Source organism: Procambarus clarkii, chromosome 47 (assembly GCF_040958095.1).
Source record: "Procambarus clarkii isolate CNS0578487 chromosome 47, FALCON_Pclarkii_2.0, whole genome shotgun sequence".
Lineage (NCBI taxonomy): Eukaryota > Metazoa > Arthropoda > Malacostraca > Decapoda > Cambaridae > Procambarus > Procambarus clarkii.
The window spans coordinates 12,664,494-12,729,963 of NC_091196.1; the positions used below are offsets into that span (position 1 = coordinate 12,664,494).

At 47.5% G+C, this 65,470-nt stretch overlaps 8 protein-coding genes across 8 annotated transcripts; all 8 read left to right on the forward strand.

Moving 5' to 3' along the window:
- The first annotated feature begins 9,351 nt into the window (after positions 1–9,351).
- On the forward strand, positions 9,352–10,491 carry LOC138350802 (uncharacterized). Its single transcript, XM_069302237.1, has one exon. It carries the CDS (start codon positions 9,352–9,354, stop codon positions 10,489–10,491), a length of 1,140 nt encoding a protein of 379 aa, XP_069158338.1.
- Positions 10,492–40,185: 29,694 nt separating this feature from the next.
- Positions 40,186–40,617, forward strand: LOC123753424 (uncharacterized). The gene has a single exon (XM_045735418.2). It carries the CDS (start codon positions 40,186–40,188, stop codon positions 40,615–40,617), a length of 432 nt encoding a protein of 143 aa, XP_045591374.2.
- Positions 40,618–41,853: 1,236 nt separating this feature from the next.
- On the forward strand, positions 41,854–42,762 carry LOC138350803 (splicing factor 3A subunit 2-like). Its single transcript, XM_069302238.1, has one exon. The coding sequence runs from the start codon at positions 41,854–41,856 to the stop codon at positions 42,760–42,762; it is 909 nt and encodes a 302-aa protein (XP_069158339.1).
- A 164-nt stretch (positions 42,763–42,926) lies between these two features.
- Positions 42,927–43,913, forward strand: LOC138350804 (basic salivary proline-rich protein 4-like). Its single transcript, XM_069302239.1, has one exon. It carries the CDS (start codon positions 42,927–42,929, stop codon positions 43,911–43,913), a length of 987 nt encoding a protein of 328 aa, XP_069158340.1.
- A 982-nt stretch (positions 43,914–44,895) lies between these two features.
- On the forward strand, positions 44,896–45,309 carry LOC123753428 (splicing factor 3A subunit 2-like). Its single transcript, XM_045735421.2, has one exon. It carries the CDS (start codon positions 44,896–44,898, stop codon positions 45,307–45,309), a length of 414 nt encoding a protein of 137 aa, XP_045591377.2.
- Positions 45,310–45,379: 70 nt separating this feature from the next.
- Positions 45,380–48,153, forward strand: LOC138350805 (filensin-like). Its single transcript, XM_069302240.1, has 2 exons — positions 45,380–45,403; positions 47,566–48,153. The coding sequence occupies exons 1-2, from the start codon at positions 45,380–45,382 to the stop codon at positions 48,151–48,153; spliced, it is 612 nt and encodes a 203-aa protein (XP_069158341.1).
- A 169-nt stretch (positions 48,154–48,322) lies between these two features.
- LOC138350806 (postacrosomal sheath WW domain-binding protein-like) lies at positions 48,323–48,949 on the forward strand. The gene has a single exon (XM_069302241.1). The coding sequence runs from the start codon at positions 48,323–48,325 to the stop codon at positions 48,947–48,949; it is 627 nt and encodes a 208-aa protein (XP_069158342.1).
- Positions 48,950–49,260: 311 nt separating this feature from the next.
- Positions 49,261–49,800, forward strand: LOC138350807 (ovarian abundant message protein-like). The gene has a single exon (XM_069302242.1). It carries the CDS (start codon positions 49,261–49,263, stop codon positions 49,798–49,800), a length of 540 nt encoding a protein of 179 aa, XP_069158343.1.
- The last annotated feature ends 15,670 nt before the right edge of the window (positions 49,801–65,470 follow it).

The following is a 65,470-nucleotide window of genomic DNA, read 5'->3' on the forward strand; positions in this document are numbered from 1 at the left end:
ATGGAAACAGCCCATTATGGAATTTGTAGACTTATGAAAGTTATTCATCGTTTAGCCAAATGTTTCTTATGTGTATTTTGTATTTTCCTCGTGTTTGCAATGAGAGAGGTGACCAAGGACGGACAGGCAGATGTTAGCACACGCAAGCATCATGGAGCGGTATCATGGACAGGACACTTGCCCCATGATGATAGTGGATGGAGGATGAGACCGAAAGGTTATTGAGGATATTGGTAATACAAGAAATGTAATGAGTGACCGTTCTCGAGAGGAAGATGTCCCTGTGCAACTAATGGACTTAGTGCCAACATCATAAGGAATGTTGGCAGCCCTGAAGTTAGAAGAGTGAACGCACGTTTCATTAGTGCTGCATACTACCATCTGTGGTACCACGGCTCAGGGAGGTATTGGCAGTTTGCCTCGGTTTTTCGATCTTCCTCAGAGCATTGGTGATTACATTACTCAAGGCGTGCGATGTGACCTCTCTATGGATGCGCACATCAATTAGATCATTGCTCGTGGTCTTGGTGTTCACTTTGGTGAAGACGTCTCTATTAAAACAATTCCTAAAGCAGGACTTTTTCCTGACATTGGTCATCTATCTGCACAAGTGTGATTGGGTTTATTCAAACATACTAATTTGGTTTATTTTCTCTTTAGAAACCAAACCAAATTCTTTTTGGTGGAGAGGTGTTACAGTATCGACACCATCGCTGGAGTATGGAGTGGTGATTTCAGCACCATGTATGGGTCTGCACTTCAACTCCCCGGTATTGGGTGCTACGCTGACAACGCCATCTGTTGGTGGTGGTGTAGTATCGGTGAAAGGCTCCGGTTTCCGGCCTCGGTCAGAAGAGGAGGTCGATGATGATGACCTCTGATATCAAGATCAACGCCATCTAGGTTGTGGCTACAATTTACAGTTTCAATTTCTTGGTAGAAGGGTGTTATCCTAGAGTCAGGCAGTACACTGCCCGTCTAGATAATGACATTTTAATGTTCACAGAGGTGACATAAGGAGGCGATTGCATCGAGGAGGGCAGTTCACCTTGGGCAGTCCTGAACTCTTGACTTGATCCTGTGAGAGGACAAAGTGGCCGCCGTCGGATATAGTAGTGTGTTAACTGCTAGATTCGTGAAGTGTTGTATGGACTGGCCTACCCGGGAGAAGCCCAGGAAGAGTTACGCGACAACAGTGGTGTGTCTGTTGAGAAGTGCTGCTAGCGAGCTGCTAGAGACTTCTGCCAGGGTGTTAGCTGCCCCTGTATGTGATTGTTTGAGACCTCTGCCAGCGTGTTCATGAAACTCTCTGCCAGTATGTATCTGGAGAGTGGAGGTGTGGTATTGGCAAATTGTGAAGATACGGTGTGTGTGTTGATTGGCCCATGTTGCAGAAGGTGAACTTGCCGGTGTTTGCCATTAGGTGAAAACAACGTGTACCCAGAAGTGGGATTCACAGGGATTGATGAACACTGCTGATGTGTTGTGTTCTGAGTGAAAGAGACACTTTGTAAATACGTGTAGTAATACTTTAGTATAATATATATAGTGGTTAAGGTTTTAATATATTTTTGAAGGTGTAATTGTGTATTGTTTATCCTCCTCTTTATTCATTGCTCTACTACTTGCCACAGCCAATTCTTGAAAGAATACCGCCGACTTGGGGTTGGATATAGAAGAAGAGGTTATAATGGCAAGAGCCTGGTTACTGGCATAAAGTGGCCGTAACAGTCTCCCATTCGGAATCCCGTGTCTGGCCTCCTATTTCCTCCTCCTAGTTTCATTACATTACATTTCTTGGGTTGAACTTGAGTAGCCATTTGTTGGACAATTCCTTTAGTTTGTCTAGGTCATCTTGTAGCTTCATACTATCTTTCTCTGTCTTGATCCTCCTCATAATTTTTGCATTATAAGCAAACATTGAGAGGAACGAGTCAGTTTTTTCTGGGTGATCATTTACGTATATCAGAAACAGTATCGGTCCAAGCACTGATCCCTGTGGGACTCCACTAGTGACTCTTCGCCACTCCGAGACCTCACCCCTCACAGTGACTTGCTATGTCCTGTTGCTTAGGTACTCCCGTATCCATCGGAGTACCATCCCTTTCACTCCTGCCTGCATCTGTGTGTGTGTGTGTTTACTCACCTTGTTGTACTCACCTAGTTGTGTCTGCAGGATCGAGCATTGACTCTTGGATCCTGCCTTTCGAGCATCGGTTGTTTACTGCAGTGACTCCTGTCCCATTTCCCTATCATACCTGGTTTTAAAATTATGAATAGTATTTGCTTCCACAACCTGTTCCTGAAGTGCATTCCATTTTCCCACTACTCTCACGCTAAAAGAAAACTTCCTAACATCTCTGTGACTCATCTGAGTTTCAAGTTTCCATCCATGTCCCCTTGTTCTGTTACTATTCCGTGCGAACATTTCATCTATGTCCACTCTGTCAATCCCTCTGAGTATTTTATATGTTCCTATCATGTCCCCCCTCTCCCTTCTTCTTTCTAGTGTCGTAAGGCACAGTTCCCTCAGGCGCTTCTCATACCCCACCCCTCGTAGCTCTGGGACGAGTCTCGTTGCGAACCTCTGAACCTTTTCCAGTTTCATTATATGCTTCTTCAGATGGGGACTCCATGATGAGGCGGCATACTCTAAGACTGGCCTCACGTAGGCAGTGTAAAGCGCCCTAAATGCCTCCTAACTTAGGTTTCTGAATGATGTTCTAACTTTTGCCAGTGTAGAGTACGCTGCTGTTGTTATCCTATTTATATGTGCCTCAGGAGATAGATTAGGTGTTACGTCCACACCCAGGTCTCTTTCGCGCGTCGTCACAGGTAGGCTGTTCCCCTTCGTTGTGTACTGTCCCTTTGGCCTCCTATCTCCTAGTCCCATTTCCATAACTTTACATTTGCTCGTGTTGAATTCCAGTAGCCATTTCTCTGACTATCTCTGCAACCTGTTCAGGTCCTCTTGGAGGATCCTGCAATCCTCATCTGTCACAACTCTTCTCATCAACTTTGCGTCATCTGCAAACATCGACATGTAGGACTCTACGCCTGTAAACATGTCGATAACATATATAAGAAATAGAATTGGTCCCAGCACCGATCCTTGTGGTACTCCACTTGTTACTGTTCGCCAGTCCGACTTCTTGCCCCTTGCCGTAACTCTTTGGCTCCATCCTGTTAGGTAGTTCCTTATCCATGCTAGGACCTTTCCCCCCACCCCCGCCTGCCTCTCGAGTTTGAACAGCAATCTCATGTGCGGTACTGTATCAAAGGCTTTTTGGCAGTCCAGAAATATGCAGTCTGCCCAACCATCTCTGTCCTTTCTTATCCTCGTTATTTTATCATAGAATTCTAGAAGGTTTAGTAGGCACGATTTCCCTGTCCAGAACCCATGTTGATGTTTGTTCACAAACCTAATGTTCTCCAGGTGTGCAACCAGTCGTAGCCTAATTATTCTTTCCAGTATTTTACAGGGGATGCTTGTCAGTGATACAGGTCTATAGTTAAGTGCCTCCTCCCTATCGCCTTTCTTGAAGATCGGCACGACATTTGCCTTCTTCCAGCAACTGGGCAATTCTCCCGACATAAGTGACTCATTAAAGATCATTGCCAGAGGCACGCTGAGGTCCTGCGCTGCTTCTTTTAGTATCCACGGTGATACTTTGTCTGGTCCAACTGCTGTAGTTGCATCTAGAGTTGTCAACTGTTTCATTACCTCCTCTGCTGTCACCTCTATATCTGATAGGCTTTCATCTAGGGCAACCCCTTCCAACAATGGGAGCTGCTCAGGCTCGGTAGTGAACACTCTATGGAAACTGGCATTCAGTGCCTCGCAGATGTCCTTGTCACTTTCAGTATATGCCCCCTCTGTCTTCCTTAGTCTTGTCACTTGGTCGTTCACCGACATTTTTCTTCTTATATGACTGTGTAGTAACTTAGGTTGTTTTTTCGCTTTGATTGCAATATCGTTCTCATAGTCCCTTTCCGATGTTCGTCTTATGTTAATATAATCTTTCCTAGCTCTGTTGCATCTGATCCTGTTGTCCTCTGTCCTTTGTCTTCTGTACTTCCTCCACTCCCGCCTGCTGGCCATTTTTGCTTCCTGACACTGTCTATTAAACCATGGGTTATTATATTCCTTCTTATTTTTCCCTTTACTGTTGGTATAAATCTCTCTTCGGCCTCCTGGCATTTCTGTATGACTAGGTCCATCATATCTTGGACTGTTTTTCCTCTAATTTCTTCCTCCCACTGCACTTCACCCAGATAGTCCCTTATCCTCTTATAGTCCCCTTTCCTGTAGTCAACTCTCCTTTCCTAGATCTCTTGTCCCATGGTCATAAGTTTGAATTCCATCATGTAGTCAAAGACTAGGACACAATGGTCACTGGCCCCTAGAGGTACTTCATGCTCTAGATTCTCGATATCTTCTACGTTCTGGGTGAAAATCAGGTCTAATAGGTTCGGTGCATCTCCTCCTCTTTCCCTTGTGTCTTCCTTCACATGTTGTGTTAGGAAATTCCTGTCTATAACATCTACTAATTTTGCTCCCCACGTTTCGTCCCCTCCATGGGGATTCCTTTGTTACGAACCCGGCTCCAGCGTCCGAGCCTGGAGCAGTGACAACCACGCCATCTGTGAGTCAGCTCCCGAAACCCCCGCCAAACGGACGACGACACCTGGTGAGGACAGCGTGTACTGGCCTCGAGGACCAGTTTCCAGTCTGGTTCCGCGCTCAACACCGCCGCTCCTGACCTCTGGTGAGGTGGTGCTCCGACGACAGCGCCATCTATGGACTGGATACGTCAGGTGTTTGTGCCCGGGCCCGTAAGTGAGATGTATTAGTGTCCCGGTTATTGATGACGTGTCTGTTTACAGAGTCGACCTGGGACCACTGTGTTGAAGGTCGAGTCAGTCTACCCGAGGCAGCCAGTCTCCATACTGTGAAGTTTGGTGCAGCTGTTGTGACGTCGTCCCCCCCGGAAGAACACTGTGGTGTGTTAGCCTGCCATTGGAGTGGCAGTGAAAGGATTTACCCGGGACCGACTGTTGGAGACGATCATCCACTGGGGTATTGAGGACAGGAGGGTGATTTGTGATATCACACGAGACTCCTGTCTAGGGCGTACCCCTTATATCGTTCGTGGAGTGGCCGTACCAGCCTTGGTGGCTCAGTACCTGCCAGCAGACCAGCTGGACGTGTGGTTGACGGCCTCCACGACGGTGCCCCCAGTGGACCTGCGTTTTGGCTGACCTGTGGCCCGGGTAGGCTCGGCATTCTCAGAGGACACCTCGTGAGGCCACGAAGAAAGCACCAAGGACTCGGCACCAAGTGGTGTGGCACCAGCGTCTTCAGCAGAAGACCACGATGAAGGATTAATCCCCTTGTATAGTGTTAATACCCTCCCCCTGTGCACGTTTGATTTTTATATATTTAATAGGTGGTGGTAATAATTATAATATTAAGTTCTTAGCTTTCTTTCCCTACTCCCTTTAAGTTAATTGCGTCACGGATCTCATCCCTTGATAGCCAATACTGGCTTGGGAACGGATACATATATCTTCCTCTAACAACATCAGAGTAAGGACCCCGTTGCGTCCCGAGAGGGTCGTAACATCCTTGATTCCCAATTTATCTCTCCATGATTTATGTCCCCCATAATCAGCAGCTTCGCTCTCATTCTGTGGGCTAGTGTTGCTGCCTTCTGCAGTTCATCTATACATGCCTTGTTGTTGTCATCATACTCCTGCCTGGGTCTTCTACTGTTTGGTGGGGGATTGTAGATTACCAAGATCACAATCTTCCTCCCATCTACTGTCAGAGTTCCATGTATGAAGCTTGTGCACTCATTGGTAACCCGATTTCCCAGGTCTTCAAACTTCCACTTCCGCTTTATTAGGAGTGCTACTCCCCCTCCCTGTCTCTGTGTCCTCTCTTTTCGTATCGCCTGGTACCCTTCAGGAAAGATTGCATCTGAGATCATGTCATTAATTTTACTTTCCACAATTGCAACTATGTCAGGATCTGCCTCACTCACTTGTTCTTTTATCTCTTCTGTGTGTGTGTGTGTGTGTGTGTGTGTGTATAATAATTCTCCCATAGGAAACTTTACTTCTTTCACTGAGAGAGGATGGAGAAGCGTGTGCATAGGAGTGTAAGGTAGATAGATTAAGTATTAAGGTGAAGATGACATACAAACAACAGCAACAGCATCTGCAGGAGGACGTCCTCATCCTACCACAACCACCACCTCTAGGAGACTTTGGGTAGGCTGCTCCCTAGGAGAGTAGGGGTAGGCTTTTTCACTGTTGAACGAAGATTGTAAATAGCCGATCAAAGCCAGAAGCCTCCCAATTTCACCTCATGATAACCCGTAGTTGGTGGTGAACTGAGGTGTTTGGGGTAATGGGGTGACTCATATCTCTCCACCACCACCACTTGGTAGGTTTTGGGCAGTGGGTTGCATGTTGTTGTTACACACAGAGATCACACTAACGTGATGCATCAAATGAACAAATCCACAAGGGGGCGAGCTCAGTCGATTAAGGCAGTGTCTGGGATGCTCCCGCACGCAGGTTCGAATCCTCGTCACGGCCCTTATGGATTTGTTCATTTGTTTATGTTGTTGTTGTTGATGAACGTAACATAAAACAAGTGTACTGAGTAGTGATAGGTGTTGTCTCTCGCTCTCATAAATTAAGTATTAAGGTTTGTGTACAGTACTATCACCAAACAGCTGAGACCTCGCCCCTTCATCCCTGCACCTACGTCTTCCGAAGCAGTGGGTAGCCATAAACACTTAAGACGTATGGTGTGGATGGGGCCTAATATTTTTTCCTGGTGCATTGAGAACCGCAGAGTCTGCCCACAAACCATTACTAAAGTCTCTGAGAGAAAGTTTCAAAAAAATCGCACATTATCTGGGAAGAAGAGTCAGTCGCTGTGTGAATCCCAACTGCACCTCCTCCTCCCGCAGCAACAGCAGCAGCAGCGGCAGATTGAGGCCTCCCAACATCCTCCAGACGTGTGATCAGGCGTTACGACCTCTGCGATCAGAGGGTGTGAAAGTACTGACAGGTTGGGCCCAGTCCCCTCACTCATAACCGCATCATCTGTTGTCACCTGACATTGTACTTCATAATTATGTCAGAGGACATTGGGCACCCTTTTCTTAATATCTTCTTTCCGGTCATTAAATTAGTCTCATCCAGGAGGGGATTTGGAGTTTGTTTTTCCTAAAACGTTATGGTAATGTTCCTCATAACAATTATTTTGGTGTCAAACGGACTACACACACGAGACCAGCCAGCCAGTGAGCCACCACAACCTCCGGCATGGGTGGCTCACCATCTCGTTGGACCCACTCACTCATTATGACAAGATGTGTGGTAGGACACCTTTTAGTTTAAACTTCTTACATCTTCAAATAAAATAAAATAATATGGAGATTCAGTCAGTCAGTAAGTCAATCAAACAGCAGAAGCACGTTGAGCGAATGCTTGTTAAAGTGCTCCCTCCTTCAGCCTTTGGATGCTTAATCCGGTTAATAATATATCTCGTTCATACAAAAAGAGATAATTATTTTTGTCTTGTTAGACACAAAGATATCAAGTATTTTTTTCAATATCAATGTACAGTTTTATCGTTATACACTCTTATCATTTAAGTGAGTTGGATTTCAATAATTAATATAAAGGAAAAAAATGTCAGCATCTCCCCTGGAAACACAAACCGAAACTGTCTCTATTTTCCACTTGTTACAACTTGTAATAAAGTTGTTACATCTTGACTTAACGTGTTTATGACGTATTAGAACGTTGTTACAACTTGCTATATTGGTTGTTATAACTGGTTAGGAGGTGTTAAAACTTGTTCGAACGTTCTACCAACGTCGTAGTTTCGGTGTGTGTTTGGCGGGTCAATATTGCTGTGAAGGTGACTATATGAGCTCGAAGAGCTGTTCACCACATTCAAGTGTGTTATTCCCCACAAGTAAAAACATTGAAATATCTCTTCTTTGTACAATAAGATTTTTTTCCAACTTTATTGATTGGTATATTCCATCTTAGGTATTTAAGCATTACAGATCATGTTGTTGTACCTAATGTTATGTGCAGGTTAGCATAAGTCGAACTACTTATGCATGTAAGGCTGTGAGAGAGAAGAAATATAGGGCGAGCGTGCAGCTGCCATGGAGGCGAACACAAGACTGAGCAGGAATGCGGTGAGTATAGGTGTGGGTGGGTGAGAGTACTCACCTATTACTACAGACGATACAAACACAGTCATTACCTAATAGATCACATAATTCTCATGATTATTCATTCCTTCCATGCATCACACATTGTTTAATATTTCATCCTGATGAAACGTAGATCTCTGCGGTCTTCATTTTCAGAGAAAGTTGAAAATAGTCCTTGTAGGATAGGCAAAGAGCAATAGCTTATTAAACGATTTAAGGTTCCTTTAAGCAGTGCAACACATAAAATACTTTTTCTGCTTCATAATGATGCTCCCACCATATCATTCTGCTCCGATTCCATTCGTTGTGTGTGTGTATCCTCTGCCGTATCACTTAGTGTGTGTATTCATTGTAACATAAGGTAACCAAACAGGGGAACATCTTATTCTTTGTACAAATATCCTTTTTTAAAGTAAAGGCAGTCTTTAATAATGTGTATGGACAACAATAATAATAGCATCCATCAATATTAGTGTATGTATTCTTTGTAACACAACATAACCAAACAGGAGAACATCTTATTCCTTGTATAAATATAATTTTAAAGTAAAGGCTGTCTTCAATAATGTGTGTGTGTGTGTGTGTGTGTGTGTGTGTGTGTGTGTGTGTGTGTGTGTGTGTGTGTGTGTGTGTGTGTGTGTGTGTGTGTGTGTGTGTGTGTATATATATGTATATAACAGTACATGTGAATGTAACAGTAACAATTGTGTAACTTGCCTTAAAAGACTGTCACTTGCTTAGCTAAACGAACTATGTGGTTCAGTTCCTGAACCCATCAAGTGCCTCTGTAACCCTTTTCACCACCGCCGACTGGATGGATATGGGGTGCATAATCAAGAAAGAAATTAAATTTATTGACGTCGACTTTCATTATCTTGGCAGGTGCAAATGTTCTTGAATTAGCCAGCTGTTCTTCACACTGTTAAGCTCAGAGTTCGAAAGCGTAAGAATAGGCCACCTCACCAGTTTGTTAAGTGTTGATATTGTACGTTACTGAGGTAATGTTGCCTACTAAGGTCAAATGCTTTAGTGTGAGTTCTGCCGCTCGTAACATAGCACAAGTGCAAGCATTGGACACTAACCAACTATTGAGAGCAACATGGGACATTTATCACTTAGTGAGAGCAGCATGGGACATTTATCACTTGGTGAGAGCAGCATGGGACATTTATCACTTAGTGAGAGCAGCATGGGACATTTATCACTTAGTGAGAGTAGCATGGGACATTCATCACTTAGTGAGAGTAGCATGGGACATTCATCACTTAGTGAGAGCAGCGTGGGACATTCATCACTTAGTGAGAGCAGCATGGGACATTCATCACTTAGTGAGAGCAGCATGGGCCATTCATCACTTAGTGAGAGTAGCATGGGACATTCATCACTTAGTGAGAGCAGCATGGGACATTCATCACTTAGTGAGAGCAGCATGGGACATTCATCACTTAGTGAGAGTAGCATGGGACATTCATCACTTAGTGAGAGCAGCATGGGACATTCATCACTTAGTGAGAGCAGCATGGGACATTCATCACTTAGTGAGAGTAGCGTGGGACATTCATCACTTAGTGAGAGCAGCATGGGACATTCATCACTTAGTGAGAGCAGCATGGGACATTCATCACTTAGTGAGAGCAGCATGGGACATTCATCACTTAGTGAGAGTAGCATGGGACATTCATCACTTAGTGAGAGCAACATGGGACATTCATCACTTAGTGAGAGCAGCATGGGACATTCATCACTTAGTGAGAGCAGCATGGGACATTCATCACTTAGTGAGAGCAGCATGGGACATTCATCACTTAGTGAGAGTAGCATGGGACATTCATCACTTAGTGAGAGCAGCATGGGACATTCATCACTTAGTGAGAGCAGCGTGGGACATTCATCACTTAGTGAGAGTAGCATGGGACATTCATCACTTAGTGAGAGCAGCATGGAACATTCATCACTTAGTGAGAGCAGCGTGGGACATTCATCACTTAGTGAGAGTAGCATGGGACATTCATCACTTAGTGAGAGCAGCATAGGACATATATCACTTAGTGAGAGCAGCATAGGACATTTATCACTTAGTGAGAGCAGCATGGGACATTCATCACTTAGAGTAGCATGGGACATTCATCACTTAGTGAGAGCAGCATGGGACATTCATCACTTAGTGAGAGCAGCATGGGACATTCATCACTTAGTGAGAGTAGCATGGGACATTCATCACTTAGTGAGAGCAGCATAGGACATATATCACTTAGTGAGAGCAGCATAGGACATTTATCACTTAGTGAGAGCAGCATAGGACATTTATCACTTAGCGAGAGCAGCATAGGACATTTATCACTTAGCGAGAGCAGCATAGGACATTTAATTTACAACACCTACTTATTATCTATCTATTTGCTATATCAAGAACTTCAACCTTATCCCTTTTCACTTCTGCTTTATCTTTATCTGTCTCTCATCACGCAGATCTTTCATCAAAATCTAAAATTTCCTTGACGTTCTAATTTCCTACTCAGAGCATTTCTTCCTTATCAATGATGCTCATCTTATTAGCTCTCTTTCTCCTCCACCTTCTGCACTTTTCTCTTCATCAAATGCATCTGCTTTGTTTCATCCTCGAATTGTCAAATAATTCACCCTTTATTTTCTTATTTTTTCAAAGTGTTCTATTTTTTGTTTTACACGGACTTGCTCTATATATGTTTTGTATCCTCCCTTCCTTCTCCTTCATATGTTCCTTTTCTCTTTCCTCCTCCTCCTCCTCCTGTGCCCTCATACCCTGCCTCCCCCTTCATGTTCCTCCACTCCCTGCCCCTCATGTTCCTCCACCCCCTGCCCCTCATACTCCCTCCTTCATGTTCCTCCACCCCCTGCCCCTCATACTCCCTCCTTCATGTTCCTCCACCCCCTGCCCCTCATACTCCCTCCTTCATGTTCCTCCACCCCCTGCCCCTCATACTCCCTCCTTCATGTTCCTCCACCCCCTGCCCCTCATACTCCCTCCTTCATGTTCCTCCACCCCCTGCCCCTCATACTCCCTCCTTCATGCTCCTCCACCCCCTGCCCCTCATACTCACCCCTCCCCCCTTCATGTTCCTTGCGCTCCAGTCTCTTCTACTACAACACTTTTCTTATGTAAACTTTCTTCTAAAGGCAAATCAGTTTTTTGTTTTTCGTTCCTTTTCTTCATTAATTATCCGCTGCGTCCGTGATTACCTCTCCATTAACGAGTTATCTATTGATTAAAAACCTATCCCAGTCACCCAAATAACAGGGGGGGGACGCTCATTTGCATAATAATGGTGGTTCATAATTGTTCCAAGATCATCAAACCTAGTCATTAGGAGCGTGAGCATAATTAAAGTTTTTATCACGACTAACTTTATGTCTTTTTTTTCTCAACACCTCGCTTAAATTTTTCTCTAGAAGCGATGATGGTGTTTTGGGAAGAAGGGAGAAGCACCGCAAACTTGTGACTGGGGTGGGATTAGTTAAGTGACACAGCTAACATGTAGATGCGTTGGATGAGTTGGGAGAGAAACACAACAAACTTGCAGCTGAGTTGGGGGTTGAGAATTATCAGGGGAAAGCGCAAAGCCATTACTACTATGAATCACTTGCAAGGGATCAGGATAAAGATTTGGGATGGGATGGGAAGAAGGAATGGTGCCCAACCACTTGGACGGTCGGGGATTGAACGCCGACCTGCATTAAGCAAGACCGGCGCTCTACCGTCCATCCCAAGTGGTTAGCTGAGTTGGGCCTAGTTGAGAGACACGGTAAAATTATGAGTTGTGTTACGGTTTTGGGTATCCTGCAGGTCTTCGCTTCCCTGTACCTGGGCCCCACTGATCACCCTGGGAGCCCTCCAGTTTTCCATGGGCTGAGACACTACCTATGCCCCGGCCTTGCATCCATGGCAACTGGATCTAGCCATAACTCTCTGTCACTCCTGGCTGAATTTGCCCGCCGTAGCACTGGGAAACACACAGGTGAATTTTTGCCACTCACCCGTAATCAAGGTCGCCAGCTGGGTACTTGTATTCACGTCCCAGTAGTGGTCTCATTAATTATCACAAGTCAGGGACTCAGTGACATAATGCAGTGCAATATTAAATAACTTACTCAACTCGCCCTAGAGATGGAAGGCTCACTCAAACACAATGGTAAAAATAATAAGTTTACTGAAGAAAACTACACTGAATCCGCATAGTAAATAATATGTAGAATTGTCAGACGACGGCAACACTCCTCACTGTCTCTGGTAACACAGTCAGCTGGACGATTTAAATGCTTCACTCTTGGCCACTTGAAATCAGCCACCTCCTCTTGCTGCTACAAAATGTCAGTGCTCCCACACACATGGGTGCACATATAATATATATATTCTGGCGCATAGCCTAATCCTACCACACTGGCAAAAATAATAAAAATAGCAATCACATAGCATAGAGGTTACTCTAGCTCTCCTAGATCAAGGGGTAATGAGAGGGAATTTATCTACCTAATACTATCTGCTACAAAGTCGACGTATCCTCTGACGACGATCGTTGAGGTCCTCTGTTCCCTTGGTCGGTCCTCGGTTGGTCAAGGTCCGGTACACATGAGGTCCTGAGATGACTTGTAGTTGCACGTCTTCTTCGTGCTCACTCCAGGAAGGCAGGTTCTCCTCTTTAGCAATGAAGCCAGGTTCCTGCACACGTCGTCTCGCTTCTCCGACACTGGGACTGTAGACAAACTTGCAGTCCGGTTCAGTGTCCCCTTCGCAGTCTTCCATTGGACTTGACCCGGTCACAACAGCTCGCTTGATGTGTCTGAACGCGGCCCGCAGGGCGTCCACACGACCCAGCGCCAACGCCTACCTCCGTCGTAGATTATCAGCAAAAGAGCTCTTGGTGCTCTAACACCAACAAAGCCTTGCTTCCATGTACTCCCCAGGAGTCGGCTGATCTTCCTTGACGTCTGTAGCATCAACGCGGTCGCTTGGGTGCACAGGCTGGGACTTCCTAGCCTCCAAACTGGAAGCTCACTTGAGCGTGTTCATGCTCAATGACATGGGGTGACACTGAGCGCCGCAGGGCACTGGGCCGCCCAGAGCCTTCTGCCCCGTTTAGTCACCCCACCCAAGGTCACCGAGCTATTGGTCACTTCCGTCAGGTGAACTTACTTGGCCAATCACCAGACAGCAGGCACTTGGCTCCTTTGGCACAAACTCCTTGCCTCGGTGCCATCTTGAAACACAAAGAGCGTAAGCCACTTGTAACGCCAAAACTAAAATAGCAAATTCATCTCCCAAACAATAACTCTGAATACCTTTATATATATCAAACTGTTCCTTGATCATCTGAGAACGTGTACGGTGAAGAGATATGACTCTTTATGCCGGGAGAGAAAAGATGGAGGGTGGGATACCATCACAACGGGGAAAGACTCACGTTCATTGGTTTAGCAATTCTTGAAGAATTATGATATGTTTACTTCATTGTGAACTGACCCTTTTGTCTCCTGTTACCAAGTCCCATCTCCATAACTTTAAACTTGCTCGTGTTGAACTCCAGTAGCCATTTGTCTGACCATCTCTGCAGCTTGTTCAAGTCCTCTTGGAGGATCCTATAATCCTCATATGTCTCAACATGTCTCATTAATTTCGCGTTATCCGTGAACATCGCCATAGACTCGACTCCTGTAAACATGTTGTTCACGTATATCTATATAAATAAAAATGTAAATGTCCGTTTGTTCAAAATCGCTAATCTCCGAAATTTCTTCACCAATTCCTTTGAAATTTTCACACAACGTTCCATTCGCATCCGAGCAGGATTTTATATACATACTATATAGATATCATATCTGTAATGGGAAAAAACTTTTTTTTTTAACTGTGCTTTTCATTTGTTTTTCACGTGAGGGAAATCTTCGAAACCTCTTTACCGATTGCTTTTAAATTTTGACACAACGTTGCATTAGAATAGGCGCATGTTTTTATATACCTATTATATACATGCCTGACCTGTGACAGGAAAAACATGCTCGTTTTGAAAAACTCGGCCCTCTGTTGGACGTAAGAGCACCATATGCTGTAATCTCCGAAAGTTCTTCACTGATGGCTCCGAAATTTTGACACAACATTTTATTCAAATACGTGCGTGATTTTTTATACCTACTATATAGATGCCCAGACCTGTGACAAGTAAAAACATGTTTTTTTTTTAAACAGTGCCATCTGTTGCACATAATAGCAACACACGCGCTACTAAATATGTTACGATTCTTTTTCAATGTTTCCGGTTGCATTGACAAATTGAATTTTCATAGATTCTGATATATTTTCATTTTGATTGAAATATTTTGTGTGACATTGTGTTGGAATTGATCTGCGTTGTTTACCATACTGTTCATTTCATGAGTATAAGTATAGATGCCACACCTCTGACAGGTAAAAACATTCTTTTTTTGAAAAACAGAGCTATCTCTTGCACGTAAGAGTAACACACGCTATACTAAAATCTTACGATTCCATTTCAATGTTTCCGATTTCATTGATGAATTTTCTTAGATTTCGATTTATGTTCATTTCGATTTAATTATTTTGAGTAACATTGCATTGGATTTGAGCTGTGTTGTTTACCATACCGTTCATTTCATGAGTATTGGTTATTTTTTTTATTTTTTCATTGTTTTTCATATCGTATTTTTATGATAACTTTTTGGTTTAACTGGTTTTGGTTTGATATGGTTTTTAACTGTTTTTCTTATATTTCAGTGATGGGAACATCAGATCATTTGATGTTTCCAATTTTCTGATGGGAACATCAGATCATTTGGGAATGCATCGACTAAGGGAGTGGGGAATGGTGGGGAGGACGAGGGAACAGGGAAGGGGGCAATGGTGGAGAGGACGAGGGGACAGGGTAGTTGGGGATGGTGGGGACGATGGGACAGGGGAATGGAGAATGGTGGGGAGGACAAGTGGACAGGGGAGTGGGGATGACGGGGAGAACGAGGGGACGGGGTAGGGGTTAATGGAAGGGAGGACGAGGGTGACGGGGGAGTGGGAGATGGTGGGGAGGACGATGGGACAGTAGAGTAGGGAATGGTTAGGTGGAAGAGGGGACAGTGGAGTGGGGGATGGTGTGGAGGACAAAGGGATGGAGGAGGGGGGAATGGTGGGGTGGACAGGGGAGTGACGAATGGTTGGGAAGACGAGGGGACAGGAGAGGAGGTGGGCAGGACTGGGAGTGAGGGAAAGGTTGCGGTGGCTTAGCAATGCACATGCGTTGCTGAGCCGCAGCAACACATAGCTGGGTACAGCTAGTTAGAAATCGAACAGCTCCCATCCCCGATCCTTGAGGTACTCCACTCGTTACAGTTCGCAGTCTGACTTCTTGCCCCTGACTGTTATTCTCTGGTTCCTGCTTGTTAAGTGTGTGTGTGCGTGTGTATTCACCTAGTTGTGTTTGCGGGTGTTGAGCTTTGCTCTTTCGGCCCGCCTCTCATCTGTCAATCAACTGTTTATTAACTACATTTTTTACACACACAAACACACCCCAGGAAGTGGGAGATGGCAGCCCGTGACAGCTGACTAACTCCAAGGTACCTATTTTCTGGTAGGTAACAGGGGCATTCAGGGTGAAAGAAACTTTGAACATTTGTTACTGCCTGGTGCGGGAATCGAACCCCTCGCCACAGAATTACGAGTCCTACGTGCTATCCACCAGGCCCCCGTGTGTGGGTATGTATGTGTGTGCGTGTACTCACCTAGTTGTACTCACCTAGTTGTACTCACCTAGTTGTGTTTGCGGGGGTTGAGCTCTGGCTCTTTGGTCCCGCCTCTCAACCGTCAATCAACAGGTGTACAGATTCCTGAGCCTATTGGGCTCTATCATATCTACACTTGAAATTGTGTATGGAGTCAGCCTCCACCACATCACTTCCTAATGCATTCCATTTTTCAACCACTCTGAGACTAAAAAATTTCTTTCTAATATCTCTGTGGCTCATTTGGGCACTCAGTTTCCACCTGTGTCCCCTTGTGCGTGTGCCCCTTGTATTAAATAGCCTGTCTTTATCTACCCTATCAATTCCCTTCAGAATCTTGAATGTGGTGATCATGTCCCCCCTAACTCTTCTGTCTTCCAACGAAGTGAGGTTCAATTCCCGTGGTCTCTCCTCGTAGCTCATACCTCTCAGCTCGGGTACTAGTCTGGTGGCAAACCTTTGAATCTTTTCCAGTTTAGTCTTATGCTTGACTAGATATGGACTCCATGCTGGAGCCGCATACTCCAAGATTGGTCTGACATATGTGGTATATAATGTTCTGAAAGAATCCTTACACAAGTTTCTAAAGGCCATTCTTATGTTAGCCAACCTGGCATATGCTGCTGATGTTATCCTCTTGATATGAGCTTCAGGGGACAGGTCTGGCGTGATATCAACCCCCAGGTCTTTCTCTCTCTCTGACTCTTGAAGTATTTCATCTCCCAAGTGATACCTTGTATCTGGTCTCCTGCTTCCTACCCCTATCTTCATTACATTACATTTGCTTGGGTTAAACTCTTAACAGCCATTTGTTCGACCATTCTAAATGTGTGTGTGTGTGTGTGTGTGTGTGTGTGTGTGTGTGTGTGTGTGTGTGTGTGTGTGTGTGTGTGTGTGTGTGTGTGTGTGTGTGTGTGTGTGTGTATGTGTGTGTGTGTGTGTGTGTGTGTGTCTGTGTGTGTGTGTGTGTGTGTGTGTGTGTGTGTGTGTGTGTGTGTACTCACCTAATTGTACTCACCTAATTGTGCTTGCGGGGGTTGAGCTCTGGCTCTTTGGTCCCGCCTCTCAACCGTCAATCAACTGGTGTACAGATTCCTGAGCCTATTGGGCTCTATCATATCTACATTTGAAACTGTGAATGGAGTCAGCCTCCACCACATCACTTCCTAATGCATTCCATTTGCTAACTACTCTGACACTGAAAAAGTTCTTTCTAACGTCTCTGTGGCTCATTTGGGTACTCAGCTTCCACCTGTGTCCCCTTGTTCGCGTCCCACCAGTGTTGAAAAGTTCGTCCTTGTTTACCCGGTCGATTCCCCTGAGGATTTTGTAGGTTGTGATCATGTCCCCCCTTACTCTTCTGTCTTCCAGTGTCGTGAGGTGCATTTCCCGCAGCCTTTCCTCATAACTCATGCCTCTTAGTTCTGGGACTAGTCTAGTAGCATACCTTTGGACTTTTTCCAGCTTCGTCTTGTGCTTGACAAGGTACGGGCTCCATGCTGGGGCCGCATACTCCAGGATTGGTCTTACATATGTGGTGTACAAGATTCTGAATGATTCCTTACACAGGTTCCTGAACGCCGTTCTGATGTTAGCCAGCCTCGCATATGCCGCAGACGTTATTCTCTTTATGTGGGCTTCAGGAGACAGGTTTGGTGTGATATCAACTCCTAGATCTTTCTCTCTGTCTGTTTCATTAAGTACTTCATCTCCTATTCTGTATCCTGTGCCTGGCCTCCTGTTTCCACTGCCTAGTTTCATTACTTTGCATTTACTCGGGTTGAACTTCAACAGCCATTTGTTGGACCATTCACTCAGTCTATCCAGGTCATCTTGTAGCCTCCTACTATCATCCTCTGTTTCAATCCTCCTCATAATTTTTGCATCGTCGGCAAACATTGAGAGGAACGAATCTATACCCTCTGGGAGATCATTTACATATACCAGAAACAGTATAGGTCCAAGGACTGACCCCTGCGGGACTCCACTTGTGACGTCTCGCCAATCTGAGACCTCACCCCTCACACAGACTCGTTGTCTCCTGTTGCTTAGGTATTCCTCTATCCACCGGAGTACCTTCCCTCTCACTCCAGCCTGCATCTCCAACTTTCGCACTAGCCTCTTGTGTGGCACTGTATCAAAGGCTTTCTGACAATCCAAAAATATGCAGTCTGCCCACCCTTCTCTTTCTTGCCTTATTTTTGTTGCCTGGTCGTAGAATTCAAGTAACCCTGTGAGGCAGGACCTGCCATCCCTGAACCCATGTTGATGCTGTGTTACAAAGTTCCTTCGCTCCAGATGCTCCACTAGTTTTTTTCGCACAATCTTCTCCATCAGCTTGCATGGTATGCAGGTTAGGGACACTGGCCTGTAGTTCAGTGCCTCCTGTCTATCCCCTTTCTTGTATATCGGGACTACGTTAGCTGCTTTCCAAGTATCTGGCAGTTCCCCTGTTGCCAGTGACTTGTTATACACTATGGAGAGTGGTAGGCTCAGTTCTCTTGCTCCTTCCTTTAGAACCCAAGGGGAGATTCCATCTGGGCCTATAGCCTTCGTCACGTCCAACTCTAGTAAACACTTCCTTACTTCCCCACTGGTAATCTCAAACTCTTCCAGTGGTTCCTGGTTAGCTATTCCCTCACTTACCTCTGGAATTTCTCCTTGTTCTAAGGTGAAGACCTCCTGGAATTTCTTATTCAATTCCTCACACACTTCCTTGTCATTTGTAGTGAATCCTTCCGCCCCTATCCTTAATCTCATAACCTGTTCCTTTACTGTTGTTTTTCTCCTAATGTGGCTATGCAACAATTTAGGCTGAGTCTTTGCCTTGCTTGCGATGTCATTTTCGTATTGTCTTTCTGCCTCTCTTCTCATCCTGACATATTCATTCCTGGCATTCTGGTATCTTTCTCTGCTCTCCAGTGTCCTGTTATTCCTATAGTTTCTCCATGCCCTTTTACTTTGCTGCTTAGCTAGCCTACATCTTTGATTAAACCATGGGTTTCTCATCTTCATTTCTCTGTTTTCCTTTTGGACTGGGACAAACTTGTTTGCTGCGTCCTTGCACTTCTGCGTGATGTAATCCATCATATCTTGGGCCGTCTTTCCCCTGAGCTCTGTTTCCCATGCTATATCTGTTAGGAATTTTCTTATCCCCTCATAGTTTCCCTTTCGGTATGCTAACCTTTTGGTTTCGGTATCTCTCCTCGAGTTCAATAACCCTTCTTCAATCAAGTACTCAAACACCAGTACACTGTGGTCGCTCATTCCTACTGGGTCCTCAAAACCGATTTCTCTTATGTCGGAGTCGTTCAGAGTGAAGACTAGGTCGAGTCTCGCTGGTTCGTCATTGCCTCTCATCCTTGTGGGTTCTCCGACATGCTGCGTTAAAAAGTTGCTTGTCACCACCTCCAATAGTTTGGCTCTCCACGTATCCTCGCCTCCATGCGGTTCCTTGTTCTCCCAGTCAATCTTTCCGTGATTGAAGTCGCTCATGATGAGCAGGTGGGATCTATTTCTACAGGCAGCAGAGGCTGCCCTCTCAATTATAGTGTTAACTGCCTTGTTGTTGTTTTCATACTCTTGACTGGGTCTCCTGTCATTTGGTGGAGGGTTGTATATTACTGCTACTACTATTCTTGGTCCTCCCATTGTTATGGTGCCTGCTATGTAGTCTCTGAACTCCTCACAGCCCGGGATGGCCATCTCCTTAAAACTCCATTCCCTTCTCATGAGTAGGGCCACTCCGCCTCCTCCTCTACCTTCCCTCTCTTTCCTTATTACTGTATACTCCTGGGGAAACACGGCATTCGTTATGATTCCAGAGAGTTTTGTTTCAGTGAGTCCGATTACATCTGGGTTAACTTCTTGTGCTCTTTCCCTTAGTTCACTTGTCTTGCTTGTGATCCCATCTATGTTCGAGTACATCACCCTGAAACTGACTCTCTTCTGCTTCTTTTCTGGGGGGGACCTTTGGGATCTGGGGTGAGTGGGAGCTGGGGGGACCTGGCACGGGGGGATTGGTGGAGGAGGGAGGGCTTGGGGTGGTGGGGGAGAGGGGGAGGGTACAGGGGGTGGATAAGAGGGGGAGGGTACAGGGGGTGGATAAGAGGGGGAGGGTACAGGGGGTGGATAAGAGGGGGAGGGTACAGGGGGTGGGTAAGAGAGGGAGGGTTGGGGAAGCATGGGGGGAGGAGAGGCTGTGGGGGATAGGGGAGATGGGGGGGCTTGGGGGGAGAGAAAAGGGTGGAGGGCTTGGGGGGCGTGGGGGAAAAGGGAGGGCTGAGGTGGGTGAGGAAGAGGGGAGGGTTTAGGGGAGTGGGGGAGAGGGGAAGACTTAGGTGGGGTGGGGGAGAGTGGGGGGCTTAGGGGGGAGGGGGAGAAGGGAGGGCATGGGGGTGGGAGAGACGGGAAGGCGTGTGGGAGAAGGGAGGGCATGGGGGATGGGGGAGAAGGGAGGTCCTGGGGAGAGGGGTGAGGGGGAGAAGGGGGGTGAGTGGGGGGAGGGGGGTGGGTGGGGGGAGGGTGCCCTAGGTGGGTACTTAGTGGGGGGCTGACAGGGGATGGGGCAGGTTGGGTGTCTGTTGGGTAGAATTTGGGGGTGGTGCCCCAATCCCTGTGGCTGTTGCACTGTTTGAGGAGGGTTCTCCACTTCCCTCTGGGATTGTAGGGTTCTGGGTTGTGGTACTCTGATTTCCTTCTCTCTCCCTGCGCTCCTTCCTCGCGTCTGCTGTCCGTATTCTCTCTTCCCTTGTCATATCCCTCTGCAGGAATATTTTCTTGAACTTCTCTACACCTTTTAGACAACACTTCCTTGCTAGCAGTTCCTCTTTCGCGATTTCGCTCATGAAAACCACCTTTATCATTCGGTCTCTGTCCTTGTTGTACTTTCCAAGCCTGAAAACAAGTTTCCAAGCCTCTAGTGTGTGTGTGTGTGTGTGTGTGTGTGTGTGTGTGTGTGTGTGTGTGTGTGTGTGTGTGTGTGTGTGTGTGTATGTGTATGTATACTCACCTAGTTGCACTCCCCTAGCTGAATTTGCAGAGTCGATCATCTTCTTTTTTTCCTTTTGGCCATTCTTGGTTCAATGCTGTGACTCATTTTCCTCGACTTTTCTTATTTATATTTAATTTGATTCGATAACTTCCTCATCTAGTCAGTTCCACTTATTTACGACTCTTTGATTGAAAAAGTTATTTCTGACATCGTTATGACTTATCTCTCTTTCCAGTTTCCAGTTATGTCCTCTCGTTATACTCTACTTTAATGTCAAGATTACGTCGATATGCTCATTGTCAATCTACCTTAATATCTTGTATGCGGTTGTCATGTCTGCATTATTTCTTCTTCCCTTCAGTGTAAAGAGGTTCAGTCCCCTGAATATTTCTTCATAACTCAGTCTCTTTAACTCAGGAACGAATCCCTCATCACACGGGAGACATCTCCCGTCACGCAGGGTGCAGTCGCACCTCCACAGATCTCCAGTATCATCTACTGATACTGGTGATGGCTCAAAAGGGCCACCACTTATGGGCTACTCATGCCCGTGCCACCTTTTGGGTGGCTTCATCTTCATCTTAACACATTCACGTGGAAGACATCTCCCGTCACGCAGGGTGCATTCGCACCTCCACTGATCTCCAGTATCAGCTCTTGATACTGGTAATGGCTCAAAAGGGCCACCACTTACGGGCTATTCATGCCCGTGTCACCTTTTGGGTGGCTTAATCTTCATCAATCAATCCCTCATCACAATTGACTTGAGAATGGTCCAGGACGGACCGAAACGTCGTCATCCATTCACCTTCTAGTGTGTGGTCTGGTCAAATTTTGTCCTTAAGTGAAATAACTGAGGGTTTACGTTCAGTAATTCACCAACAACGAACACATGACAGATTAAAACTACCAAGTAAAACTTCACAAACCAATAATAGTTATTCAGACAGTACTAAAGTTACTCCAAATAAATTTAATCGATCTATTTCCACACCAAAGTGGAACCAAGGCAGTGTGGGCACATATGCAGTGGGACCCTCCAAGCCTATAGTTACTGTGTCACCCAAGACGATGACTCCAATGGATGCTGTAGGATATGGAACATGTTTGTTCTGTTAAAAGAAACAATCAATTTACCACTATCTCAATTTTCCTGATTGTGGCGCTCGTGTTGAGCGACTCAAAAGAGTTGCAACATTGCACAAGGTGCCTCAGGAAACACAACATACTCGACTGTGAGACCCAATTACACACCTGTAATATGTGTAACAAGGGTCAGCACCATACAGCATTGTGCAGAGACACAAAAGTAAAGTCTCCAAACCCTTAGGTGGAAGGAAACATTCCCTCCACAGTATAGTACTGCAAGGTGCGACAGAAAATCAGTCTCCTATCAACAAAGACCAAAAATACTGCGACTTTGCCTACTGCCCAACTTACCACCAAAAATAAGAGAGCCAGGGTCCATACCCATGGGTTGTTTGACCAGGGGTCCCAGAGAACCTTTGTTACTAAAAAGGTGGCAGATGATCTACAATTAAAGCCTGTAACTCAGATTACCTTAAATATTTCAGGGTTCTTAACTGATACAGGACCTCAGATCTACCAGGTGGTACAACCATCGGTGCGATTAGGCAGCGACGTCTGTCAAGTACAAGCCATTGTGGTGGACACAGTTCCTACCGACCTAAGAGCTACTGCCAATTTCCTAAGATATAGATGAATAAAATTAGCAGATAAAATTAAGTCTGATCACCTCACCGACGTCGGAATCCTTGTAGGTGCAGACTACAACCACCAATTCATCTTTAACCCAACTAAATATCAGGGCATAACCATGCTAAATTCTGCAGGAGGCAAATTACTCACATGCCCAGTATTAAGCCTGAGGAGACCTATGGCTGCAAACAAACAATACCAATAGAAATCAAAATTTTTCAGCTGATTATACAACTTCTGTAGCATTATACTAAGGATAACACAGCTGACTATAATAACAGAGGTTTATCTTGTTATCATCATTTAAAGTTGATAAGTTCATGAGGCCTCAGTGGCAAATCAGTGAACAATAGCCTAAACAGCTATGAGTCGATGCGACCAATGTCACTGAACCCACTGCAGTCTCAGAACCCTACTTAACTTTAATGATTTACTATTCAATCCTCTAAAGCAACAAACCAAATTAAATTAAATTTGTCAGCCAAATAAACTCCAAGAAATAAGCATAAGGGAGCATGGCTGACTATATAAATCCGACGACGGATTTTGATACATCTATTATTTAACTAGCAGTACCTGGCCACTCGTTGCTGTGGCTCAGCAAAGCATGTGCGTTGCTGAGCCATGGCAACCTTCCCTTTCCCCCAGTCCTCCCCACCATTCCCCTCTCACCCGTCCCCTCGTCCTCCCCACCATTCCCCTCTCCACCATCCCCTCTTCCTTCCCACTATACCCCACTCCCCAGTCCCTTTGTTCTCCCCACCATTCTTCATTCTCCTATCCCAACCATCCCAAACTCCCCCGTCCCCTCGTCCTTACCCACTATTACCCCCACCCTTGGCCCCTTCATAATCCACACCATCTCTCACTTCCATCCTTTCGTCATCCCCATTATTCCCCACTCCCTCGTCCGATGCCATCCCAAATGGTCTGATGTTCCCATCAGATAATTGGGAACATCAAGTGACCTGATGTTCCCATCACTGAAATATAAGAAAAACAGTTAAAAAATTAAACGAAAATATGAAAAATAAAAAACTAAACTAAAATCACGAAATGAACAGTATGATAAACAACACAGCTCAATTCCAATACAATTCACACATAAAATTAAATCAAAATGAAAATATACCAAAATCTATGAAAATTCAATTTATCAATGCAATCAGAAACATTGAAATGGAATTGTAACATAATTAGTATAGCATGTGTGTAGCTCCTACATGCAACATATGTGCTGTTTTTTCAAGAGAAGCATAGTTTTACTTGTCAGAGGTGTGTCATCTATACTTATACTTACGAAATGAACAGTATGGTAAATACACAGCTCAATTACAACACAATGCCACACAAAATATTTCAATAAAGGTAAAATAAATCAAAATCTATGAAAATAAAATTTATCAATGCAATCAGAAACAATGAAATGGAATTTGTGACATATTTAGTATAGAGTGCATGTTGCTATTATGTGCAACAGATGACACTGTTTTTCTAAAATGCATGTTTTTCCCTGTCAGAGGGTGGCATCTATATAGTAAATATATAAAAAGTCGCTCCTATTCGAATGCAACGTTGTGTGTAAATTTCAAAGCAATCATTGAAGAACTTTCGGAGATTACAGCAGCAGATATCGCTGTTTTTTTTTAAAAAGCATGTTTTTATCCTGTCACAGGTGAAGTATGTATATAGTAGATATATAAAAAGATGCGCCTATTCAAATGCAACGTTGTGTCAAAATTTCAAAGCAATCGGTAAAGAAGTTTCGAAGATTTCCCCTCACATGAAAAAAACAGTTTTTCAGAAAAAGCATGTTTTTTTTTTTACCATCACAGACGTGACATCTATTTAATATTTATATAAAAACCTGCTCGGGTGCAAATGGAAGGTTGTGTGAAAATTTCAAAGTAATCAGTGAAGAACTTTTGGAGATTACCCCCTCCGTGGTGCCTCCTTGACATGGTGAGGGGCTCATGTACACCTCCCTTGGACCGGTGTGGGTTGCCTGTGCCCCATCTTTGGGTGGTGTACATGCTGAAGGGCACCATGTAGGGGCCTTGTGAGCCATCAGACCACCCGCTGGAGGGGTCACCTGTGAGAGGCCGCCCTGAGTGGATGGTTGGGTGTCCAGGCTGGGACGATAGGGGGACTGGGGTCTTTGCACCAGTGTGGGAGAGTGAACGAATTAGTAGGACTTCCCTGTTGAAAAGGGGGAGCACCGCTGGGGACGACGCACCCTTCCTGCACTGGCCTGCGCTCGGCCTCCCTGGGTGCCCTGGTAGGTGGTATCCCTTGGTTCCAAGTCCCATTCTTTAGTTATTGGTTTGCTGCATGGATGACTACTTGACTTCTCTTACCCAGGCTCATGGGGTGGGCGACCAGGCCCCTGAGTCGGACCGGCCTGGAAGACCAGGATCTGTAGCCCCCACTACAGGACCCGGTTTAGGCCCAGACCGGACTCTTCCTCCCTGCTCCCCTCCCTCCTCTGTGGTTGGGTCGAGCCCCAAGCCTTCTGTGGTGACCGTCTCGTCCCCTTGCACGGCTCCATCTCTTCTTATGACTACTGTACCTTTTGACCCGTCTCTCTCTAAAAGTTCTCATCGCCGTCCCTGCCACGGCCGCTCTCGTATGCTCCCTTCCCATACTGATTCGTTCCATGCTTTGTTTGGTCCTGCTACGTGGACTAAGTACTTTGACCTCTTTCCTTTGGATTCAACTCCTGACGATTTTTCCCTTCATAGGCATCTTGTCGATTCTGTAGATGCCTCTGTCACCTTCAACCCCACCCGTCTTGGTACCCGTGTCATTGCTGCTCCTTCTCAGGATGCGGCCACCCTCTTGGCCGCTTTATCCTGCCTTGGCGAGACCCCTGTTTGGGTTTTGAAGAACGCTTGGTTGAATGCCAGTGTTGACACTGTTCTCCTCCCACACCATGTTGCGACCGGTGTTCGGAACCTCAAAGACTGCCACGAGGATATCAAGCATATCCTCGAGGCCCAGGGTCATTCTATCCTCCAGGTGGATACGTTTACGCGTCCCCCTTGTGGTCATCACCGTCTGCCCCTTCGGGTTGTAAAGGTTACCTTTGATGGTAGGACCCTTGCTGGTGCAAGGGTCCTACATCTTGCTGGTGCCAGATGCTCTGTTCAGGAGTATACTCCATCTCCTCGGCTCTGCAGTAAGTGCTGGAGGTTTGGGCATGGTGCCCTCAAATGCTCTAGTCCTGACTCTCTGTCCCTTGTGCAGAGGCGAGGGTCACTCTAAGTTGGAGTGCACTTCTCCCCAGGCCCGCTGCCTCAATTGCGGTGAGGCCCACCCTACCCTCTCCCATACGTGTATTCATTACAAACTTGAGGCGGCTGTTCTCAACTTGAAGCACCGGGACCGTTTGTCTTTTCCTGAGGCTCGGCGCCAGGTTCATCGTCTTCCCTCTTTTGCTGGCGTCTCCTATGCTTGCGTGGTGCGCTCTTCCTCTCCTCGTCCTTCCCACCTTCCTCAGTCTCGCAACCGTTTCCAAGCCTTAGACCCAGACACGCCCACCACCACCTCCCCTGTTTCCCCTCCATTCTGTCCCGGAGGGTCCCCCTCCTGGTTCTCTGTCTAGGGCTCCCCTTCTTTCTACCCAGTCTGTCACGTCTCCTATATCTTCTTTCTCCTCTCCCTCTGGTCCTCCTTCCCGTCCTTCTCCTCCGTCTCTTGGCTCTCCACACCGCCTGACTGTGCGGACCGATGTCTATCGCTCTCCTGGTGGTCGTGCTGTTCGCTTTCGCTCTTCTTCTCATATCGAGACGCTGGAGTCTGTTGCCCAGTACATTGCTGCTGGGAAGCCTGTCTCTTTGAGTCAGAAGCGGAAACCTGGCTCCTCTCCTTCCCGGTCGGTAAGAAGGCTTTGATTTCTTCTTCACCCCCTATCTCTGATTCTATCGTTCCTTCCCCTCCCGCTTCGGTGGTGGAGCCCCCTGTTCCTACTGTGGGGGTTTCTTTAGCCCCCGGTTCCATCTCGGTTACTGCTCTTGCTGAGGTGCGCTCCCCTCTTTCTGCCCCTCCTCCTCCTCCCCTTCCTTCTCCTCTTCCAGACCCTGCTCGTCCACCTCCAGTCTGTCCTCTTGCTTCTTTCCCCTCCTTCTTTACTCAGTTTACCCATGCCCCCTAACCCTGACTTCTCTGACCCTGTGCTTTTTTAGCGTGCTGTGTTCCTTTTTCACCTTTGTTTCTTCTTTGCTCTCTGTTGCTCTCCTCTCTCTCTTTGCCGATGTCTATTTTTCAATGGAACATCCGTGGATTTTACGCCAATTTCCTTGACCTCCAACTTCTCATTTCACAGTTTTCACCCCTTTGTGTCTGTTTCCAGGAGCCGATGCTTGGTGCTCGTCCTGGTCGCTTCCGTGGCTATTCTTTTCTCCCCCCCCCCCTAGCAACAGCTGGGGTCCATAATTCTTCTGCTCTCTTGATTCGCTCCGATGTTCCCCTTTGTCCCCTTCTTTTTTCCTCGCCTCTCTACTGTACTGCTGCCCGTGTCTTTGTGCGTAGATGGTACACGGTTTGTTCCATTTATCTCCCCCCCCCCCCCACTGTCCCACTTTCTCTACCCGATCTTAAACACCTCCTAGACTCCTTGCCGGAGCCTGTGCTCCTGCTGGGTGATTTCAATTGTCGTCATGCGCTTTGGAGTGATGTGCTTGATGTGTCCAAGGTCGCCTCCATGAACTTTTCATCCTCTCTTCTTCCCTGTCCCTTCTTAATTCTGGTGAGCCCACTCATTTGGACTCTCGGACGTGCTCTCTTTCTTGTCTTGATCTTTCTCTGTGGTCGTCATCCCTTTCCTTAGATTTCGGGTGGCGGGTCCTTGATGACCTCCATGGCAGTGACCATTTTTCTATCCTTGTTACTTTTTTCTCTTTTCACCCTCCTCTCTCCTTCCCTAGGTGGCGGTTTGCCGAGGCTGACTGGCGCCTTTTTACTCTCTATGCTACTATTTCCGAGCTCTCCGTTGTGCCTCTCCCTCGCGCCCTCCTTCTTTTTCATGACACTGTCTTTGACGCTGCCCTCCACTCTATTCCTCGCTCTTCCTCTCGGGGAACGCGGAAGTGCGTTCCCTGGTGGAATTTGGACTGTGCTTGGGCTGTCCGCTGTAAGCGTGTAGCCTGTAAGAGACATCGCCGCTGGCAGACGATTGAGTCTTTTCTTTTGTTTCGGAAGGCGAGTGCGGTGGCCCGTAGGACCACCGCATTAATGTAAAGTGCTCCCATTATTAGTACGTCAAGTTAGTCTACTATCTAGAGAAGTGTATTACTGAAACCCATTTATTATCATTACATTCCTGGCCAGTTATATTCAGTAACTATTTTTTTTTTTATTAAAAGTATCGAATCATCTTCTGTGGTTGATTGTTCAACAAATTCCTGAACTATATGTTTAACTGATCTCTAACCCTGTCTATGGAGGACAGAAGAAAATGTATATATGCTGGTTAGCATTGTAAATGTGTGGCCACGTTTGTGGTAGAAAATAATATTCAGTAGATAAGGGGTGAGCTAGTTAGCACACCAGACAGTTGCAAGACCAAGATAAATATTCCTTGGTCCTTATCTCTAATCAATATACTCATATTTTCTCTGATAAAGCAGTCATATTAGGATTACTGCTATTATTTGTGAGTGCCCTTTGACAGATGGAACAGAAGACGAACAAGAATTAACTAGTTACCTAGCATCAGTATATGAGTTGAGGCCAGTCACCCACGAAGAGTTATCAACTGGAGTGTTCATCCTTGTTCATAACTAGTTGTCTAGCCCACTACCATACAGATAAAGATAAGCTGTAGGTAGTTTAAGTTACCTATGTATTATAATATTGTAGTGAATGTCTACTAACCAATAATTTATATTGTTGACCACATATAAACCAGAAACCCCCCCAGATTGGGTAAGGGACTGATTTGTGAGACATTTCAAGATATACAGTTCACTTTAAACAAATAGTTTGCTATCGAAAAAAATATAAATTAACGTAACATATAAATTACTATACTATACTATAGTATACTATATATTTACTATAAAATTATATAAATATAAATCTCACAGGTCAATTCTCCACACATTCTCAGATTTTAATGTTGCATATTCTTAACATCTTCAAATTAGAGAGAGAGATCAATCTTACGTAGCTTTTCTAGACCAATAGGGTATAAAGTGTGCTGTTTGTTAGTAGGCTACAACTAGATCAAAATCAAAGAAGAAAAACTTGATAAGTTACGAGGAAGTACATTGCCCCTACAGCCAAAGTGCGAGCTTAATTACCTCCTCTCTACCCTACCTAATACTCCCCAGGGAGTGTGCTGTCTTATTGCTCATACTTAAGTCACAGCTGGCAATGGTCGCTCCTCAGGCAGCCATCTGCACCCGCTGCTGAGCACAATTAGGTGGTGCATGTTGTTCTTTAGTGCAGAATCTTCGACGATTTGTTGGAACATGAATCTTTCATTTAGTTTTTTTTTCCAATTTTGATCACTATGTAATCGTGTGTATTCACCTAATTGTACTTCTAAGGGTTGAGCTTCGGCTCTTTGGTCTTCCCTTTCATGGGGTGGGGGGGGCCAAAAGTCCCCCCCCCTGAAAGGGGGTTACTGTATACCAGTTGACTCAACCAACTGGTGTACAGCCTGAGCCTATTGGGCTCTATCCAACCAACATTTGAAGCTGTAAATGGAGTCTGCTTCCACCTCATCACTGCCTAATGCATTCCATTTGTTAAATACTCTGACACTGAAAAAGTTCTTTCAAATATCTCTGTGGCTCGTTTGGGTTTCCAGTTTCCACCAGTATCCCCCTTTTGCGTGAACCTCCCATGTTAAACAATGTATATATCTACAATGTCAGTTCCACTGAGAATTTGGAATGTGGTCTTCCTTAACTCTTCTGTCTTCCAGCAACGTGAGGTGCAATTCACGCAGGCTTTCCACGTAACTCATACACGTTAGTTCTGGAACTAGCCTACTAGCATATCTTTAAACCTTCTTCAACTTCGTCTTATGTTGGACAAAGTATGGACTCTATGCTGGAGCCGCATATTCCAGGATTGGTCTTCCATATGCGGTATACAAGGTTCTAAATGATTTTTTACACAAGTTTCTAAAGACAGTTCTGATATTAGCCAGCTTCGCATACTCAGCTGATAATATTCTTTTGGTGTAGGATTCAGGAGGCAGGATCGGTAGGATATCAACTCGTGGAGGACTTCGTCTCCCATTCGGTATCCTGTGCCTGGCCTCCTGATCCCTCTGCCTAGTTTCATTACCTTACATATACTTGGGTTGAACTATAGTAGTCATTTGTTGGACCATTACTTCAGTCTGTTTAGGTCATCTTGTTGCCTCATACTATCTTTTTCTGTTTTAAACCTCCTTCAAATTGTCGCATCATCGACAAACATTAAGAGGAACGATTCTATTCCCTCTGGGAGATCATTTACATGTATTAGAAACCGTATAGGTCCAAGGACTGAACCCTGTGGGACTCCATTAGTGACGTCTCGTCAATCTGAGACCTCACCCTTCACAGTGACTCGCTGTCATCTGTTGCTTAGGTGTCAAAGGCTTTCTGACAACTAAAAAAAATATGCAACTTTTCCACCCTTTTCATTCTTGCTTAATTTTTTAGGCCTGGTCACAGAATTCTATTAGACCTGTGAGGCAAAATTTGTCATCCCTGAACCCATGCTGGTGATGTGCTACTAAGTTATATTCGCTCTCTTTGTTTAGGAACTCTTTCTTGTTTTATTGTAAAGACCTTCTGGAAACTCCCATTGTGTTCCTCACACACCTCCTTGCTACTTGTTGTGAACCTGTGTGCACTAATCTTGTTTCATTACATATTCCTTTACTGTTGTTTTCTTTCAGATGGGGCTGTGCAGCAATTTAGGTTTGGGTTTTAGTTTTATTTACTGTGATTTTCGTACTATCTTTCTGTCTCTCTTTTCACCCTGTGGTACTCATTCCTGGCCGTCTCTAATTTTTCTCTGCTCTCTAGTGTCCTGTTATATCTACAGTTTTTCCATGTCCATGTGCTTAGTGGCTTTGCAAGCCTACATCCCTGATTAAACCTTGGTTCCTCATTTGCATTTTTTTCCTGTTGAACTGGGTCAAACTTGTCTGCTGCCTCCTTACACTTCTGGGTGATGTGGTCCATCATGTCTTGCTCATCCTTTTCTCTGAGCTCTGTTACCCCATGGTATATATTAGGAACTTTCTTATCTCCTCACAGTTTCACTTTCAGTATGACAGTCTTTTGTTTCCTGGTCCCTTCTTTGAGAACGTTATCTTTACTTCTACCAGATACTCAAACATCAATACACTGTAATACTCATTCCCATTAGTGTTTCGAAGTGGATTTCCTTTATGATTAAATCGTTCAAATTGAATGCCAGGTGAGCCTAGCTGTTTCGTCGTTGCCTCTCATTCTTGTGTGTTCCTTGAAATGTTGGTTTAAAACGTTTCTTGTTGACACTTCCAATTGTTTATTTTCCATGTTTCTACACCCCATGTGGTTCTTTGTTCTCCCAGTTTATCTCTCTATAGTTGAAGTCTTCCATGATAAACAAATGGGATCGATTTCTAGCGGCGACAGAGGGGTGCCCTTTCAGTTAGTGTATTAACGGCCATGTTATTTCTGTCATACTCTTGTCTGGGTCTTCTGTCATTTAGTGGTCATTTAGTCATTGCTACTACTATTCTTGGTCCTCCCCATCATCAGGGAACAGTTTATGTACTCGCTGAACCTCTCACAGCCGGAGATAACCATCTCCTTGAAACTTCAGTCTTTTCGTATTAGTAGGGCCACCCCTGTTCTCTCCTTCCTTCCCTGTCTTTCCTTATTACCGAGCCTGGGTAACACTGCATTTCTTATGATGCCTGACAATTTCGTCTCAGTGAGTGCTATTACATCCAGGTTGTCCTCATGTACTCTTTCCCCAAGTTCACTTGCTTTGTTTGTAATCATATCTATATTGAGTACATTACTATTAGAGCTGACTCTCTTCTTTCCAGTTTCAGTTACAACTTGGGTTCTCCTTGGATAGATGGGCTGGAAAGGTCTGGCATGGAGAGGGCTGGGAAGATCTGGGGGGGGGGGGACTGGGCGTGTTTGGAGGGTCTGGTGGGAACTTGGTGTGTTTGGATGGTCTGGGGGGAACTGGGTGTGTTTGGAGGGTCTGGGGGGAACTAGGTGTGTTTGGAGGGTCGGGAATTTGGAGGCTAAGAGGGCATGGGATGGAGGAGCAGGGAGAGCAGGTGACTGGGGAATAATAAAACGCTAGGGTAGTTAAAACAGGCGAAGGGCATGGGCTAGAGGGGGGTTTCTAAGGGTTGGGGAGGTGTTGGTGGTGATTATGTTAAAAATGTTGTGAAGGGGGATTGTAGGTCGCTTTTGTTACATTCCTCTCTTAGGTTGCTGGTGGAGGATTTCCCACTCCCCTCTGAAGTTAATGAATATACTGACCTGAAGCCTGTGGCTCTTCAATTCCTTTCCCTCTCCTTGCGTTTCTTTCTTGCTTCTGCTGCCCTGGCTTTCTCTTTCTCTCTCTCTCTCTCTCTCTCTCTCTCTCTCTCTCTCTCTCTCTCTCTCTCTCTCTCTCTCTCTCTCTCTCTCTCTCTCTCTCTCTCTCTCTCTCTCTCTCTCTCTCTCTCTCTCTCTCTCTCTATTAGCTTGGCATGTCCCTCTGTAGAAAAATATTGTTGTATTCCCTTACATTTAGTTTGCTTGTCCTGGATAAGACTGCCTCTTTTGTTGCCTTGTTCATGAATACTATCTTAATGAGTCGCTTCCTTTTCTTCTTGTAATCACCTAGCCTTATAACCTTATTTAGGCTCCTATCAGCCTCCTCCATATGTCAGCCCATCCTGTTTTGGTAGTAGTTATAGTAACGACGAGGACCATAGTACATAGTGCGACATACAATGCAGTTAGAAAGTAGAAATCTGTACTATTGAATTAAGACAAACTGAAAAAGTTTTTTTTTATATGCTGCAAAGACAACCTTAACAAACCTAATCTAACCTTCCTAGGCATAATTCATGCTGTCTGAGGTCGAATACAGTACATATGTGTGCTATACTAGGCCTCGGAATATTTAAGTTTGTTTTGTAGCTTTTTTTTTGTACTCTAGAAAGTAAATAGCACCAAATTATTCTATCCAGATGCTTAGTACGTCAATATTTGTACTATGGTGCACATAGTTACAAAAGCTACTATCTAAACAAGAGGATGGGTTGCATATGTATGTCATCCAGGATTTTTTCCCAGTTGTTCAGTCCTTCCTTCTCCAATCCTTGTGGCTGGAGCTCTTTTTTTTTTTTTTTTTTTTTTTTTTTTTTTTTTTTTTTTGAGATATATACAAGAGTTGTTACATTCTTGTACAGCCACTAGTACGCGTAGCGTTTCGGGCAAGTCCTTAATCCTATGGTCCCTGGAATACGATCCCCGCCGCGAAGAATCGTTTTTTCATCCAAGTACACATTTTACTGTTGCGTTAAACAGAGGCTACAGTTAAGGAATTGCGCCCAGTAAATCCTCCCCGGCCAGGATACGAACCCATGACATAGCGCTCGCGGAACGCCAGGCGAGTGTCTTACCACTACACCACGGAGACTGACCACTACATCACGGAGACTTTTCAAAGGAATATAACTCTTCCATAGCTATTTTTCACTTCCTGCAGCTGACTAGAGCACTGTGCAGCTTCCTGAACATTAGCTGCTTTAATAGCTGCTTCATGCAGTAGTCATAGTATCTGGGTTGCTTTCTAACATTTCTGCCAAAGAGGCTGTCTACTAAAAAAAAACGTAAAAGTTTCATCCCTTGTTTTTCCTGGGGATTGTTTGACTCATATTGGATATTGCTGTGTTCTATCTCCTCTTTAGTTGACCGCAGTTGACTCTGGAGGCCTTTATTGTCCTTCATTTCTCTGCTGAAATTCTCAGATATTTGGTAGATCATCTCGCTGGCATTATCGCCAAGTCTTTCACCCGTTCCTGTATGTGGTGTTGCCTCTGGTTCATTGTCCTTCCTTATTCTAATGGGTTAGAAATCTGCGCACTGAGACTGAAGTTGAGCGAATGGTGTCTGTGTCTCTGTCTTTCTGTCTATCTTTCTCTCTCTCTCTCTCTCTCTCTCTCTCTCTCTCTCTCTCTCTCTCTCTCTCTCTCTCTCTCTCTCTCTCTCTCTCTCTCTCTCTCTCTCTCTCTCTCTCTCTCTCTCTCTCTCTCTCTCTCTCTCTCTCTCTCTCTCTCTCTCTCTCTCTCTCTTACACAACACTTACCCCGCTTTTCAATTAAGGTTGTTTGTGCCTTAGAGTTATATAGCAACACCGTAAATTATCGGCTCCCCACTGTCAATCACCAGCTGTCTATCAATCAATAGACGGGTACCATCTGCTGCGTTTCCCAGCTGGTGCCAGGGCCAGTGCCATCCATTATAACCAGTAGCACGGTGTTCATCTCGCTAAGTCATTGGTGACATGCCAGTGGTGTCATGTGGATGACCAGTGGTATGTGGATGACCAGTGGTATGTGGATGACCAGTGGTATGTGGATGAACAGTGGCATGTGGATAAAAGGTGTCATGTGGATGAAAGGTTGTGAAGAATTGACTTATGAGATTTATATTTATTTATTTTATATTAATTTATATAATAATTTATATTTTTCTATAGCGGATTATTTGAGATTTAAAGTGGACTGTTAGATCTAAAAATTTTAACAAATTGCTTCCTTACACATTCTGTTTTTTTTTATTTGTAGTCAATAATATAAATTTTTGATTAGTAGACATTCACTACAATATTAGACAACATATATTGTTAACTAAAATAGGAGAGGCCTTATCTTATTGTTGTTATATCCTAGACAACCAGTATGAACACAGATGAACAAGCCTGTCGATACACTTTGTGGGTGTGGCTGGCCTCCAACTCATGTACTGGAGTATTAAGTTACTAATGTTAATTCTTGTTCCTCGTCTGTTAAATATTAAAGGCCTCTATTAAGCTAGATATATAAGAACCAGAAGGGACACTTCCCTTATTGTTGACGAAGTTGGAGTTGACAACGGGAGCACTATTAGACCCATAACACCAGTCCAAGGGTATATTATAGAGCTGTTCTGCTCTAGCAAGACTTGTTGTGTTAAAAATTAATGGCAACTCTGTGGCCTCATTCCTACTGACGCCTGGGATGTTTTGTCCAGATGTCAAGAACTGGTTAGAAAATCACATTTACTCTATTTTTGTACTGATAAATGAGTTGATTCAAAGGGAAATGTTTTTATGTTTACAGTGCAGACTGTTGTATTAAGGATGTTTCCCAATATTAGGTGGTGAATTTAATGACGACATGTGGCACTGATATCTCATTTTCTATTGAGGAAATTTCCACTGGGCCACGTCTTCTATGAGTAAATTTATTTATTACAAACTAGCAGCAAAGTTATGTCTATTGTATTAAAAATTAGTAAATGGTGTCGGTTTTTCCGACATAATTCCTGGGGGGCCGAACACAGGTCAAAGTTTATTACTTAGAACTGATGAACATTGATAGTCCTCCTCAGAATTACTAGATTAATTTGATGTTGCTAGTTAGTAATGACACATTTGTGCGTCAGTTTGTACACAACAGATATCGCATACTAGAATTGTATGGGTTGGAAGTCTTAGGCTATTTCATTTCCCCTGCTAACTCTTGGAAGGCTAAACTTCTAGCGTAATTACATTCTTTTTTAAACCAGAGGACTGAATGTGATCAATTACTACAGTCAAGTATGAGTCTGTTTATTACAAACCAGCAGCAATATTATCTGTCTGTTGTATTAAATATTAGTAAATGGTGTCGTTTTTTCCGACAAAAGTGGAATGTGGATGAAAAGTGTCAAGTGGATTCAGGTGGTCATGTGGATGAAAGGTGTCATGTGGATGAACAGTGGCATATAGATGAAAGGTGTCATGTGGATGAACAGTGGCATATAGATGAAAGGTGTCATGTGGATACAGGGAGTCATGTGGATGTAGAGTGGCATGATGATGAAAGTTAAAATGCCTGCCACCGATTGATGATTGACAAAGATTAAGTTACTTCAGATGAGGCACGGGCATGAATAGCCCAAAAGTGGAGACTGTTTGAAGCTGTTACCAGTACCAGTAGCTAGTACAATAAATCTGGGGATGAATGGGGGTCTGGGAAGTGGGACAGTCGGAAATAAATTTTGGAGAGTATTGAAGTATAGAAGCTTCGGCGTTGCAGATAGTAAAGCCAGGGCTCAACCCAGCAAGGGCGAGGATTTTTAGATAGATAGCAGAATTACACCACACAAAGCACTAATGTGGGGGAGAGCGGGGGTCCCAAAAGGGCCGACCAGCAGCCATAAGTCCTTGTTTGATATATAATTACAGCATCACTATCTCAAGGGGCCCTAGGGGGCCCTATTTTTTCCTGTTTTTCGGTTTCTTGTTTTTTCTTCGTGTCTGTACTTGGATGTCCACAGGTGACAGTCTAAAGTATCATGGGAGATCCTCGATGATATTCCGTGGTAAGTCGATGGTGATCATCTGGTTATTTCTGAAGTGGTGTATTGACCTGTGGTTATGGCCAAAATGTCAGGTACATTTTGTACAATGCCCTCAAACATGCGTGAATATACATGATGAGACGTCAGGATTGCATCTTCGGAGCCATACTCATCTATGCCGGAGAAATCCTCATCGTCCAAATGCTCGTCTAAAGATCCGTAGTCCTTCTTCGTCCTGTGTCGCCAGTATTCCTGATTTCTTTGTGTTGTGTACTGCTGTCAGCGTCGTCTGGGTGCCCGTAGTTATTGTCGTCTGTGGAGAGTCCGTCTGGATGTCCGCAGTTGTCGTCGTGCATGGAGCCTTCCGTCTGGGTGTCCACAGTTATCGTCGTCCATGAAGCGTCCGTCTGGATGTCCGCAGTTGTCGTCGTCAGCCTTGGGACTTCGGTCTGGGAAGCTGCAATTCCATATTTATTCACTGGTGCCAGTATAGGCACAGTGCCATTGCTTCCAGAAGCCCGTTCACTGTTTTGAGGAACAAGTTGTGTTCTTGTTTCGCAACTCTGTCTGCATAGGCCATGATGACCTGGATGTGGATGTTCTGGATGGTTGTCGGCGTCTCTGGTTTCGGTGGGTCCTGCTGATGAGGCGTACCTGGTTGATACCTGGTTGATGGGGTTCTGGGAGTTCTTCTACTCCCCAAGCCCGGCCCAGGGCCAGACTTGTCTTGTGAGAGTTTGTTCCACCAGGCTGTTGCTCGAAACGGCCCGCAGGCCCACATACCCACCACAGCCCGGTTGGTCCAGCACTCCTTGAAGGAAACAATCTAGTGTCCTCTTGAAGATGTCCACGGTTGCTCCTGTAATATTTCTGATGCTTGCTGGTAGGACGTTGAACAACCGTGGACCTCTGATGTTCATACAGTGTTCTCTGATTGTGCCCATGGCACCTCTGCTCTTCACTGGTTGTGTTCTGCATTTTCTTCCATGTCGTTCACTCCAGTATGTTGTTATTTTACTGTGCAGATTTGGGACCTGGCCCTCCAGTATTTTCCATGTGTATATTATTTGGTATCTCTCTCGTCTCCTTTCTAGTGAGTACATTTGGAGACGATCCCAATAATTTAGGTGCTTTATCTCGTCTGTGCATGCCGTATATGTTCTCTGTATTCCGTCAATTTCAGCAATCTCTCCTGCTCTGAAGGGGGAAGTGAGTACTGAGCAGTACTCAAGACGGGACAACACAAGTGATATGAAGAGTACAATCATTGTGATGGGATCCCTGGACTTGAAGGTTCTCGTAATCCATCCTATCATTTTTCTGGCTTACGCAATACCTGCTTGGGTATGCTCCCTAAACGTTAGGTCGTCGGACATCATTATTCCCAAATCCTTGACATGCTGTTTTCCTACTATGGGCAGATTCGATTGTGTTTTGTACCCTGTATTATGTTTAAGATCCTCATTTTTGCCGTATCTGAGTACCTGGAATTTATCACCATTAAACATTATGTTATTTTCTGCTGCCCAATCGAAAACTTTGTTAAAATCTGTTTGTAGTTTATTAGTGTCTTCAGCAGAGGTAATTTTCATGCTGATTTTTGTATCATCTGCAAAGGGTGACACAAAGCTGTGAGTTGGGTTTTTGTCTATATCTGATATGAGAATAAGGAACAGCAGTGGTGCAAGGACTGTACCTTGAGGTACAGAGCTTTTAACTGCGCTCGGACTCGATTTTACATGATTGACTGTTACTCTTTTTGTTCTGTTCGACAGGAAACTGAGTATCCAGCGCCCTACTTTACCAGTTATACCCATTGACCTCATTTTGTGTGCAATCACTCCATGGTCACATTTGTCGAATGCCTTTGCAAAATCAGTGTATACGACATAGGCATTATTTTTTCCTCTAATGCCTCAGTGATTTTGTTATAGTGGTCAAGTAGCTGTGAGAGGCATGATCTTCATGCTCTAAATCCATGTTGGCCTGGATTGTGGAGGTCATTGGTTTTCATGAATCTAGTGACCTGACTCTTGATCACTCTTTCAAATACTTTTATTATGTGGGACGTTAGTGAAACAGGTCTATAATTCTTTGCCAATGCTTTGCTACCACCCTTGTGTAGAGGGGCAATGTCTGCTGCTTTAAGCACATCTGGTATCTCCCCTGTGTCCAAGATCTTCCTCAACACTATACTGAGTACCTGTGCTACTGGCACTTTGCATTTCTTTATAAATATTGAATGCCATGAGTCTGGACCCGGGGCTGAGTGCATGGGCATATTGTCAATTTCTCTTTCAAAATCTGCCACGCTCGTGTTGATATCAGTTATATTTACAGGTGTTTGAGTATCATTCATAAAGAAATTGTCCGAATCTTCCACTTTCATGCTGAGTATCGGAGTGCTAAATATGTCTTCATACTGCTTTTTTAGGATTTCACTAATTTCTTTGTCATCCTCAGTGTATGAACCTTCACTAATACGAAGAGGTCCAATACTGGCAGTGGTTTTCGCTTTTGATTTAGCATATGTGAAGAAATATTTTGGGTTTTTCTTTATTTCTTGAATTGCTTTCTGTTCTAGTTGCCTTTCTTCAGTCTGATAGGAATGCTTCAGTCTCTGTTCGATTTCTTCAATCCCCCTGTTTAATTTATTTCTTCTCTGTATGGAGAGTCGTGTCTGCTTAAGCATTTCCGTTAATTTCTTCCTCCTTTTGTAATGTCGTCTCCGTTCTCTTTCTACATTGGATCTCTTTCTGGCTTTCCTCAAAGGAACATGTTTCAGACAGACTTCATATGCTTCAGAAGTCAGTTTTTCTATTCCCTGTGTAGGATTTTTATTTCTTAGAACATTTTCCCATTGAATGTTTGTAAGTTCCCTGTTTATTTTCTCCCAGTCTATCCTCTTATTATTAAAATTGAATTTATTGAATAGCCCTTCTCGCTTGTTGTTTCTCTTATGCCTACTACCGTTATTACTACTACTACTACTACCGACGAGGCTTGTTTGGGCGTCGTAGTCTGTATCTGGCTTATACAAGGGAGGCTCGCGGCGACTTGCCTCTAGGTGGTCGGCGGCGTGGTGGTCTTCTCTTTAATCTTCTTCAGTTCCTCCTTCATTTTTGTGCAGAGGAAGGATTTCGCGTATTTCTTGGTGGTGGCGGTGCAGTCCCTGTAGTTGTGAGTACCGGAGCATGAGCTGCACTTAGTCGTTTGTTCTGAGCACTTGTTAGAGAAGTGCTCATAGATGAAGAACTTGTTGCACTGTCTCACTTTGTAGACCTTCTCCATGTCGATCTAGTTTGTGGAGGAGGTTATTTCAAAGCATTTGAAACAGTTCTGCACTGCTTCCTGAGCCTGTTGTGCTGTTTCGAAGGTCATCTTCATCGTGGGTCGATTGCCTCATTAGTCCTGATGAATAGAGCTGTCTTCGCTCTCAGAGTAGGGTTTACTTCGTTCACTTGCCACACAACGGTGTCGGGTACCTCACCCTCTAACTAGCGGTTCAGCCTGTTCATATATCATATATATCGTTTTCCCTTCAGTGATTTGTGTAGGTGGAATTGGTGAGAGGTTCGCCGCCAGTAGTGGGACCCGGCATTCCGGATCCAGGATCTTTTGTAGATCCACTTTTGTTGCCACGATTAATGTGGCCTCGTTACCATGCATGTGAACGACAACTGGTCCTACTGATGTTGCGTTGTCAATGGCTGCTGCAATTTCGCGCTCATAGCGGTTATAGATTCCGAGGAGTCGTACATTTACTTTGTATGTCACTTTCTCTGACAATGGCACGGATTGTCAGGAGAACCTGGGGTGTAGAGTGGTTTGCCGGCTCCTGTGTGGGAACAGCTTGCTAGCAGGAAAGGTACGTCCGACTGCGCGGTGATCCCAGTCCTGAGATATGTGTGCTGGCCTGCCAACATTGCAGGATGGCAGACCACCCATGCAGGAGGGCTGGCCACCCCTGCAGGATGAAAGGCAACCACTGCAGGATGTCAGACAACCACTGCAGGACAGCAGGCCACCACTGCAGGACTGCCTGCTACCACTGCAGGATGGTAGGCCACCACGGAAGGTGGGCAGGCCACCACTGCAGATGGGCAGGCCACCACTGCAGGATCGCATAACACCACTGCAGGAGGGCAGGAAACCATTGAAGGATGGAAGACCACCACTGCAAGATGGCAGACCACCACTGCAGGAGAGCAGATCACAACGGCAGGATGGCAGACAACCACTGCAAGATGGCCTACCACCACTGCAGGATGGCAGACCACCACTGCAGGAGAGCAGGCCACCAATGCAGGATGGCAGGCCACCACTGCAGGATTGAAGGCCACCACTGCAGGATGGACTACCACAACTGCAGGATGGCAGACAACCACTGCATGATGGCAGGCCACCACTGCAAGAGGGCAGGCCACCACTGCAGGATGGCAGGCCATCACTGCAGGATGGCAGGCCACTACTGTAGGAAGGTAGACCACCACTGCAGGATGAGAGGCCACCACCGCATGAGGGCAGGCCACCACTGTCGAAAAGCAGGCCACCACTGCAGGATAGCAGGCAACCACTGCAGGATGGCAGGCCATCACTGCAGGATGACAGGCCACCACTGCCGGATGGCAGGCCACCACTGCAAGATGGCAGGCCACCACTGCAAGATGGCAGACCACCACTGCAGGATGGCAGGCCACCACTGCAGGATGGCAGGCCACCACTGCAGAATGGCAGACTACCACTGAAAGTGGGCAGACTACCACTGCAGGACGGCAGAACACAACTGCAGGATAGCAGGCCACCACCTGCAGGAGAGCACGCCAACTCTGCAGGATGGCAGGCCACCACTACAAGATGGCAGACCACCACTGCTGGATGGCAGGCCACCACTGCACGATGGCAGGCCACCACTCGAGAATGGCAGACCACCACTGCAGGATGGCAAGCCACCACTGCAGGAAGGCAGGTCACCACTGCAGGAGGGCAGGTCACTACGGAAGGATGGCAGATCTTCATTGCAGGAAGGCAGGGCACCAATGAAAGATGGCAGACCACCACAGCAGGAGGGCAGGCCACCACTACAGGATAGCAGGCCACCACTGCAGGAAGGCAAGCCACCACTGCAGAATGGCAGATCATGACTGCAGGATTGCAGGCCACCACTGCTGGATGGCACGCCACCACTGCAGGATGGCAGACCACCACTGCTGGAGGGCAGGCAGCCAATGCAGGATGGCAGGCTATCACTGCAGGATGGCAGACCACCACTGCAGGTGGGCAGACCACCACTGCAGGATGGCAGGTCACCATCTGCAAAAGAGCAGGCCACCCCTTCAGGATTGCATACCACCACCGCAAGATGGCAGACCACCACTGCAGGACGGCAGGCCACCACTGCAGGATAGAAGACCACTACTGTAGGATGGTAGACCCCCACTGCAGGATCAGATGCCACCACTACAAGATAGCAGGCCACCACTGCAGGATAGAAGGCCACTACTGTAGGACGGTAGACCCCCACTGCAGGATCAGATGCCACCACTACAAGATGGCAGGCCACCACTGCAAGATGGCAGAACACCACTGCAGGATGGCAGGCCACTACCTGCAGGAGAGCAGGCCACCACTGCAGGATGGCATGCCAAATCTGCAGGATGGCAGGCCACCACTGCAGGATTGCAGACCACCACTGCATGATGGCAGACCACCACGGAAGGAGGGCAGGCTACCACTGCATGATTGCAGACCACCACTGCAGGATGAGAGGCCACCACTGCAGGATGGCATGCCAAATCTGCAGGAGGGCAGGCCACCACTGCAGGATGGCAGGCCACCACTGCAGGATGAGAGGCCACCACTGCAGGACGGCAGGCCACCACTGCAGGAGGGCAGGCCACCACTGCAGGAGGGCAGGCCACCACTGCAGGATAGAAGGCCACCAATGCATGATTGCAGACCACCACTGCAGGAAGGCCACCCACCAAGGAAGACTGGCAGACAAACACTGCAGAATGGCAAGCCCCCACTGCAGGATGGCAGATCACGACTGCAGGATGGCAGGCCAACAGTGCAGGATGGCAGGCCACCACTGCATGACGGCAGATCACCACTGAAGGATGGCAGACCACCACCGCAGGAAGGCAGGCTACCACTGCAGGATGGCAGACCACCACTAACGGATGGCAGGCCACTACTGCAGGATGGCAGGCGACCACTGCTAGATGACAGACCACCACTGAAAGAGGGCCGACCAACTCTGCAGGATGGCAGACCACCACTGCTGGAGGGCAGGCAGCCAATGCAGGATGGCAGGCTATCACTGCAGGATGGCAGACCACCACTGCAGGTGGGCAGACCACCACTGCAGGATGGCAGGTCACCATCTGCAAAAGAGCAGGCCACCCCTACAGGATTGCATACCACCACCGCAAGATGGCAGACCACCACTGCAGGACGGCAGGCCACCACTGCAGGATAGAAGACCACTACTGTAGGATGGTAGACCCCCACTGCAGGATCAGATGCCACCACTACAAGATGGCAGGCCACCACTGCAGGATAGAAGGCCACTACTGTAGGACGGTAGACCCCCACTGCAGGATCAGATGCCACCACTACAAGATGGCAGGCCACCACTGCAAGATGGCAGAACACCACTGCAGGATTGCAGGCCACTACCTGCAGGAGAGCAGGCCACCACTGCAGGATGGCATGCCAAATCTGCAGGATGGCAGGCCACCACTGCAGGATTGCAGACCACCACTGCATGATGGCAGACCACCACGGAAGGAGGGCAGGCCACCACTGCATGATTGCAGACCACCACTGCAGGATGAGAGGCCACCACTGCAGGATGGCATGCCAAATCTGCAGGAGGGCAGGCCACCACTGCAGGATGGCAGGCCACCACTGCAGGATGGCAGGCCACCACTGCAGGATGAGAGGCCACCACTGCAGGACGGCAGGCCACCACTGCAGGAGGGCAGGCCACCACTGCAGGAGGGCAGGCCACCACTGCAGGATAGAAGGCCACCAATGCATGATTGCAGACCACCACTGCAGGAAGGCCACCCACCAAGGAAGACTGGCAGACAAACAATGCAGAATGGCAAGCCCCCACTGCAGGATGGCAGATCACGACTGCAGGATGGCAGGCCAACAGTGCAGGATGGCAGGCCACCACTGCATGACGGCAGATCGCCACTGAAGGATGGCAGACCACCACCGCAGGAAGGCAGGCTACCACTGCAGGATGGCAGACCACCACTAACGGATGGCAGGCCACTACTGCAGGATGGCAGGCGACCACTGCTAGATGACAGACCACCACTGAAAGAGGGCCGACCAACTCTGCAGGATGGCAGACAACCACTGCAGGATGGTAGACCACTACTGCAGGATGACAGGCCACTACTGCAGGATTGCAGACCACCACTGCAAGAGGGCAGACCACCACTGCAGGATGGCAGGCCACCACTGCAGGATGGCAGGCCACCACTACAGGCTGGCAGACCACGACTGCATGAGGGCAGGCCACCACTGCAAGATGGCAGACCACGACTGCAGGAGGGCAGGCCACCACTGCAGGATGGCAGGCCACCATTGCAAGATAGCAGACGACTACTGTAGGAAGATAGACCACCACTGCAGGATGAGAGGCCACCTCTGCCGGATAGCAGGCCACAACTGCAGGATGGCAGACCACCACTGCAGGATGACAGGCCACCACTGCAGGAGGGCAGGCCACCACTGCTGGATGGCAGGCCACCACTACAGGATGGCAGACCACCACTGCAAGACGGCAGATCTCGACTGCTGGAGGGCAGGCCAGCAATGCAGGATAGCAGGCCACTACTGTAGGAAAGTAGACCTCCACTGCAGGATGAGAGCCCACCACTGCAGGATGGCAGGAAACCACTGCAGGATGTCAGACAACCACTGCAGGATTGTAGGTCACCAATGCAGGATAGCAGGATACCTCTGCAAGATAGCAGGCCACTACTGTAGGAGGGCAGACCACCACTGCAAAATGGCAGGCCACTGCTGCAGGAAGGCAGGCCACCACTGAAAGATGGCAGACCACCACATGCAGGAGAGCAGGCCACCACTGCAGGAGGGCAAGCCACCACTGCAGGATAGCAGACAACCACTGTAGGATGGCAGGCCACTACTGCAAGATGGCAGACCTCGACTGCTGGAGGGCACGCCACCACTACAGGATGGCAGACCACCACTGCAAGATGGCAGACCTCGACTGCTGAAGGGCAGGCCACCACTGCAGGATAGCAGGCCACAGGAAGGTAGACCTCCACTGCAGGATGAGAGCCCATCACTGCAGGATGACAGGCCACCAATGCAGGAGGGCTGGCCATTACTGCAGGAGGGCAAGCCACCACTGCCAAATGGCAGACCACCACTGTAGGATGGCAGACCACCGCTGCCGGATGGCAGGCCACCACTGCAGGATAGCAGGCAACCACTGCTGGATGGAAGGGCATGACTGCAAGATGGCAGACCACCACTGCAAGATGGCAGGCTACCACTCTAAGATGGAAGTTCACCATTGCAGGTGGGCAGGCCACCACTGTAGGATGGCAGGCCATCACTGCAGATGGGCAGACCACCACTGAAAGAGGGCAGACCACCACTGCAGGACGGCAGAACACCACTGCAGGAGAGCAGGCAACCAATGCAGGATAGCATGCCACCACTGCAAGATGGCAGGCCACCACTGCAGGATGGCAGACCAAAACTGCAAGATGGCAGACCACTACTGCAGGATACCAGACCACTACTGCAGGATTGCAGACCACCACTGCAAGAGGGCAGACCACCACTGCCGGATGGCAGGCCACCACTGCAGGATGGCAGGCCACTACTGCAGGATGCCAGGCCACGACTGCGGGATTGCAGACCACCACTGCAAGAGGGCAGACCACCACTGCAGGATGGCAGGCCACCACTGCAGGATGGCAGGCCACCACTGCAGGATGGCAGGCCACCTCAGCAGGCTGGCAAGCCATAACTGCAGGAAGGCAGACCACCACTGCTTTAAGGCAGGCCTCACCTGCAGGATGGCAGGCCACCACTGCAGGATGACCGGCCACAATTGCAGGAAGGTAGGCCACCAATGCATGATGGCAGACCACCAATGCAGGAGGGCAGGCTGCCGCTGCAGGATGGCAGACCACCGCTGCAGGATGGCAGGCCACAACTGTAGGAAGGCAGATCACCACTGCAGCATGGCAGGCCACCACTGCTGGAAGGCAGGCGACCACTGCAGGATGGCAGGCCACTACTGCAGGAAGGCAGGCAACCACTGCAGGATGGCAGGCAAACACTGCAAGATGGCAGGCCACCACTGCAGAACTGCATACCACCACTGCGGGATTGCAGGCCACCAATGCAAGATGGCAGATCACCACTGCAGGAGGGCAGGCCACCACTGCAGGATAGCAGGCCACCACTGCTGGATGGCAAGGCCACCAATACATGACTGCAGACTACCACTGCAGGATGGCAGACCACCACTGCAGGATGACCGGCCACAATTGCAGGAAGGCAGGCCACCAATGCATGATGGCAGACCACCAATGCAGGAGGGCAGGCTGCCGCTGCAGGATGGCAGACCACCATTGCAAGAGAGCAGACCACCACTGCAGGATTACTGACCACCATTGCAGGATGGTAGACCACCACAGCAGAAGGGCAGGCCACCACTGCAGTAGGACAAGCCACAGCTGCATGAATGCAGACCACCGCTGCAGGATGGCAGGCCACTACTGCAGGATGGCAGGCCACAACTGCAGGAAGGCAGATCACCACTGCAGCATGGCAGGCCACCACTGCTGGAAAGCAGGCGACCACTGCAGGATGGCAGGCCACTACTGCAGGATGACAGGCCACAACTGCAGGAAGGCAGACCACCACTGCAGGAGGGCAGGCCACCACTGCAGGATAGCAGGTCATCTCGGCAGGATGGCAGATCACCATTGCAGGAAGGCAGGTCACCAAGGCAGGATTGCAGGCCACCAATGCAAGATGGCAGATCACCACTGCAGGAGGGCAGGCCACCACTGCAGGATAGCAGGCCACCACTGCTGGATGGCAAGGCCACCAATACATGACTGCAGACCACCACTGCAGGATGGCAGACCAACACAGCAGAATGGCAGGCCACCACTGCAGGATGGCAGATCACGACTGCAGGATGGCAGGCCACCACTGCATGATGGCAGGCCACCACTGCATGACGGCAGATCACCACTGAAGGATGTTAGACCACCACTGCAGGAAGGCAGGCCACCACTGTAGAGTGGCAGACCACCACTGCCGGATGGCAGACCACCTCTGCAGGATGGCAGACAACCACTGCAGGATGGTAGACCACTACTGCAGGATGGCAGGCCACTCCTGCAGGATTGCAGACCACCTCAGCAAGAGGGCAGACCACCACTGCAGGATGGCAGGCCACCACTGCAGGATGGCAGGCCACCACTGCAGGATGGCAGGCCACCACTGCAGGCTGGCAAGCCACAACTGCAGGAAGGCAGACCACCACTGCTGGAAGGCAGACCTCACCTGCAGGATGGCAGGCCACCACTGCAGGATAGCAGGCCACAACTGCAGGAAGGCAGGCCACCAATGCATGATGGCAGACCACCACTGCAGGAGGGCAGGGTGCCGCGGCAGGATGGCAGACCACGATTGTAGGAGGGCAGACCACCACTGCAGGAAGGCAGATCACCACTGCAGGATGGCAGGCCACAACTGCAGGAAGGCAGGCCACCACTGCAGGATGGCAGGCCTCAACTACAGGAAGGCAAGCCACCGCATCAGGATGGCAGGTCACCACGGCAGGATGGCAGATCACTATTGCAGGAAGGCAGGTCACCACGGCAGGATGGCAGGCCACCAATGCAAGATGGCAGACCACCACTGCAGGAGGGCAGGCCACCACTGCAAGATAACAGGCAGCCACTGCAGGATGGCAAGGTCACCAATGCATGATTGCTGACCACTACTGCAGGATGGCAGGCCATCACTGCAGGATGGCCGACCACCACTGCAGGATGGCAGACAACCATTACAGGATGGTAAACAACCACTGCAAGAGGGCAGACCACTACTGCAGGATGGCAGGCCACCATTGCAGGATGGCAGGCCACCACAGCAGAAGAGCAGGCCACCACTTGAGGATTGCAGGCCACCACTGCAGGAGGGCAAGCCACAACTGTAGAAAGGCAGACCACCACTGCAGGATTGCAGGCCCCCACTGCAGGAGGGCAAGCCACAACTGCATGAAGGCAGACCACCACTGCAGGATGGCAGTCCACCACTGCAGGATGGCAGGCAACAACTGCAGGAAGGCCGATCACCACTGAAGGATGGCAGGCAACAAGTGCAGGAAGGCAGGCCACCACTGCAGGATGGCAGGCCTCAACTACAGGAAGGCAAGCCACCCCATCAGGATGGCAGGTCACCACGGCAGGATGGCAGATCACTATTGCAGGAAGGCAGGTCACCACGGCAGGATGGCAGGCAACAAATGCAAGATGGCAGACCACCACGGCAGGAGGGCAGGCTACCACTGCAAGATAACAGGCAGCAATGCAGGATGGCAAGGCCACCAATGCATGATTGCAGACCACTACAGCAGGATGGCATTCCATCACTGCAGGATGGCAGACCACCACGGCAGGATGGCAGACAACCATTACAGGATGGTAAACCACCACTGCAAGAGGGCAGACCACTACTGCAGGATGGCAGACCACCATTGCAGGATGGCAGGCCACCACAGCAGAAGAGCAGGCCACCACTTGAGGATTGCAGGCCACCACTGCAGGAGGGCAAGCCACAACTGTAGAAAGGCAGACCACCACTGCAGGATTGCAGGCCCCCACTGCAGGAGTGCAAGCCACAACTGCATGAAGGCAGACCACCACTGCAGGATGGCAGGCCACCACTGCTGGATGGCAGGCCTCAACTACAGGAAGGCAAGCCACTGCATCAGGATGGCAGGTCACCACGGCAGGATGGCAGATCACTATTGCAGGAAGGCAGGTCACCACGGCAGGATGGCAGGCCACCAATGCAAGATGGCAGACCACCACTGCAGGAGGGCAGGCCACCACTGCAAGATAACAGGCAGCCACTGCAGGATGGCAAGGCAACCAATGCATGATTGCAGACCACTACTGCAGGATGGCAGGCCATCACTGCTGGATGGCAGACCACCACTGCAAGAGGACAGACCACCTTTGCAGGGTGGCAGACAACCACTGCAGGATGGTAGACCACTTCTGCAGGATGGCAGGCCACTACTGCAGGATTGCAGACCACCACTGCAGGATGGCAGGCCACCACTGCAGGAATGCAGGCCTCACCTGCAGGATGGCAGGCCACCACTGCAGGATGACAGGCCACAACTGCAGGAAGGCAGGCCACCAATGCATGATGGTAGACCACCAATGCAGGAGGGCAGGCTGCCGCTGCAGGATGGCAGACCACCATTGCAAGAGGGCAGACCGCCACTGCAGGTTGCAGACCACCATTGCAGGATAGTAGACCACCATTTCAAGAGGGCAGACCACAACTGCAGGATGGCAGACCACCATTGCAGGATGGCAGGCCACCACAGCAGATGGGCAGGCCACCACTGAAGGATTGCAGTCCACCACTGCAGGAGGGCAAGCCACAATAGCAGGAAGGCAGACCACCACGGTAGAAGGGCAGACCACCACTGCAGGATTGCAGGCCCCCACTGCAGGAGGGCAAGTTACAACTGCATGAAGGCAGACCACCACTGCAGGATGGCAGGCCACTACTGCAGGAAGGCAGGCCACCACTGCAGGATGGCAGGCCAACACTGCAAGATGGCAGGCCACCACTGCAGGATGGCAGACCACCACTGGAGGAGGGCAGGCTACCACTGCAAGATGGCAGGCCACCACTGTAGGTGGGCAGGCCACCAATGCAAGATGGCAGACCACCACTGAAGGATGGCAGACCACCACTGCAGGAAGGCAGGCCCCTACTGCAGGATGGCAGACCACCACCGCTGGATGGCAGACCACCACTGCAAGAGGGCAGACCACCTCTGCAGGATGGCAGACAACCACTGCAGGATGGTAGACCACTACTGCAGGATTGCGGACCACCACAGCAAGAGGACAGACCACCACTGCAGGCTGGCAAGCCACAACTGCAGGAAGGCAGACCACCACTGCAGGAAGGCAGGCCTCACCTGCAAGATGGCAGGCCAACTCTGCAGGATGGCTGGCCACCACGGCAGGAAGGCAGACCGCCACTGCAGGGTGGCAGGCCAGTACTGCAGGATGGCAGAACACCACTGCACGATGGCAGACCACCACTGCAGGATGGCAGGCCACCACTGCAGGGTGGCAGACCAACACTGCAGGAAGGCAGGCCACCACTGCAGGATGGCAGGCCACCACTGCACGATAACAGACCACTACTTCAAGAGGGCAGACCGCCACTGCAGGGTGGCTGACCATTACTGTAGGATGGTAGACCATGACTGTACGATGGCAGGCCATTACTGCAGGATTGCAGACCACCACTGCAGGTTGGCAGATCCCCCACTGCAAGTGGGCAGACCAGCACTGCAGGATGGCAGACCACCACTGCAGGATGGTAGACCATGACTCTAGGATGACAGGCCACCACTGTAGGATGGCAGGCCACCACTGTAGGATGGCAGGCCACCAATGTAGGATGGCAGGCCACCCCTGTAGGATGGCAGGCCACCACTGCAGTATGGCCTGCTACCACTGTAGGATGCCGGTTCAAAAGGCCTGGTGCTGTAATTGATACGGAGACAGTCCGGCCCAGAACACCGTAATATATTAGCCGGGAATGTGCAGCCCTGAAATTATAATTAATATCCATATATCAGACAGTAACTACGGGATCCTCTGGGTTGCCCCCCCCCCCCACTCCTGCTCGCTGTGGTGCAGTTTACAAGAGTGGTACTAACTTCTCAATGGTATAATTTTGTGTACCGACGAGGTACATTTCTGCGGTGGTAGTTTGAGTACCTGCTGAGGTACATTTTCATCTGTGTTACAACTTTGTGTACCAGTGGAGTAGGCTCTAGTCTGTGGGATAGATTTCAATTGCTCTATTGTCACATACATTTGACAGAGATGACAGACTCACTTTCTGTCCTTCTTGCAGACCAGCCCGTCCTCCTCAGGTTTCACAACGTCAAGAAACTGTCGAACTAAAGTGCCCTTATCCTAACCTACCAGAGGACCAAAAGTAGAAAACGGCACAGTAGGCCAATTTCGCGAGCCGCTTCCATTTACTAGTACGACAGTTTTTGGCCTTAGGTAAGAGTGTACTTCAAAATGCGACGCTCTATCGGGAGAACGGGTTGTGCGGTGTTTATGAGGATAGTTTAAATGTGATTGGATTACGACCTATGAATGAGGAGAGGGCTATTAAGCCCACCACAAGAGCTTAGCAAATATTAGGATGCTTATATTAGCGTTAACTTTGATAATATTAACGCGCCTCAGTTTATTTATTCTGAACATTTGTGAACACGTCTGACCGCATATATCGATGTGGTCATGGTGGTGGTGTTGACCTGAAGGTCATCAAGTCCAGGAGGGTTATTACAGCCACAACAATGTTGTTCTGACCAACTGACAAGTATACCGAACTTAAGTCCTACACATAGTCCAGGACTGTCTGCATAGTCTGCATTGTCCAAGACTAATGAAAACTCTGAGTGAATACACCGTGAAACGGGGCCCATCCCTCGGTGTGTATATCCCATGATAATACTGTATTGATGAATACAAAAGGAAGATGAAAAAGACCAAACTATTATGACTATATAGCACTGGAAAAGAGTCAGGATAAGGATTTGGACGGGGGGAAAGGAATGGTGCCCAACCACATGAAGGGTCGGGGGATTGAACGCCGATCTGCAAGGAGCGAGACCTTTGATCTACCATCCAGCCCATGTATAAGACTTCCACACAATACCCTCAGTCTTTCTCATAGTTTACAACAGTTTACCAACCGGAAACGCATGAACCCGAGCAAACCCCCATACCCTATTGAGACTGATGCATAGAAAACGGCAATATTAAGGTGCTTGAATCGTTACTGATAAAACGTAGTTTAAACCAATTGGTGGATTCCGTAAGAAATTACGACGTATAAAGGTGAGACGACGGCTTGTGGGTTCTTCTCCTCGCAAGGTTCACAGGGTGACGCCTTGGCTGGACTCTGAGCAGAAAATGCCAAGGTTTACCTGCGGCGCCGCGTGTCCTGCTGTCATAGCGGTGTTCTTTATCGGGCCGGTGCGTGTCGGCTAGACGTCCCGGCCAATATCCGCAGTGGTGCGTGTTTGAGGGACATTCCCGCCACGTAGCGTGACCGTACCTGCACGTGTCTCCCTGTGCTTGAGTGAGAAGGACAGTGTATATGTGTATTTGTGTCACATATCCAGAGTGTAGCGGAGGGGTTTTTACGTGTATTCGGCATACACACCGGTGTAGGTTATTGAGTTCTCCGCCAAATGCTCCCGACAAATACACACGAAAGTCGCAATAACATAATGTGTATCTACGGTAAAACCGCTGTAGCAGGAGGGGTGGGATCGAACCAGCGTCCTGGGACGCCTCAGACCCCACTGACCACGATATGCTGAAGGTTACAGAACATAAAGTCCGCCGAAATATTAACCCTTGCGGAGTTACACTGCGTTACATTGTGGGTTACATGGGTACCAGCCCGGCCCCTCCAGACTACAGCGCGCGGGTGTGTGTTTCTAGACGCATTTGCATGTGCACATTATGTGTACATTGTTTGTTTTATTTTGTAGCAGTTGTCACACTCCATACCTGTTGTTATACACAGTCGACATACCTGTTGTTATACACCGTCGACATACCTGTTGTTATACACCGTTGACATACCTGTTGTTATACACCGTCGACATACCTGTTGTTATACACCGTCGACATACCTGTTGTTATACACCGTTGACATACCTGTTGTTATACACCGTTGACATACCTGTTGTTATACACCGTCGACATACCTGTTGTTATACACCGTTGACATACCTGTTGTTATACACCGTCGACATACCTGTTGTTATACACAGTCGACATACCTGTTGTTATACACCGTCGACATACCTGTTGTTATACACAGTCGACATACCTGTTGTTATACACCGTTGACATACCTGTTGTTATACACCGTTGACATACCTGTTGTTATACACAGTCGACATACCTGTTGTTATACACCGTTGACATACCTGTTGTTATACACCGTTGACATACCTGTTGTTATACACTGTTGACATACCTGTTGTTATACACCGTTGACATACCTGTTGTTATACACAGTCGACATACCTGTTGTTATACACTGTCGACATACCTGTTGTTATACACAGTCGACATACCTGTTGTTATACACTGTCGACATACCTGTTGTTATACACAGTCGACATACCTGTTGTTATACACTGTCGACATACCTGTTGTTATACACTGTCGACATACCTGTTGTTATACACCGTCGACATACAGTTTGTCATACACCGTCGACATATCTATTGTCAAACACCGTCGACAAATCTATTTTCATACTCCGTCGACATATCTATTGTCATACACCGTCGACATACCTATTGTCATACTCCGTCGACATATCTATTGTCATACTCCGTCGACATATCTATTGTCATACACCGTCGACATATCTATTGTCATACACCGTCGACATATCTATTGTCATACACCGTCGACATACTTATTGTCATACACCGTCGATATATCTATTGTCATACTCCGTCGACATACCTATTGTCATACTCCGTCGACATACCTATTGTCATACTCCGTCGACATACCGTTTGTCATACACCGTCGACATACCTACAGTCCAACCCATCCTCTTGTTTAGACAGTAGCTTTAGTAAGTATGTGCACCATAGTACAAACATTGACGTACTTAGCAATTACATAGTTGAGATATGTTCACTTTATAGAGTCCGAGTAAATGAAACTAGAAAACATATATTCCTAGGCCTAGTATAATATTATATGTACTATATTAGGCCTCAGATAGCGTGTAATTAGGTCTAGGGAGGTTAGGTTAGTTAGTCTTTGCCACATTAGTTGAAAATCACTTTCCGGTTTGTCCAATTTTAATAGCACCGATTTCTTCTTTCTAATTATGCTGTATGTCGGAATATGTACTGTGGCCCTCATCGCACTTACGTACTACCAACAAAGGAGGGTGGGCTGTATAGTCATACACCGTCAATATATTTATTGTCATACACCGTCAACATACATGTAATCATACACCGTTAACATACCTATTATTAAACACCGTTGACATACTGATTGACATACATAGTCGACAAACCTACAGTCATACACCGTCGATATACCTATTGTTAAACACCGTCAACATACCTGTTGTTTATGAGCTAATTTCCTAGTGCTATATATCATAGCACTAGGGAATTAGTGTTTGATTCCCATTTTGTTACTGAGTAGGATCAATTACTAAAGTCCGAGGATGTTCTGAGATCTCAGTGGGAGCAGTGACATTGTTCACAATGACTTGTGGCTTTTGATCAGGCTACTGGTCACTGACTAGCCACTCAGGTCCATGGAACCACATCTCCATTTTGGATAATTGTTTGAACGTCAGGCCTCTGGAAGGATGGTCATCAGGATTCTCTTTTGTGGGAACATATATGACTTTGTACCCAGCTGACAACTGTCATTTCTTTTACGCGATTGCTCACGTCAGGTGTTTTACTATTAATATTTCGCACCCACTGTAGTATTGCCTCTTTATCTGACCATACTACTGTTTCCTCAAAGTGGATGTTGCTTAAGGTTTTGGTCAGATAATGAGTCAATCTTACTCCTAGCAGTAGGGCAGTTAATTCCAGTTATGGCACTGACCGTTTCTTCAACAGTGTCACCCCCTGGCATTGCGTGTAAGCAAATTTGTTTGTTCATTTGTTTCTAGGTAGTAGCGAAGGGAGGGGGTGATTTTAGCCAAAAGGAGTTGGCTATTGCACCAGACTGTTACTTGCGTACAGACGAACAGAGACCCACAACCACTCCCCTGATAGAAAAACAGCTGACCTCGGCAACCACACTCCCGCTACCGTCGGTCGACCAGCAATGGACACTGGAGTTACCTGGTTGATACCTGGTTGATGGGGTTCTGGGAGTTCTTCAGCTCCCCAAGCCCGGCCCGAGGCCAGGCTCGACTTGTGAGAGTTTGGTCCACCAGACTGTTGCTTGGAGCGGCCCGCAGGCCCACATACCCACCACAGCCCGGTTGGTCCGGCACTCCTTGGAGGAATAAATCTAGTTTCCTCTTGAAAATGTCCACGGTTGAAAATGTGTATGTAATTACCTGGGAGATCACCTGTACGCTTCTTGATCTTGGAGAGGGGTTCAGCGTCAATTTTATTTAGCGGTGCGGCTCCTAAATAGGCATCGTTGTATCGAGTACACACCTTACCGAGCCGCCGTGACTCGCTGTGTCACACAGTAACTGGGTGTCCTCCCCCACTTACATATACTTCAAAATGCTTGAGTGCCAGGACCAATGCCAATGTCTCCTTACTGTATGATCTCTGATGTTTTACAAGCTTCCTGGAGAAGAAAGACACGGGAGCGATAAATTTCATCCTTCTGCTGCGTCAATACAGCTCTGGCCTCCACAGCTCTGGCCTCCACAGCTCTGGCCTCCACAGCTCTGGCCTCCACAGCTCTGGCCTCCACAGCTCTGGCCTCCACAGCTCTGGCCTCCACAGCTCTGGCCTCCACAGCTCTGGCCTCCACAGCTCTGGCCTCCACAGCTCTGGCCTCCACAGCTCTGGCCTCCACAGCTCTGGCCTCCACAGCTCTGGCCTCCACAGCTCTGGCCTCCACAGCTCTGGCCTCCACAGCTCTGGCCTCCACAAACAACGCAAACGGTGGTCCCAAATCCGGCGATAATAACACAGGCGCCTCGCTCAATAATCTCTTGGTTTTCTCAAATGCCTCTTGGGCTACTCCATTCCATTCCCACTTCCTATTCTTAGACAACAAACTAGTCATAGGAGTGGCTACAGTGAAAAAATTCTAAAAAAATTTCTGATAATATCAAATCATTCTTAGGTACCTCAACAACTCTTTCTTTCCTTTACATACAGGGAAACTATCGATGGCTTCAACATTTGTCCTCACTGGAGCAACCTCGCCTTGCCCTACCACATAACCTAGATACTCCAGTCGGGCTCTTCCGAACTCACGCTTCGCCAAATTAATAGTCATATTGTCCCTTTCTAATCGGCCAAACAAATCCAGAAGTCTGTCTACATGCTCTCTCCAGGAGTCTGCAAATACAACAATGTCGTCGATGTATACAGCAAAACCCGTTGCACCATGCAGCACCTGGTTCATCACCCGTTGGAAACGTAGTCATCCTCTAAATGACCCAACTTCTCTTGTATTTTGGCTAGGCTGTCCGTGTCCGACACCTTCGCTCCATCAGCCCTCTCTAACTTACTGTTGTCCTCCGTTTTCTCTTTTTACACTCCACACGTCAAGAGTTAGACATCTATTGTCTGTACCTCCTCTGTTGTCCTCATACTTCGGTTCGTCGTCCTCACGCTTCAGTCTGTCTCCATCATACCTTAGTCTCTTGTCATCATACTCCACCCTGTCGTTTTCGTCGACGATCCCTTCTTTCATCGCCACATTAATTTGTAGTCTCATCTTCGACTTCCATCGAACCTTCGACCTTTTTCTACTCCTCAATGCTTGCGACATTATCTTCTTCTTCCGTTTTGCTCTACTACACAACTCCAGTTCTTTCCATTTAACTCTTCCTCGTTCCTTCAAGGCTTCCTCAAGTACAGCACTACACTCAACTGTACTTGTCGCTCTAACTCTTCTGAAGTGCTAATAAGCCTCTCTCCATACATACTACCTATTCTCACTTCCTCTTCTTGGCTACCACTCCTCTACACGCTTCCCGTGAAATGTGTCATCTTCTGACATCTCACACCACTCAACTTCGTTATCCCTACACTTCTGTTCCTGTGGACAACTTAACACCTTATTCTCGTCCTCAGTCCGTGCCCATTCTTCTTCACTTCTGTTTAAAACAGATATCTCCACTTTCTGAGTCTTGAATTCAGCAGGCTGGACTCTAATTAGGTCCACTTTGTTCACATTCTTCTTCTCCGGTAGGGTCATCTTCCCTTCTGACTTCTCCCTGCCCTCATTTTCACGAGCTTGACCTTCACCAAACATCCATGCTACTTCCACATCAGTCTCTTCCTTCAGTGGAGTCGACACTGTCATATCACCTACAGTGACTCCCTCGTCGGCAGCCTCTGTCCTGGTCACTACACAAGCAGGGCACACAATGACCTGGCTGTCCTCTGACGCATCCTCTAAGATTCTAGCCAGGTCGACTCTGTCAGGTGTCCCATCAGTACCGTTGCCCCTCTGGCCTTCATCCGGCACAGCTTTCACTATGAGCTCCGGTAACACCTTCCACCTGCATAAGTCATTACCCAGGATCACTTGTATCCCTGGAACAGTTATATCAGGACACACTCCCAATACCACCTCCATCGACAAATAATCTGACTTTAGTCTGACAGCAAACATGGGCATGTCACTCTCCGACAATAACCCATGAACCTTTACTCTCCGACTGTCAGCTAAAAGTCGATCATCCACGATCAGGCTTCTCAGAATCAAGCTCTGATTCTCTCCCGTATCTCTGAGGATACTAACTTCCACTTCAGAATGGTCTCCTATGCTGACCCAACCTTAACTGGTAAACGGACCCTATTTCTCGTTCAATAAGTTCACTTTCAGCAGTTTGTCCTTTATTAAACTCACACATGAGTAGCGGGGATCACACCTTGTCAGGATCACAACTCCCTTACCCTGTCTACAATCTTTCATCATGTGACCATGTCCGTTACATTTGTAGCATCTTACTTGGAAGTTGTGTCTTCTATATCCCTCTGAATGACTTTGGCTCTGTCCACTCGCGTTGCAGGTTCTCTGCACAGGCGCACAACCTGCATTATGCTGTATCTGGCTAGACTTGACTTCTTTGTACGTACATAGTTTCTCACTTAACTCCTTCATCCTCACTTTCAGATGAGGCATATGACTTCCTTTTCTGAGTTTTAGAGTACTTTTGTTTATTCGCCCATCTATCAAAATTTTTCTCACCCCAGGTTCCCCTGGGTCTGCTATAATTGCATCTCACATCACTTTTGAATCTGCTTTCCCTCAAGCTCCTATCTGCCCTATAAGCTGCGTCTCTCACATTTTTCACTCCTACCTCTTGGATCTTGAATTTCGTCTCAGGTTGCATCATTCTTAGAAATTTCTCAATTATTATTGTTTCAAATCATTATTTGGTTCTACACCGATAGCTTCTATCCATCTCTGGAAATGCGTTTCTAGGTCCCCCGCTGTCTTGGCAAACGTGCTTGCAGGAGCTGTTATCATTTCATGACAACGTTTTCTGTACGCCTCAAGAGTTAACAGAAATGAGCGCAACACAGTGCTCTTCACAGTCCAGTAACCTTGGCATTCCTCCAAAGACAACTGGGTATATGCCTCTCTGACAGCACCGGTCATTCGTAACTGTACCAATTAGGCCCACTCTTCCTGCGGCCACTGTTTGATGTTGGTTATCTGCTCAAAGTGCTCAAAGAAGCTCTCGGACTCCTCTGGCACAAACAGAGGAATGTCTTTTTCCCTCACTCTATTATCCCATTGGTGTGACACACGTGTGGTGCTCTCTGGCAACCCACGCTCAATCCTATGCTCAGCCAAAGCCCTATTTGCTTCTATCTCCATTTTTCTCGTTTTATTCTTTTTCTCGCTCCACTCTGGTTTTCTCTTTTTCTTTCTCCTGTTCTAACCCCTATTCTCTTATTCTGGTTATCTCTTTTTCTTTCTCTTGTACCAACTCCAGTTCTTTTATTCCTGTTTTCTCCTATTGTTTCTCTTGTTCCAACTCCAGTTCTTTTATTCCTGTTTTCTCCTATTGTTTCTCTTGTTCCAACTCCAGTTCTCTTACCATGGTTTTCTATTTTTCTTTTTCCACTTCATTCTTCATCTGCAGTTCTAACTTCAACTTCTCCAGTTAAAACTGCCTCTCTTCATGCTCATGTTGCATATGAAGCTCTATCTGGAACTCCTGTTCCGACTACTTGTGCTACTGGGGCTACTCCTGCTACTCCCACTGGATCCTTGGGATCTCACTTCGTCTTGTCCATCATCTTCCGTCCCACCTTCAGCTCTTTTCTGAGCTCCTTGCGGTCACTTCATTCCTCGTTCTTCTCTGCCTAAGTATCTCCTCCTTCATTCCGGCCACTTTAGATGACTTCACCTTGACACCACACTTCTCCACAATTTGTCTTAACTGCTCTTTGGTGCAACCTCCCAAATCTTCAGGCTTGCCTGACTCTACGAATGTTTGCACCTTTTCCGTCCTGTCCTGCGGGTCTTCTCGAGAAAGAGAGAAATAATTTACCTGCGGTCACACAGACTACCTACAACTGCAATAGGTGTGTCAGTCCACTCTCCTGGACTCAAACTATGGGTGTGTAAATTCGTCTCCTGGAGAGACTCCCAATTTCTATCGATGTGGGGTTGAGGATTGTACCCAAAAGGAGCTGGCTATTGCACCAGGCTGTTACTTGTATACAGACAAACAAAGCCCCCAACCACCCTATGATAGAAAAACAACCGACCTCTGCAACCACACTTCTGCTACCGTCGGTCAACCAGCGATGGACACTAGAATGCTTGCAATTACCTCGGAGACCACCCTGTACGCTTCTTGATCTTGGAGAGGGGTTCAGCATCAGCTTTAGTTAGGGGTGCGGCTCCTAAACTGGCCTCATTGTCTTGAGCACACACCCTACTCGAGCCACCATGACTCCTCACTCTCTCCTGGTTTTCCTAAAGACCAACTGTTAACAAACATTTGATACATAAAAACTTACACCACAAAAGATATATAATATACTATTACTATACAATACTTTAAGCTGCTACAAACTGGTAACACTCCAATATCGCATTCTCCCTTAACCAACTATCTATACATCTATACCAGGCTGCAGCCCAACTCTTAAGTAGCTGAACATAGCACGTTAACAGCCCTTAACTAGCTAAACATAGCACGTTAACAGCCCTTAACTATCTATACATAGCACGTTAACAGCCCTTAACTAGCTGAACATAGCACGTTAACAGCCCTTAACTATCTATACATAGCACGTTAACAGCCCTTAACTTAACACTAGAATTAAACACCATGGCTCTTAACTAGAATCTCTAGAGCAAAACATATTTATCGTAAGTAATCCTCAGTCACTTGTTACTGTCAGACATCATCTTGACGGTGTTCTCCTAGACTGTTCCACCTGGCAGTCAATACATCAATATTGAGAAAATATTGAGAAAATCCGTAGGAGTCGTGATGAGGACTCGAACCTATGCACTGGGTCTTCCAACACACACACACGCTCTAATCGACTACGCCACCACATGGTCCAAAGTGTTGGAACTTACTGCACTCCTGCACCCTAGAGGATTCCCGAGGCATTCACTGAAGCCGAACAAGGGTTTCAGACCTAGAAAATACTAAAGGGTGCAGTAGTACCCTGTGGTGTAGTGTGTGGTGTGGTGGATTGGTGGTTGTGTGGTGATTGGTGGTGTGGTGGAGTTGTGGTCGTGTGGTGGTCGTGTGGTGATGGTGGTGTTATATTGGTTTGGTGGTGTGATGGTGTGGTGGTGTGGTGGTGGGGTGTTGTGTTGGTTGTGGTGTTGGAGGTGTGGTGGTGTGGTGGTGGTGTGGTTGTAGTGTGTAATCCCAGGTTGCAATCCTTTAGACCATGTCGTGGCCTAGTTGTCTGGTGCGTGTACATAGGAATACCCAGCGTCCTGGGTGCTCCCAGACACCTGGACCATGTCGTGGTTCAGCGGTAAGGTACGCTGCTGGGAGTACCCAAGTGGTCGCTGGATCGAATCCTCACATTGCTTCATTTGATTTTCTCAATAATATTCACAACATCAACAGAAGGCAGGTAAGACTGCAATACGTATTTTAAAACCATCAACAACATCATTAACATAAAAATAATTAGTTTCACTGTTTGCATTAATAACATTAATCATTAAACCAATAAACTTGTTGATTAATATGTGTCGATGTATTAAAACACGGACCAAAAAAGTGGGTTTAAAAACTATTCAAATTTAGCGACATTATCCCTTAGAGTTATATTTGTTTAATTTAGAAGTTGACGGATTACGTCGTTGTAATTTATGGAAGGTGTGGCCATGGTGAGTTAAGACAGGTGTGGCCAGGGTGAGTTAAGACAGGTGTGGCCATGGTGAGTTAAGACAGGTGTGGCCATGGTGAGTTAAGACAGGTGTGGCCAGGGTGAGTTAAGACAGGTGTGGCCATGGTGAGTTAAGACAGGTGTGGCCATGGTGAGTTAAGACAGGTGTGGCCAGGGTGAGTTAAGACAGGTGTGACCAGGGTGAGTTAAGACAGGTGTGGCCAGGGTGAGTTAAGACAGGTGTGTGGCCAGGGTGAGTTAAGACAGGTGTGGCCAGGGTGAGTTAAGACAGGTATGGCCAGGGTGAGTTAAGACAGGTGTGACCAGGGTGAGTTAAGACAGGTGTGGCCAGGGTGAGTTAAGACAGGTGTGGCCAGGGTGAGTTAAGACAGGTGTGGCCAGGGTGAGTTAAGACAGGTGTGGCTATGGTGAGTTAAGACAGGTGTTGCCATAGTGAGTTAATAAAACAGGTGTGGCCATGGTGAGTTAATAAGACAGGTGTGGCCATGGTGGGTTAGGACAGGTGAGGCTACAGTGAGATAAGACAGGTGTATCTACAATGAGGTACGACAGATGTGCCGTTGTGAACAACTTTTGTAAGACACACACTTGAATTATAAAGGAGCTCTGAGGCAAGCATTCGAACCCTTGAGCTCGTGTAAGGTAAACACTTGAGCCCTGGGACTCATGTAAGGCAAGCACTTGAATATGGTGATTTATGTGGGGCAAGCACTTGAATCCTGGACTAAGACGTGAGGACATCACTTTCATCTTACATCCTCAGTGAAGAACACACTTGACTCTTAAATCCTACGTGATGCACACACTTGAACTCTGGGACTTCTGTGACACACGGAAGTGTTGTCTGAGAATTCTGTATGACATTCACTTAAAATCTGGGACTTCTGTGAGGCACACACTTGAATCCTGAAGGATCAGTCCAGCACACACTTGAATCCTGAAGGGTGAGTGCTGTCACACACACTTGAATCTTTGGGACTTCTGTATCGCACTCACTTAAATCCGCGAGAGTCAGTGCTGAAACACGCATGAAAACTTGGACCTCAGTGACGCAAATACCCTGGAACATCACTTTTGCATTTCGGGCATATTTGGGGAAACTCCGGGCGTGTGCCTTTGTGTTTAGGAATTCGACATTTGGAAAGAACTCTCCAAGTATTTCCCAATACCGAGTTCCATTCCAAGTTGTGGTCGGGAAGCCTAAGTTGTTGGCAGTGCTGACAGCTGATCACGTCCAGGGTGCTGTGGTGGTGGTGTGGTGGAGTGGTGGTGGTGGAATGGTGGTGGTGGTGTAGTGGAGTGGTGGTGGTGGAGTGGTGGTAGTGATGTGGTGGTGTGGTGGAGTGATGGTGGTGAAGTGGTGGTGGTGGTATGTTGCTGCATTGCTGAGATAGTGTGGTGGTGGTGGTGGTGTGATGGTGTGGTGTTGTTGGAGTGGTGGTGTGGTGGTGTGATGGTGTGGTGGTGGTGGTGGAGTGGTGCAACAGTGCTGTGATGGTGGTGGAGTGGTGTGGTGTGGTGGTATGGTGGTGGTGTGGTATGTAAATGGTTACTGTGGTGGTGGTGGAGTGGAGGTGTGGTGCTGTGGTGGTGTGGTGGTGGTTGTGTGGTGCTGTGATGGTGTGGTGATGATGTGGTGATGGTGGTGTGGTGGAGTTGTGGTCGTGTGGTGGTGTGGTGCTGTGATGGTGATGGGGTGGTAGTGTGGTCGTGGTGGTGTGGTGGTGGTGTGGTGGTGAGATGGTGGTGTGGTGGTGGTGTGGTGGGGGTTGTTGTGGTGGTGTGGTGGAGTGGTGGTGGGGTGCTGCAGTGCTGTGATGGTGTGCTGGTGTAGTGGAGTGGTGGTGCGGTGGTGGTGGTGGTGTGGTATGGTTGTGGTTATTGTGGTGGTGTGGTGGTATGGTGGTGGTTGGTGTGATGATGTGGTGGTGGTTGTGTGGTGGAGTGGTGGTGCAGTGGAGGTGTGGTGGTGGTGCTGCTCAAGTGTTGTGATGGTGTGTTGGTGTGGTGGAGTGCTGGTAGGGTGGTGGTGTGGTGATGGTGTGGAGTTGTGGTGGTGGTGGTGTGGTGGAGTGCTGGTAGGGTGGTGGTGTGGTGATGGTGTGGAGTTGTGGTGGTGGTGGTGTGGTGGTGGTGGTGGTTTGGTGGTGTGGTAGTGTGGTGGTGGTATGGTGGTGGTGGTGGTTTGGTGGTGTGGTGGAGTTGTGGTCGTGTGGTGGTCGTGTGGTGATGGTGGTGTTATATTGGTTTGGTGGTGTGATGGTGTGGTGAAGTGGTGGTGGTGTGGTGGTGGGGTGTTGTGTTGGTTGTGGTGTTGGAGGTGTGGTGGTGTGGTGGTGGTGTGGTTGTAGTGTGATGGTGGTGTGGTGGTGGTGGTGGTATGGTTGTGTGGTGGTGGTGTGGTGTGGTGGTGTGGTGCTGTGGTGGTGGTGTGGTTGTTCTCGTGTGGTGCTGGTTCTCTGATTGTGGTATGGTTATACTTACCTAGTGGTGTTTGCGGGGAATGAGCTCTGGCTCATTGGTCCCGCCCTTCAACTGTCAATCAACTGATGTACAGGTTCCTGAGCCTACTGGGCTCTGTCATATCTACATTTGAAACTGTGTATGGCGTCAGCCTCCACAACATCACTGCCTAATACATTCCACTTGTTAACTACTTTAACACTCAAAAAGTTATTTCTAACGTCCCTGTGGCTCTTTTGGGTAATCAGTCTTCACCTCTGTCCCCTTGTTCGCGTACCACCCGTGTTAAAAAGTTTATCTTTATCTACCCTGTCAATTTCTCTGAGAATTCTATCACATGTACACTTGAAACTGTGTATGGAGTCTGCCTCCACCACATCATTTCCTAATGCATTCCATTTGTCAACTACTATGACACTAATAAAACTTCTAACGTTTCCATAGCTCATTTGGGCATTCAGCTTCCCCTTGTACTCACCTAATTGTGAGGGTTGAGCTTTGGCTCTTTGGTCCCGCCTCTCAACCGTCAATCAACTGGTGTACAGATTCCTGAGCCTACTGGGCTCTATCATATCTACATTTGAAACTGTGTATGGAGTCAGCCTTCACCACATCACTTCCTAGTGCATTCCATTTACTAACGACTCTGACACTGAAAAAGTTCTTTCTAATGTCTCTGTGGCTCATTTGGGTACTCAGTTTCCACCTGTGTCCCTTTATTCGCGTCCCTCCAGTGTTGAATAGTTCATCCTTGTTTACCCGGTCGATTCCCCTGAGGATTTTGTAAGTTGTGATCATGTCCCCCCTTACTCTTCTGTCTTCCAGTGTCGTAAGGTGCATTTCCCGCAGCCTTTCCTCATAACTCATGCCTCTTAGTTCTGGGACTAGTCTAGTAGCATACCTTTGGACTTTTTCCAGCTTCGTCTTGTGCTTGACAAGGTACGGGCTCCATGCTGGGGCCGCATACTCCAGGATTGGTCTTACATATGTGGTGTACAAGATTCTGAATGATTCCTTACACAGGTTCCTGAACGCCATTCTGATGTTAGCCAGCCTCGCATATGCCGCAGACGTTATTCTCTTTATGTGGGCTTCCGGAGGCAGGTTTGGTGTGATATCAACTCCTAGATCTTTCTCTCTGTCTGTTTCATTAAGTACTTCATCTCCTATTCTGTATCCTGTGTCTGGCCTCCTGTTTCCACTGCCTAGTTTCATTACTTTGCATTTACTCGGGTTGAACTTCAACAGCCATTTGTTGGACCATTCATTCAGTCTATCTAGGTCATCTTGTAACCTCCTACTATCATCCTCTGTTTCAATCCTCCTCATAATTTTTGCATCGTCGGCAAACATTGAGAGGAACGAATCTATACCCTCTGGGAGATCATTTACATATACCAGAAACAGTATAGGTCCAAGGACTGACCCCTGCGGGACTCCACTTGTAACGTCTCGCCAATCTGAGACCTCACCCCTCACACAGACTCGTTGTCTCCAGTTGCTTAGGTACTCCTGTATCCACCGGAGTACCTTCCCTTTCACTCCAGCCTGCATCTCCAACTTTCGCACTAGCCTCTTGTGTGGCACTGTATCAAAGGCTTTCTGACAATCCAAAAATATGCAGTCTGCCCACCCTTCTCTTTCTTGCCTTATTTTTGTTGCCTGGTCGTAGAATTCAAGTAACCCTGTGAGGAAGGACCTGCCATCCCTGAACCCATGTTGATACTGTCTTACAAAGTTCCTTCGCTCCAGATGCTCCACTAGTTTTTTTCGCACAATCTTCTCCATCAGCTTGCATGGTATGCAGGTTAGGGACACTGGCCTGTAGTTCAGTGCCTCCTGTCTATCCCCTTTCTTGTAAATCAGGACTAGGTTAGCTGCTTTCCAAATATCTGGCAGTTCCCCTGTTGCCAGTGATTTGTTATACACTATGGAGAGTGGTAGGCACAGTTCTCTTGCTCCTTCCTTTAGAACCCAAGGGGAGATTCCATCTGGGCCTATAGCCTTTGTCACATCCAACTCTAGTAAACACTTCCTTACTTCCCCGCTGGTAATCTCAAAGTCTTCCAGTGGTTCCTGGTTAGCTATTCCCTCTCTTACCTCTGGAACTTCTCCTTGCTCTAAGGTGAAGACCTCCTGGAATTTCTTATTCAACTTCTCACACACTTCCTTGTCATTTGTAGTGAATCCTTCCGCCCCTATCCTTAATTTCATAACCTGTTCCTTTACTGTTGTTTTTCTCCTGATGTGGCTATGTAACAATTTAGGCTGAGTCTTTGCCTTGCTTGCGATA

Excerpts from the sequence above, each read along its gene's own strand:
- LOC138350805 (XM_069302240.1), top strand. The coding sequence starts at position 45,380 with ATGACCGGCCACAATTGCAGGAAG. Across the intron at positions 45,404-47,565 it reads CCGGCCACAATTGCAGGAAG|GAGGGCAAGCCACAACTGCA; the intron begins GTAGGCCACCAA and ends CCCCCACTGCAG.
- LOC138350807 (XM_069302242.1), top strand. The coding sequence starts at position 49,261 with ATGCAAGATGGCAGACCACCACTGAAGGATGGCAGACCACCACTGCAG.
- LOC138350803 (XM_069302238.1), top strand. The coding sequence starts at position 41,854 with ATGGCAGAACACCACTGCAGGATGGCAGGCCACTACCTGCAGGAGAGC.
- LOC123753424 (XM_045735418.2), top strand. The coding sequence starts at position 40,186 with ATGTGTGCTGGCCTGCCAACATTGCAGGATGGCAGACCACCCATGCAG.
- LOC138350802 (XM_069302237.1), top strand. The coding sequence starts at position 9,352 with ATGGGACATTTATCACTTAGTGAGAGCAGCATGGGACATTTATCACTT.
- LOC123753428 (XM_045735421.2), top strand. The coding sequence starts at position 44,896 with ATGGGCAGACCACCACTGAAAGAGGGCAGACCACCACTGCAGGACGGC.
- LOC138350804 (XM_069302239.1), top strand. The coding sequence starts at position 42,927 with ATGGCAGAACACCACTGCAGGATTGCAGGCCACTACCTGCAGGAGAGC.
- LOC138350806 (XM_069302241.1), top strand. The coding sequence starts at position 48,323 with ATGGCAGATCACTATTGCAGGAAGGCAGGTCACCACGGCAGGATGGCA.